General features: G+C 31.4%; 5 protein-coding genes, 1 long non-coding RNA gene and 1 other non-coding gene across 7 annotated transcripts; 3 read left to right on the top strand and 4 right to left on the bottom strand.

Annotated features, from left to right (window-relative positions):
* Positions 1 to 876: 876 nt before the first annotated feature.
* Positions 877 to 961, bottom strand: LOC126685251 (small nucleolar RNA snoR97). The gene has a single exon (XR_007643362.1). It is a non-coding gene; the product is annotated as a small nucleolar RNA snoR97 (small nucleolar RNA).
* Positions 962 to 2334: 1373 nt separating this feature from the next.
* On the bottom strand, positions 2335 to 3348 carry LOC126681360 (uncharacterized). Its single transcript, XM_050376904.2, has 3 exons — positions 3213 to 3348; positions 3022 to 3126; positions 2335 to 2745 (listed from the first exon to the last, which is right to left on the bottom strand). The coding sequence occupies exons 1-3, from the start codon at positions 3294 to 3296 to the stop codon at positions 2335 to 2337; spliced, it is 600 nt and encodes a 199-aa protein (XP_050232861.1). The 5' UTR covers positions 3297 to 3348.
* A 9-nt stretch (positions 3349 to 3357) lies between these two features.
* On the bottom strand, positions 3358 to 4546 carry LOC126682713 (uncharacterized). Its single transcript, XR_007641493.2, has 3 exons — positions 4492 to 4546; positions 3992 to 4078; positions 3358 to 3455 (listed from the first exon to the last, which is right to left on the bottom strand). It is a non-coding gene; the product is annotated as an uncharacterized LOC126682713 (long non-coding RNA).
* Positions 4547 to 11668: 7122 nt separating this feature from the next.
* On the top strand, positions 11669 to 14888 carry LOC126683463 ((R,S)-reticuline 7-O-methyltransferase-like). The gene is made up of 2 exons (XM_050379369.1): positions 11669 to 12419; positions 14368 to 14888. The coding sequence occupies exons 1-2, from the start codon at positions 11685 to 11687 to the stop codon at positions 14662 to 14664; spliced, it is 1032 nt and encodes a 343-aa protein (XP_050235326.1). The 5' UTR covers positions 11669 to 11684; the 3' UTR covers positions 14665 to 14888.
* An 11267-nt stretch (positions 14889 to 26155) lies between these two features.
* LOC126683461 ((R,S)-reticuline 7-O-methyltransferase-like) lies at positions 26156 to 29233 on the top strand. Its single transcript, XM_050379367.2, has 2 exons — positions 26156 to 27105; positions 28743 to 29233. Exons 1-2 carry the CDS (start codon positions 26212 to 26214, stop codon positions 29037 to 29039), a joined length of 1191 nt encoding a protein of 396 aa, XP_050235324.1. The 5' UTR covers positions 26156 to 26211; the 3' UTR covers positions 29040 to 29233.
* Positions 29234 to 31330: 2097 nt separating this feature from the next.
* On the top strand, positions 31331 to 34823 carry LOC126683462 ((R,S)-reticuline 7-O-methyltransferase-like). The gene is made up of 2 exons (XM_050379368.2): positions 31331 to 32239; positions 34286 to 34823. Exons 1-2 carry the CDS (start codon positions 31439 to 31441, stop codon positions 34580 to 34582), a joined length of 1098 nt encoding a protein of 365 aa, XP_050235325.1. The 5' UTR covers positions 31331 to 31438; the 3' UTR covers positions 34583 to 34823.
* Positions 34824 to 40436: 5613 nt separating this feature from the next.
* On the bottom strand, positions 40437 to 45943 carry LOC126680073 (protein NRT1/ PTR FAMILY 5.4). The gene is made up of 6 exons (XM_050375116.2): positions 45787 to 45943; positions 45463 to 45680; positions 44774 to 45025; positions 43438 to 43718; positions 41535 to 41896; positions 40437 to 41044 (listed from the first exon to the last, which is right to left on the bottom strand). Exons 1-6 carry the CDS (start codon positions 45893 to 45895, stop codon positions 40533 to 40535), a joined length of 1734 nt encoding a protein of 577 aa, XP_050231073.1. The 5' UTR covers positions 45896 to 45943; the 3' UTR covers positions 40437 to 40532.
* Positions 45944 to 60948: the final 15005 nt, after the last annotated feature.

Genomic DNA, 60948 nt, shown 5'->3' with positions numbered 1-60948 from the left:
CTATCAAGTACATCATGTAGCATTATAAACCAATCATTTGATATATGACACGTGCTATGATTATTTATAACAATCAATTAATGAAAAGCATGTCTATTAATGATTATTTAAGTATGTTTTATTGAAAAAAAAGCAAAACTCATACGAAGGCCCCTCTACTTTACCATTTTTATTCGAGAGGCCCTTATCTTAAAGTTGATCACGTTTGAATCCTTGTACTTGGCAAAATCCAATTTTTACGCCCCTACTTGGACGGAATTTGGCAAGTGTACCTCACTTGCCGTTAAAGAGAGTACGAATAAGTAATCAATCAATTTTTATGCCACGCATGCAGCAAATGGATCCTAGTCAGATGTTAAATGGTGGGCCATGAACAAAAATCAGAGAAAAAATTTATTATTTCTTCCTCGATGATACAGTACAATAAATATGATCATTCATACAAAATTATGCAGATTCATGTATTTGCAGAGGAATGAAATCAAGAATAGCTTACACCAGTAACAATACAAATGGGTGCAGCATGCCTATTTCTTACAATTATAGCCAAGTATCATTCTTTGGTAAAACAATCGTAACTCGTAACTCGTAAGTGTAAGATTATGAGAGAAATTGTCCAAAACACTAACATTCTCAAAAATTCCATGGACCATATGAAACGCAGAGCATTTCCAACATCCTTCATCTCCATTGTACACAAAATGGCTGAGCTTCATATACAAAGAATTTTCTCAGCGGCAATTTATCAAACACTCGATAGGTATGCTGCAAAATCCACCATTGTTTGCAAACTGAAATTAAAAATTAATCACAGCATGAAACAAGAAACAAGAAACAAGAAACCAATTAGAATAAATGAAACAAAATAGTTGCAGAAAATTTAGTGTTGTTGTATGAAAGATGAAGCTGATAACAACACAAAACTTTATGAGTTTTTCAGACCCTAATCCCATCATAAAGATACAAGAGTATAGTTAAAACTTGATCGACATCGGCGGGATCGTCGAGGATTGAGAAGGTGAAAAGGCGGCGAGTGGCAGAGATTAAAAGTAGGAGAGGCACCGTATTTATGGGAGGTTTAACATAAGAGCTAGATTTTGTTTGATAATTGACAGGGCAGAGACATGCGACGAGCTACAGATGGCAGAGCCGGCGGTAGCAGCAGAAACGCCGAATCTAGATCGGTTTCAGGCACCATAAAAATGAGTTAGAGTCTGGTTTTCAGTTGGCAGAGGCGGCGGAGAGGTTGCAGAACCGTCGAGGATGGCGAAGGTGAAAAGGCGACGGAGAGGTTGCTGAACCGTCGAAGATGGCGAAGGTAAAAAGGCGACGGAGAGGTTGCTGAACCGTTGAAGATGGCGAAGGTAAAAAGGCGACGGAGAGGCGGAGTTTGGTTTTCAGTTTGTTACAAATATGTCGATTGAAAACTGAGTTTTGGAACAGATTAATAAAATTTTGGAGAAGATGGTAAAATATCAATTTCCTCCTTCAAATTTTCTTTTTTTATTTAAAGGGAATGGTGATGTGGCATTTTGTGTGGCATTATGTAATATTTTTTTTCAAAGTTAACGACCGTTCTCTTAGTTAACGGCAAGTGAGATACACTTGCCAAATTTTGTCCAAGTGAGTGCGTAAAAATTGGATTTTACACTACAAGAAAACAGGGCTTTAGCGACGGAATTTTCCGTCGCTAAAGCCCTCCTTTCCGTCGCAAAACAGCCTTTGCGACGGATTTGCGACGGATCGTATCCGTCGCAACATTTTTGGTCGCAAACAAAATTTGCGACCAAAAACGTGTCTGTGGCTAATTTTGCGACGGAACGGTCCGTCGCAAAAGCCACAACGTCCGTCGCAAATATGTCTCCAAACGATATGATTTGGAGACATATTTGCGACGGATTTTGTGGCTTTTGCGACGGATAATTCCGTCGCAAATGCCTCAGCCTTGCAGACGAAAGCTGAGGCATTTGCGACGGAATTATCCGTCGCAAATCAGCGACAGACAACATCCGTCGCCAATTCATCAGCTTTTTTCTCCAAAAGCTGATGAATTGGCGACGGAAAAATCCGTCGCAAATACCAAAGTGTCCGTCGCAAATTTCATTTTTTTTCGGCATTTTTCTGCCGTTTTATGCTATTTTTTTGCCGTTTTCCCTATCGTTTTAAATACAGTAAAACAATTCAATTATGAATTACAATCAATTAAAACTGACAAATAAATATATATATATATATATATATATATATATATATATATATAAGAGTATACATATAAACGTCAGAATATTAAAAAAACTGTATTACATGTTTGTAATAAAATAAACTAACACGACACTACAAAGCTGGTGTGTCGTCATCGTCTGGTGGGGTATGTGGGCGCTGTGGCCGATACTCTGCCGGAAGGTTAGGAATCATCCTGGCAATCTCCTCGCGTATCATCTGGGCCATGTTCGCAGCCTGCTGTTCCCGAGCCAGTCGCAGACCCTCCTGAATGCCGGCCTGCACACGGCGCTCGACCTCCTCGTCTGCCTGCTGCGACGTCCTAGAAGAGCTGCCTCGCTGCACCCTGCTGCTTGGCCCGGCGTACCTGCTGCTCGCAGAACCCAACCCGTACACGCGTTTCTTCTTGTTGACGCCCTCGATGTCTAGAAACACCTGGGTCTCGTCCACTGCAGCTGGGGTCGAGGAGCTACCCTCTCCGGTCTGAGGCTGTGTCGCAGCAGCAAGCCTCTCAGTGATGGCGTCCTACAAAACAATAAAAAAGATATCAGTTTAGTTTTCAAGCAACCAAAAATGCATAACATATTACAAAGTAAACCTAATTTCTAACGAAATTTCGACAGCATTTCCTCTGTAATATGAGCATCACCCATTTTTCAGGGAAGTCCTGCAAGCAAATTCCAGTATATAATCCAATAATAAACATGTTTAACAGCTAACCAACAAGCATTTTCAATCTAATAGATCATTTCCGAATTATTAAATTCAACTTACAGAATTACAAGTTTAATAAAAACTTACAGTCATATCCTGAGCCCGTTTGTCGACCGGCTTCTTGTCAGCCTTCGTGGAGTGAAGGCGAGTGTACAACTCCGTCGCACTCGGTTTCCGGCCAAGCTCCCTTTCCTAAAATAAAAAATACAATTCAATTAGTATCAAAATAAAATAAATATGTTATTTAAGTATTTTAATTACTGAATTTTAAAACAAACCATGACATCCATATGCTTCAGAGCAGAGCGAGATCCACCAGTATGGCGGACAGGTCCAGAACCGGCGCCCGCTGGCTCGCTCATCCGATTTGCTCGGGCGGTTTCTGACCTTTTTTTCTCTTTCTCTGAGTTCCAGAACGCGTAAAGCGAAATTTACAAACTCTTGGACGCGCTCCTCAAAACCAGGGTACAGCAACCCGCCCTGGAGCCGCCTATACATCCAACTTCGGTCTGTATCCATTTCTGTAGCACGGATAATTAGGAGGGTTTTCGCTCGAGAATAGCAAAGTCAATGTAATTGACTGCTTTAAAGGTGTGGACCTATCCCATTCGCAAAACTGGCTCCCCTTAACTCGGCCACGATATATGCCTAGCAACGGAGAAAAATATTCGGCAGCCTTCCGGCGTCGTTCTCCTTCAGTGCGATATTTAGTATATGCGCTGTAACGCTAATTATATATTCCACGAGGAATAAGCGTTACAAAACATATACTATACATCCACCCGGAGAACAAACGCTGGAAAACAACCAAATATTTTTCTACCGCTACCAGACATATATGGTTTTCGTGACCGAGTTACGGGAGGACCAGTTTTGCAAACTTTACAAACTGTACAATCCCGTGACGTTCAATCTCTTGAACACACGGGACGGGAACTCTAAGGCTAGGTTTGCGATTTTATTCGGTGGGAATAAAATCGAGATTTATTTATAGGTTGAATGTTGTAAATAAAATCCATTCCAACTAAAATAAATCAAAATAAGCAATAAAACCTACTTGTTGAAGGGCAGAACCGCAAAGAGAAGATGAAAAGCCCAGATAAGTCGGAACCACTATGCGCAGCGAGTGTCAGAGAATACAAACCTATCACATTTAAAAAACACGTATTATTATAATAATAAAAAATCTAATAAAAATTCGGCAGCACTTCCCCTAAAAATGAGCATCACCCATTTTTCAGGGAAGTCCTGCAAGCAAATCACAATACATTTTCAAAAATAATTACTAATTGATCAATCACAACCAACAATACCAACACCAATTATAACATTATAATTAATTATAATATTAAATAAATTAATCACACAATTAACCAATTTATATTTTAATTAAACTACAATTGAATTATTAACTTAAATTACAAATTTAATTAATATACATACTTTTATAATATAATTACCTAAATCTAACAATTAATATTAAATTAACACTTTAACTAACCAAAATATATAAATTATAATACTTAATTAAACAAAATTAAAGTAAATAATGAAAACCTCACTATGGCAGCGGGATGAAAGCAGTGGTAGCGGGAGGGAGGCGACGATAGCGAGTGGAGGAGGCGGTCTAAAACCGAAATAATTTAACCTAATTTGAATATAAATTACAAAACATAAAATTAATATAAATTAATTTAACCTAAAATAGAAAATTAACCTAAAAACTAATAGAATTTACATTAATTTAACAAAAAATTAACCAAAATCAGAAAATTAATCTAATTTAAACCTAAAACATAAAATTGAAATCATTAAATTAACCCTAAAACTGAAAATTAACAATAAAGTAATCTAATTTAACCTAAAATATAAAAAAATAACCACAAAACTAATATAGTTTACATTAAATTAACAAAAAATTGATCTAAAACAGAAAATTAAAATCATTACACTAACCCTAAAACTGAAAATTAAGCATAACGAATCTAATTAAACCTAAACTAATCTATTTTTTCAATAATAAACCTATTTATTAAACTAATTAACTAAACTAATAAAATTAATAACAATTACTAATTTCATTAACTAGCTTACCGGAAATGGGGAGGAGAGGAATCGACGGCGACGGCAGCGGTTGGAGGAGGAGCTATTGGCCGGCGACGGCAGCGGCTGGATCCAGAGGAGCAGCGGTGAGGAGCAACGGAAATGGATGACGGCAGTTGATGAAGAACGGCTGGCGGAGGTGGACGGCGCGCGGGTGAAGAGGGAACGGCGAGGAGGTGGACGGCGAGGTGGTGAACGCTGCGAGGAGGTGGACGGCGTTTTTCTGATTGATTAAACAAAATGGGGAAAATAGGTCAGGCGTTTCATTTATCACGATAATTAGCGACGGATTGTGAAATCCGTCGCTAATTGTTGTGATAAATGAAACGCTGCGTTTAGTCATCTGCATTAGCGACGGATATTTTATTTCCGTCGCTAAATCAGATGACTAAACACAGCGTTTTGTAATTTCGGCCAATTAGCGACGGATTTCACAATCCGTCGCAAATTTTGGCCAAAAAAAATTGGCGGCATCAGATCCCGCCATTTTAGCGACCATTTAGCGACGGTATTTCCGTCGCAAAAATGGCGGGCACACTCCCGCCAAGAAGTTAGAGGAAATTGCGACGGATTGTTAGTCCGTCGTGGAATCCGTCGCAAAAATGGCAAATTAGCGACGGAAATGTTGTCCGTCGCAAATGTCCGTCGCTAATTTGCTGTTTTCTAATAGTGTTACCAGGTATAAGGATCCAAACGTGAACAACTTTGGAGTAGGGGTCTCTCGAATAAAAACGGTAAAGTAGAGGGGTCTCCGTATGAGTTTTGCCAAAAAAAAAAGACCCATATCAATAATTAGGGCATGTGGTAGTGGTACGTAATATATCGAATTTCATAGGCTAAACCTATCTAAAGACCTTTGTATTATATCATTTTTGTTCAAAAAGCCCTTATACTATTTTTTTGTTTTTCAGGTCCCTGTACTTGGCAAAATTTCGATTTTCAGGTCCTTTTTTTTTTATACAAAAGATAGGCCAAGGCCAAAGGAATCAGTAGTTCCTACACATCCTGGGGATGGAAACACCAGCGATATCTTCTAACATAATGCAGGTAATACCCGTCGGAGGGGAGGCGAAGAGAGACAATCCGAGGGGGAGGGATATACCATGGTTCGCCATCCAATCAGCGCAACAATTTCCTTCTCTATACGTATGACATATAATCACGTTCCAATCCCTCTTGAGGGTAGCTCAGATAGCATTGAGAAGATTAGTGCTAGCGTTAATGTGATGAACGTTACCAGAGAGGGCATCGACAACAAGTTTACTGTCCATCTCAAGGATAACTGCTCTATAACCTTTCGACCAAGCAATTTCGAGACCATCGAGGGCACCCCAAAGCTCAGCTTGGAGAACCGAGCAGCTGCCAATAAAACGACTGTAACCAAACTCCCAATTCCCATCTTTGTTGCGAGCGATGCCACCCGAAGAGGCGATGCAATTTGGAGACTTCATAGCTCCGTCAGAATTAATCTTAATCCAGTCAGAGGGGGGCGGAGACCAGCCAATAAGGCAGGACTTACGAGGAGCAGCAACTGAGTTTGAAATCTCAATAAATTGCTGGGCTTGCAACGTGAAGCTCAACATAGACCTAACAGAATGAATAATCTCATTTTCGATTTTCAGGTCCTTTTGAGGGACTGGAGGAACAAAAAAATTGTAAGTAGAGGGATTAGAGAAAATTAAAAAAGGACTTGAAAATCAAAAATTATGTAAGTAGAGGGACTTGAAGAATAAAAAAAATCGTATAAGGGCTTTTTAAATAAAATGATATAGTACAAGAGCCTCTAAATGGGTTTAGCCAAATTCTTGATATTATAGTGAGCATTCATCATGTGTGATTCATGTTACTTCAAGATAGAGGTTCTCATGTTGGGCTGGAATTAGCATAAGGTCACATGACTCCCATCACCCTATTGAAGTTAGAGATTAATTATTCTTTTCGATTTTTCTAGGAAAAAGTTCATAAGAACTAAAAAAGATTCCACAACTAAACACTAGCTCCCAGTGTTTTTTTTTTTTCAATAATCTATCCTTGCCAAAAAGTTAGCTGGAAGAGAAATGGCCGGAAATCAAAATCAAGAACCAATGTTAGATGTGATAACGATGTAGTTTCTATTATGTAGCTATTGTATTTGATTCCTACTCTAATTCTTGTAGTATATACAATTGTGTAAAACTCTGCTTCTAGAGTTTCAGCTGTGTATATATATACACTTGTAATGTGCTGTGCATTCAATACAATGAGATTATCTTCCTCATTATAATCCTTTCATGGTATCAGAGCTGCTGCTTCAATAGCACGATTACCATGGCTCTCACCACACTAAATTCTTCACAAAACATTCCTTCCTTACCAAACACAGCACAAAATCTACCCATCAAACTTAACTCTTCCAATTATTTATTATGGAAAGCTCAACTTATGCCTTTACTTCACACCTATGACCTAGCCGCACACATCAATGAGGACTCATCGCCTCCTGATGTTGTTACTGCCACAGGGGATCCAAATCCTCTATATCAATCTTGGTTCCGACGTGATCAACTCGTTCTAAGCTGGATCATTGGATCAATTTCTGAGACGTTCATTCCTCAGATTGTCAACACCACTATTGCTAAAGACGCGTGGAAGAAGTTATCCACATCTTACGCTTCTGGCTCCAAAGCCCAAGTTCGTCAAATTAAAGCGAATTTCTTTCGGTTATCTAAAGAACCCACCGAAACAGTTGCCCAATATGCCCAACGTGGCAAAGGGATGTTTGATCAATTAGCTGCTCTTGGGAGCCCCATGACCGACGATGATTTGGTACAAGTTTTATCCAATGGGTTGGATTCTCATTATCGCCCATTCTTGCGATCTCTAGAGAGTCGCTTATCCTTTGTCACCTTTGATGATTTGTATGGATTACTTCTTAGTGAAGAATCAAGTATTCTTGCCGAACAAAGCCGTAATCAACCTACTGCATTCACAGCTTCAGTTAACAGCCCCACCAATTCATACCGTGGGCGAGGAGGACGCTCTCGCGGACGTGGACGTGGCTTTCGTCCTAATAATTATAGTATGCAATATTCCCCTAACCGATCTCAGAATAATACTGCTGGACGTGGTAATGATTTTTCCACCACCCGATCAGTTCCCACATGCTTTAATTGCAATGGTTTTGGCCACACCTTTCGTACGTGTTCTTCGCCAAATTACTCTTCAGATAACAGGACTGTTTTCAATCCCTCTCTGCCACCGCAACAGCCACACTTCAACCACAGACCCTATGGTAATTATGCTTCTCCCCATCCACAAACACCCCCTCCACCCCAACAACAGAATTGGATCATGGACACTGGAGCAACTCATCATTTAACACCGGAACTTGAAAATCTGACAATCCGTTCTGATTTTCAAGGCACCGATGATGTTAAGGTCGGCAATGGTAATTCTCTTTCTATTAAACATCTTGGTTCTTCTATTTGTCAATCTAAAGGTTCTACTTTTCAATTGCAGGATGTTCTTCATGTTCCTGAAATCAGTCATAATTTATTATCTATTTCTTCTTTCACTAAGACTAACAATGTTTCCGTTGAATTTTTTCCTTCCTATTTCGAGGTCAAGGATATCCACACGAGGGATTTGCTGCTTACCGGACCGATTGATAGTGGCTTATACTCTCTAACCTTGCAGCCAATACTAAATAGATCACCAAAGCTTGCTTTATCAAGTTCTATTTCTACTTGGCATCAACGTTTAGGGCATGCTAATTTTCGCACTGTTAGCAATCTTTTATCTGCTTTGCGCATTCCTTTTCAGTCTCAAAAACATATAGGCTTGTGTCATGCTTGTAGTACAAGCAAATCTCATAAATTACCCTTTGTTAGGTCTAGTTATTCTTCGCAGGGTCCTTTAGACATTATTTATTCTGATGTATGGGGACCTTCCCCGGTACCTTCTATTGATGGATTTAAATATTATGTTATTTTTATTGATAATTTCAGTCGTTATTCATGGATTTATTTTTTGCATAAGAAATCTGATGTGCTTAATACATTCATTAAGTTTCGCAATGTTGTGGAGAAATTTTTTGGTCGACCCATTAAAACCTTCCATTCAGATTTAGGAGGCGAATTTGTAGCTCTTAACGCATATTTTTCTGATAATGGTATTATTCATCGGAGTTCATGCCCACATACTCCTGAACAAAATGGAACTGCTGAGCGTAAACACCGCCACATTGTTGAAACAGGACTTTCTTTACTACATCATTCTCATGTTCCTAAATCTTATTGGACTTATGCCTTTGATGTTGCTGTTCATGTTATTAATCGTTTACCTACGCCTGTGCTTCATAATATTTCTCCTTATTCAAAATTGCTCGAAAAAAACACCTGATTATAATGAATTAAAAGTTTTTGGTTGTTTGTGCTATCCTTGGCTTCGTCCCTATGCCCCAAATAAACTTGCTCCACGTTCTACTTCTTGTGTTTTTCTTGGATATAGTAAACTTCACAAAGGTTATTATTGCCTCAATTTATCTACTTCAAAAGTTCTGGTCTCACGCCATGTTTCTTTTGATGAACAGGTATTTCCATTTGCCGATCCCGTTGCTCCTCTCCGTGATCCACACAACACCACTCCTGCAACCATCATATTGCCTACACTACAAAACTTATCTCACTCACCAGCCTCCATACCCATTACACCAGCCCCTACTGTCAGCCCACCAAATTCAACAACACCACCTGCCTCAGACCTTCCATCTCCCACACCACCATCACTATCCACAACCAATATTCCTGCATTACCACAGTCCAGCCATTCTCCTCCGAAACCTACTACTTATGATCGTATTGTGACTCGTTCACAAACAGGGAACTTAAAACCCAAAATTTTCTCAGCTTTATTTACTGAGACTGAACCTTCCTCATATACTCAGGCCATTCGCAGCACTCATTGGCGCGCTGCCATGGATGAAGAGATTAATGCTCTTCTAGCCAATCATACATGGGAACTTGTACCTCGCTTACCCACTCAAAATATCATCGGCAACAAATGGGTATTTCGTATCAAGAGAAAGTCTGATGGTACCCTTGATAGATACAAAGCTCGTTTGGTGGCGAAAGGATTTCATCAACGGCCGGGAGTTGACTTTCGTGACACATACAGTCCGGTAATTAAACCCTCTACTATTCGTTTGGTCCTGTCATTGGCTATTTCGCAATCTTGGAACATTCATCAACTAGACGTGTCCAATGCCTTTTTACACGGCAAACTTGATGAAGAAGTATTTATGGCTCAACCACAAGGTTACATCAGTTCAGTTTTTCCGGATCATGTGTGCAAACTTCATAAATCTCTATATGGTTTGAAGCAGGCACCTCGGCAATGGTTTCTTTGTCTTACTGCAGCTCTACGACAATTGGGTTTCATTCACTCTAAAACTGACACCTCCTTGTACTTACTCAACAAGGAAGGTATTAAGGCCTATTGTTTGATATATGTTGATGACATTATTCTCACGGGCAACAATACTTCTCATTTGCAATCTATTATTACTTCGCTTAGTGCTCAGTTTGCTCTTAAAAATTTGGGACGCTTGAGCTACTTTCTTGGAGTTGAGGCAACTTGGCTTCCATCGGGTCTATTGTTAACTCAGCGCAAGTACATTTCAGATTTATTGACAAAAGCTAACATGTCTACTGCAAGTACTGTTAGCACACCATCCAGCCCGCAGGTCCGCCTCTCCAACACCGGCAGCTCACCATATGTTGATTCCACGTTATATCGCATGCTTGTTGGAGGTTTACAGTATTTGAATTTGACTCGTCCTGACATTTCATATTCAGTTAATAAGGTGGCTCAATTTATGCATTGTCCGCTGGAAACTCATTGGCAAGCGGTTAAACGTATTTTGAGATATCTCCAATCCACTAAGAATTCCGGTATCTTACTTCGGCCTTCTGATACCACCACACTTACAGCATACTCCGACTCAGATTGGGCGGGCTCCCTTGACGACCGGCGTTCTACATCAGGTTTCTGTCTATTTGTTGGCTGTAATATTATCTCTTGGGGCTCACGAAAGCAACGCACTGTTGCTCGTTCATCTACCGAAGCTGAATACCGTTCTTTGGCTTCCACGGTCACAGAACTTGTATGGATTCAGTCCTTATTGACTGAACTCGGTTATGTGACTACTACACCGCCAATACTATGGTGTGATAATCTCAGTGCTACTTACTTAACGACTACACCAATCTTTCACTCTCGGTCTCGTCATTTGGAAATTGATTTTCACTTTGTCCGGGAATTGATTGCGGACAAAAAGCTGCAAGTGAAATACATCTCTTCTCATGATCAAATAGCCGATGTGCTAACCAAACCATTACACAAATCTCGGTTTCAACTATTACGGGACAAATTGACTCTTTGTTCACACGATGATCAATTTGCGGGAGGGTGATAACGATGTAGTTTCTATTATGTAGCTATTGTATTTGATTCCTACTCTAATTCTTGTAGTATATACAATTGTGTAAAACTCTGCTTCTAGAGTTTCAGCTGTGTATATATATACACTTGTAATGTGCTGTGCATTCAATACAATGAGATTATCTTCCTCATTATAATCCTTTCAAGATGATTATAGTGAAGAAGCAATGGTTAGAGGACAAGCTGAAATATGGAACTGCATATTCGGCTATGTGCAAGGCATGGCATTAACGTGCGTAGTTCAACTAGGCATTCCTGATATTATCAACTCTCACGGCCGCCCTCTCTCCATATCTTCCATTGTAGAACACATTAATCACCCTTCCTTAAACTCCGATCGCCTCTCGCGAATCATGACATTTCTAGCTCGTAAACGTATTTTCACTGCCAAACCGGACCCCGAAACTACTACTATTTTATACGGGCTCACAAACTCATCGAAATGGCTACTACGCGATTCGAAGACGAGCCTTGCGCCTATGGCGCTCCTGCAAACTACTCCAATCATGCGATCACCTTGGCAATATCTTACTGACATTGTCAAAGAAGAAGGAACCAGTGCGTTTGCAAAATCTAACGGTTTAGATTTGTATGATCTTATTGCAGTGAATCCGGAGTTTAATGGTTTATTCAGTTCAGCTATGGATTCTTCATCCATGGTTACTTTAGAAGCTGTGAAGAGCTGCTATAAAGACGGGTTCGTTGGAATTAATTCTATTGTGGATGTAGCTGGCGGGACTGGTGCTATGATTGGTGAGATTGTGAAGGAACATCCGCATATTAAAGGTATTAATTTTGATCTTCCACATGTGGTGGCTGTAGCACCTGAGTACGCCGGAGTCACCCATGTTGGCGGGGATATGTTTACAAGCATTCCTCCGGCGGATGCCCTTATCTTGAAGGTAAGCTATTACATTACATTTATAGGCTAAATGGTAAATTACAATAAAACCATAAATTTTAATATATATTTTTTTGAGAATAAATTTTAATAAATTTTATAATTTTTATATTACTCTTTACAATATAATTTGAATTATCGTTTAAATAATTTGATCAATCCATATTGATGAACACACCATAATCAATTTTACTGTAACTTATGTTTTTTAGTTCGTACTTTCAGTATTAATATTGACTGGTTGAATTTTAAAAAGTTCATAGTTTTAATTGTAAAAATTTATAATTTATATTACAATTATAAAATGTTTTACTTTTGTTGTATTTAAGGTTATTTAATTTTGATAGACACTAAATTTTTATACTATTTCATTTCGATAAACATAATTTGATTTATTTTAATTTAGTGATAAAATCTTCATTTTGAGAAAGTTTAATCTCATTTCAAAATAAATATTGCATAGGTGGAAAATAACATAAACAACTTAAATAAAATTTTATGAAAGTTCAGTGATGGATGACCACATGTAAGCTGAAATCAAAGGTTTAATATATAGTGTGCCCCCTAAATTTATACCCTCTTATCTATCTAACTCTTAAATTCAATGTCTCACCTATCGAATCACTGAACTTGTCAAACAATCCTATTTAACCGCTGAAATTGATAAATAAGTAAACATTTAATCCCTCGGTGTCCACCTATCACTTGAAATACTCTAAAAACAGTGTACATAGTAGGGTGGGCAAAAAAAATCGATCAAATCGATTAACCAAACCGAACCAAAAAATTTGATTAACCAATTTAAGAGTTTAGGTTTAGCTTTAGATTCTTAATTTTTACGGTTAATGGTTTAGGTTTAGGTTTTGGAGTTTTAAAAACCGCGGTTAACTGGTTAACTGGTTTATAAATAATATGTATTTTTATAAATTATATATATATATGTATGTATATATATATTGAAAGAATTTTATTTTTTTAGTAAAATATTAATTTACCTAATGAAGTAGGAATATATTAGATTTATATTTTAATAATTAAATAGAATAGAAATTAAAGTTTAATTATTAGACTTCTTTTAAAATTTTATCAGTAAATGTTCTCTTTTATGTATCTAATTGTTTTAACGTTACATAGTTAAAAACCGCAAAACCGAAAAACCAAACGATTTTGAATAGTTAACCTATTTAATGGTTAACCGTTTAAAATTTTAGGTTTAGGTATAAGTTTAAAAACCGTACTATTATGGACCAGTTTATAAATTACCCTCGTGAACCGGTTAACCGGTTCATGCCCACCCTTAGTACGGAGGGATTGCATATTTACTTACTTATCAAGTTCAGGGGTCAAATAGAATTATTTAACAAGTCCAGACGTTCAATAAGTGAGACCTTAATTTTAAGAGTTAGATAGATAAAAGGATATAAGTTCAGAGATCAAATTATATATTAAGCTGAAATTAAATACTCCCTTTGTTCCATTTTAATTGAGAAAATTTCCATTGCACATTGTTTAAAAAAATTTAGTAACTTTATTTTTATATCCTTATATTATATTAAATTTTTCACCACTTTTTAGAAAAATATTTTTAAAATACATTAATTGATGAGGATAAAAGAAGAAAAGTGGTGTGAAAAATATTATATAAATAGAAGTTTTCAAAGAAAATGGGACACTCAAAAAAGAAAATTTGGTCAATTAGAATGGGACGTAAGAAGTATATAACTTCTCGTTGCAAGAAAATTAAATTTAGTCATCAAATTAAAACAAATCCAAATAGCACGACCACAAAATGAAATGCTATAAAAATTCGTTGACTTTTAAATTTAATTTTATCATGTATCTAAGCCTACATTGTAAGTGTGAAATGCACAATGTGACATTAAGTTTCAAAAATAGACATATAAATATTAAAGATTATAGTATTTATTGTTATTTTTGGTGGAATGTAGTGGGTATTGCACAACTGGAACGATGAAGAATGCATCAAAATCTTGAAAAATTGCCGAAAAGCTATAAAGGAGAAAACTGGAAAGCTCATAATAATAGAAGCAGTGTTAAAGGCAGAAGGAGATGGGCTATTGGATGACATGGCATTCACATTTGATTTAACGATGATGGTTTTATGCAATGCTAAGGAAAGAAATGAAGCTGATTGGAAAAAACTGCTCGAACAAGGAGACTTTACTACCTATAAAATTATTCAAATTCCAGCCTTATTATCCATCATCGAAGCTTACCCACAATAATAATGTGTGCATTAATGATAGGGTATTCGATCGTAAGTTCCGGAAATTAGGAGTCGAATTCTATATCGCACGATTTATAGAAATTTATGGAGCAAGTCTAGATTAGAATTTTCCTGATATATATATGTGTTCTTCATACATATACATATGTATGTATTCATCCCAAGTTTACCTTGTTCACTCTGGAATTCTGTTTTATGCAATATCATATGCAGTTTGTTCTAGTTAGCACGGATTAAAGGTGTAACTGAATCTAGTCAGATTGAGTTATTTTAGATCTAACCCACTTGACTCTATTGATTAAAAATTCTATCGAATTTTATTGTAGGAATTGAAAACTCAAATTTGGTATGAGAGTTGAAAAGGGGGTTTTCATTTGATGTTATATGAGTACATATATTTATAGAAAATAAAGATAAAATTAAATAAAGTCAATCAGTCTCGTGAATTATTGCTATTCGAACTCATTTTGTTAATTGATTTCAACGGTTAGAAATTGATTCAATAATAGATTAGATTAGTCCGAACTTGACTTCATTCTATTAGCATCAAATTAATTTTTAATATTCTTTGAATTAACTTTAAATAATTTGTGAGTCTACTTTTTTTTTTTTATCAAATCCTAACAAGGATAATTAATGCTAAATATATTGAATTCTTATCCTTTTAATTTTATAAACTTGAGGTTCTTCCGTCATAAAATATTAATAGTGTCAAGTCAGATAAAAAACCGATCAAAGGGTTTACTTTCATAAAAATTAAAGTGCCGAGACAAAATTCAAGACCCAAGACCCATCCAAGTCAGCAATCGTTAACCAAGTCATTTGCTTACATGTTGGAATTTGTTTCCAACTTGGATTGTTTAAAGAGAAGTTTGTTAGTTTAATAGAGATTGGCCACACGCGCACTTCAATCCGTTAAAAAGGGACCAATTTAAGAAAGGTCTAATCACTTAAAAACCCCTCACTTTTAAACTTTTTTTTAATTCCACCCCGACGTTGAAAATTTGTCAATTTTACCCATTTTTAAATTTTCCGTTTTCAATTGTACCCCAATATTTTAATTTTTGTTAATTTTTTTACTTAAATGATGAAAGCATTCAATTAATTAAGTCTAAACATGAAATTAAATTCTTTTTTATTCAAAAAAATACAAATAAGTCCTTTATTTTTAAAAACTAACTAAAAACCATAATCAAATTAACACTAATTTAAATTCTTAATTAATTTAACTAAATTTAAATAAATTTTAAAAATATACAATCAATATATGCGAGACATGGAGAATGTTTTAAACAAATTTTCAAACGCAAAAAACGTTAATTTAATTTTTCAGGGTACAATTGAAACACAAAAATACAAAATAGGGTAAAATTGACAAATTTTCAACGCCAGGGTATGATTGAAAAGGGGCTAAAAGGTCGGGGTTTTTTAAGACATTGGGCCTTTAAGAAAATATAGTAAGTTTTGGGACTCAAATGAGCACAAATAAATTGTGAAGGAGCATATAATTTTAAAACGTGTAGTACAAAAAAAACATGGTCAAATCCATCTTTAGGTCCCTTTTTTTAAACTTTCTTGATCTTGTTCTTTTTATATTTTTTCTAAGGGAAATTACAAAAAAAAAAAACCCAACCTTTCATGGAAAAGACAAGTTAAACCCTATGGTAAAATTTGGTGCAAAACAAACCTTAATCTTTTAAAAAGTTCCAAAACAAACACTCCATCTCTAAAGGTGTTAAATAAATAAAGAAAAGAGGCTAATTTGATTCCTAAACTTTAAAAATTGACTAAACAATTAAAAATCTTATTATTTTTTACAAATAAGTCCGATATTTTTAAAAAATAAATAAATTTTATTTTACAATTTTTTTAAAAATAAAGTAAAAATTATATTATTCATATAATAAAAAAATTAAAATAATTTTTTTCTATATTTTAATTTTATAATTAACTTAAATAGATAATTGAAACATGCGATATTTATCATATATTTAATAAATAATTGAATAGCTATACATATAAATATTATTATTATACAACAATGAAAAACAATCTACAATTAATTTTTAAAATTTAAAGTACTTAAATTAATGAAGATGATGCAAAAAATATATAAAATTTAATAAATTTCTGAATCGATTATATAAAAAAAATGAAAAGATTAATTATATCATTATTTTAATAGTATTATTATGTAAAAAATAATAATTTTTTTACTATATCTATTAGATTAAGTATACATAAATGAAAATAGGTCATCTTTTTATACAAATATGAAACATATTAAAAATACTAATGATCGCTTCGACTGATTAATCTGATTTTTTTTAAAATAATGATTATAAGGATATACAAATGAGATTTAGGTATACAAATAATATTTGAAATTAATTAGCTTTTATGTCAATCAGGTATTTATTTTTTTATATATATAATCAATTCATAAATTTATAAAATTTTAGAATTTTTTATCACCTTCTTCACTAATATCGCATATTTTAAATTTATAAAAATAATTATATTAATTTTTTACTGTTATATAACAAAAATTACATGCATATTTATTGATTTATTTTTTAAAAATTATATAAGTTGTGCCATAAAATTATGTATTTATGTAAATTATATAATTAAAATATAGAAAAATATGATTTTATGTTTAATTTTTTAATATAAGAATAAAATAATTTTACTTTATTTTTAAAAAATTAGTATATAATAAAAAAGTTTACTTTTTAATCTTTTAAAAAATATCAAGCTTATTTGTAAAAATAATAAGATTTTTAATTATTTAGTCAATTTTTAAAGTTTAAGAACCAAATTATCCCTTTTTCTTTATTTATTTAACACCGTTAGAGATGTAGGGTTTGTTTTGTGTAATAACCCGGAATTTTGAAATATTAAATTAAGCTATATGTCATAATTTGGACGATCGGAATTATAAGTAGTGATATTTAAATTTAAATGGAGAATTTAAATACTTGGAGAAATCTATAAAAATATTGGAATCATATTTGGAAATTTTTGGATAAGTAAAATAAAACAATAATTCTGGAACGACGAACTTCTAAAAATCATATCTTTCTATTCCGACATCGGAATTCGATGATCCATTTATCAAATCGAAGATATCGACGTCTTCTTCAATATCATAAATTTTACATAAAATCTGAATGAGAAACAGTGCAGAAATTTAAAGAACAGTGCAGCTCAAATTGAACCGTGATAGGAGTAAAATTACTCCTATATTACCGTTGTTTTACGAGTTATTTACGTGTGTTTAGTGATCGTTTTTGTGCATATTAGGTCTCATTTCTTTGTTGAGCGTTTCAGGTACTACCACGTAGATTTCACGGGGTTTCGAACCTAATCGGAGCAATAAGGTGAAGTTTAAGCAAGACCGGAGTTGGATAGGCATGTCGAGTTAGTTTCAGAGCTGTTTTTGAGATTTTGCCTGAGGGAAGATGGAAGGCACGATGGAAGCAACGTGCCTCGCATCGTGCCCCTAGTTTTATTCATGTTTGGTGGAAGGCGAGATGGAAGGCACGATGGTAGCATCGTGCCTCGCATCGTGCCTCTGTTTGTTTTCTTACTTGAAGAGGAGGCGAGATGGAAGGCACGATGGTAGCATCGTGCCTCGCATCGTGCCTTAGGAAAATTTATGCTGAGATTTTAAGGCACGATGGAATCAACGCGCCTCGCAACGCGCCTAACTGCTGAGTTGTCTAAAGTTACGTTTTGACCCCGATCTTTCATTCCGATTCTAAAATTATGAAGGGGCGACTTTGGGATTTCACCAAAATACGAATTTGAGGCTGACAACGGGTATATATAGTGGTGTTTACAACCAAATTAGGGCTGTCTTAGTTCGACCACCATTGTATTAGACTAAAAACAATAGATTAGCTTTATTTCAGTATTAGTTCATCGTTCTTCGATTTGATTACTTTTTGAGCTGGATTTTATTCTTCGATATTATATTGGGATTTTTATGCGATTAAGGTACGATAATTCAGAGAGATCTTTTTCATTGTTTATCTTATCAATTATGAATTTTATATATTATATTGTTGGTTTATCTTTGATCATGAGTAACTAAACCCATCGTCGGGGATTATTGATTGAATTTATGCTTTATTAATTAATTGGTTTATTGGGTTTTTGTTATAATTGCGTATTAATTACTGTTCTTAATGCTTAGTTTAATTTGATCACTTAAACTATTGGCTTGTGTTTTAATTGTAACTTGAGAGAGTTGAATTGAAATAGACCGTGTAATCGATAACACAGGAGTTAACAACACGAGAGTGAATTAGCGAATGTGTGTTCTTTAGGTTTGCTTAACAAACATCGATCAATTAATTATTTAGGTTAATTATAACACGAGAGTGAGTAGTTGCCTATTAATTGTTTAATTGACTGTTTTTGCCTGTAGCGGCTTGAGAGAGAGAGCTATAGGTGCCTTAGATCAGCCTGAACCGCAATTTGATAACGAAATCCATAAACCATGAGATTAATGGCATAAAGTAGATTAATAATCCCTGATCTTTCTCATTATTGTTTAAATCCTCTTTAATTTACAGCCTCAGTTTACTTTATTCTTTAATTGTTTAATCTAGCTTTTAAATTTACATACTTCAATCCAAATTATCCTTTTAACTATCCGAATCGAGTCTCCTAATTGGTTGTCTTTAGTAGCTTTCTTTGTGGGTACGATATCCGGACTTCACAGTCTGTATTACGAGTTGACACTGTACGCTTGCAGTATTTTGCCAACAAGTTTTTGGCGCCGTTGCCGGGGAAAGCATATCTTTAACAACTAAGTTAGGATAGCTTGGCTTGTTTTAGTTTTTATTTTTTTTCTTGTTTTACGCCGTGGGTATTTGTTGATTTATCTCCAGGTACTTTTTCTATGGTGTACTTATTTAAAAAAGCATAATGGCTTGGGACCAGAATTGTGTGGTTTGTGGGAGTTTCTATCACACTGAGGCTGAATGTCCAATACTTTATCCAACTTCAAATGAACATGTCAACTTTGTGGGTGGTCAATGTCAAGCTAGTGATCCTTATTCCAACACGTATAATTTGGGATGTGACAACCATCAAAATTATGGGTGGAACAACAATTGGGATAACATCCAAACATATCAAGACCAATGGAACTCTGATTTCAACTTTGGGGATGACCTGCAGTATTCATATGAGACTGAACAGCAGAGAGAGCTGAAAGAGTCTCTCCATACCAAGTTTGATAAAATGATGGAGATGATGATGAAGAATGATGCTGAGACGCAGAAAACATTGAGGAATCATGCTGCCACTATCCACAATCTTGAGTTGCAGAATCATCAGATGGCCCAAGCACTGGACACTCGAAATCAAGGGGGTTTACCATCCACTACTGAGGTAAATCCAAAAGAACAAGCCATGGACATGGAGTTGGAGTTGGAAAGTGACAAGGCATTAGTGGAACGTCATTCCATAAAAGTGTCTGCAGAGGACGAGAAAGAACAGTGTGAGGGTAGTAAGCTTGAAGCTTCAGTTCCTGACCCACTTACTTTTTCCATGAGCTTCAATGAGGAAAGTGGGGAGGAGTTTGGTATTACAGTACTCTATGAGGAAATCAACAAAACCTTTGACTACAGGGATCCATTCTTGGAAGGGTTTGATTCCGAGTATGACGGAAATAATATCAAACATATGAATATGCTTAACACTCCTCCTGTTTTTTATTACAAGGATAATGAATACTCTGTATTATCTGATTTATATTTGAAGAAGCCAACAAAGGAAAAGAGGGAAAAGATGCTACCAAGACGGCTTCCTCATGTTAGGTTTTATTATTAGCAACCTTACGCGAAGAGTCTAGCTTTGGACTCTAACTAAAGCGCGCTTGGGAGGCAATCCCAAGGGTATCTTTCTCTTCACCCTTTGCACTTTTATGTTTCAGTCATGTTTTTATTTTTATTTCATTGCATTGGGGACAATGCATGAACTAGTGTGAGGGTGGGGAAAACATTTTGTTTTTGTGTTGTGTCTTGTTTTATGTCTTGTCTTTATTTTGTGTCTTGTTTTTATTTTACGTCTATATTAGTCTATGGTTGTGAACCCTTGTTTTTGGTTTATCTACTCATGTTTGATGTTTGTTTAGTCCTAAATAGCCTAAGGATAATTGTTATGTCAATGATTTCAGAATTATTAGCATGTTTCTTTCCCCTACGTGATGAATAAGTTAAATGTGATTTTAATTGTTGACAACAATTGGAGAATGTAGTTAAGTGTTTCGTACTTGATTTTGACGACATGGGTCACTGCGACTAGGGTGAAAATTTGAGTTTAATGAAATGCTTGTAATTTGATGATTGTTGTGAAATCTGGCATGTAAATTAAGATTGAGCTACGGTGCAAACTGTTGAAAACTTGAGTAAATAATGGCAATGTTTGAGGTAGTGAATTACATGGTAAACACACGACTAATTTTGTGAGATTTTGAGCCTATGGGAGCATATATTTTTTATGCTTATTTTTCTTGTTGTGTGGTTTGAAGCATGTCTGTATTCTCTAGAACTTGCCTAGTTTCCGTTGTCACATTGCACAGTAAAGTTGAAAAACATGAAGATGATAAATGACATTTAGGATTCACCTTTTCTTTAGACCACTTAAACAGCTTATCCTTTTACCTTTAGTTTACCCAAGTTGAGCATTAACCTTATTTTTGTTGTTTACACACTTTACACACATTTTACCTTTTCTCATCTTTCCACTTTCTACCTTGATTGATTTAGCAAATTGATTGACATTGCAGGGAACTAGTGTGAGGATGTAATAACATCCTAGCTCGTGATTATTTGTTTGAAGATCTCTTGATTTTTGTGATTATTAGTGCCTCTTCGAATTCAGGAAAAGTACAGAAAGTAAAAGCTTAGAAAAAGAAAAAAATGTATAAAAAAAAATCGGAATATTGAGCTTAAAAGAAAAAAAAATTGAAAAAATTGAGAATTCGAGGAAATAAAAGAAGAGAATGAGAGATTGTATATTTAGAGAGCTAATGTGATTAATTTTCTGGTTTCCTTTGATCTATGTTGGTTTGTTAAGTCATGTTTACCCTTTCTTTTACCTTGTACCATACCCTCGCCTAAACCTCATTACAACCCGAACAAAGTCTATTTTGATTTGTGTTATTGACTCGACTGAGTAGTGGAATGATGGATTACAAGCAAGCTTATGGTAGGATTGGAATGTTTCAATTTCGAGTGCTGAATTTCGAACCCTTAAACACATGAGTGTTAGAGTGTACCTTGTGAGTTATTTTGCCATATGGTTTTACGATTCAAGCATTGTTGTTTTTGCTCATAGGACTAAAACGTTTGTTATCGTTGCTTTTGGTGAGTTTGCATGTTTTGATTGAACAATGCGTATTATATTTGAGTATGAGTAAACTTGCTTGAGTATTCTTGGTGGCATTGATTCATGTCGTAATTTTAAGTAAGTTGGCTTGGTTTATATTCTCTTTGTGTTGTCGGTTTTAAAAGCACGATTTAATTGATTCATCACTTTAGGGGTTTGAAAAATGTTAATTTCTTGTTGATTATTGACATTCTATTTGATTTGGGCTATAGCATGATTCGTTTCTTGCTTGAGGACAAGCAAAGGTTAAGTGTGAGGATGTTTGATAGGAGTAAAATTACTCCTATATTACCGTTGTTTTACGAGTTATTTACGTGTGTTTAGTGATCGTTTTTGTGCATATTAGGTCTCATTTCTTTGTTGAGCGTTTCAGGTACTACCACGTAGATTTCACGGGGTTTCGAACCTAATCGGAGCAATAAGGTGAAGTTTAAGCAAGACCGGAGTTGGATAGGCATGTCGAGTTAGTTTCAGAGCTGTTTTTGAGATTTTGCCTGAGGGAAGATGGAAGGCACGATGGAAGCAACGTGCCTCGCATCGTGCCCCTAGTTTTATTCATGTTTGGTGGAAGGCGAGATGGAAGGCACGATGGTAGCATCGTGCCTCGCATCGTGCCTCTGTTTGTTTTCTTACTTGAAGAGGAGGCGAGATGGAAGGCACGATGGTAGCATCGTGCCTCGCATCGTGCCTTAGGAAAATTTATGCTGAGATTTTAAGGCACGATGGAATCAACGCGCCTCGCAACGCGCCTAACTGCTGAGTTGTCTAAAGTTACGTTTTGACCCCGATCTTTCATTCCGATTCTAAAATTATGAAGGGGCGACTTTGGGATTTCACCAAAATACGAATTTGAGGCTGACAACGGGTATATATAGTGGTGTTTACAACCAAATTAGGGCTGTCTTAGTTCGACCACCATTGTATTAGACTAAAAACAATAGATTAGCTTTATTTCAGTATTAGTTCATCGTTCTTCGATTTGATTACTTTTTGAGCTGGATTTTATTCTTCGATATTATATTGGGATTTTTATGCGATTAAGGTACGATAATTCAGAGAGATCTTTTTCATTGTTTATCTTATCAATTATGAATTTTATATATTATATTGTTGGTTTATCTTTGATCATGAGTAACTAAACCCATCGTCGGGGATTATTGATTGAATTTATGCTTTATTAATTAATTGGTTTATTGGGTTTTTGTTATAATTGCGTATTAATTACTGTTCTTAATGCTTAGTTTAATTTGATCACTTAAACTATTGGCTTGTGTTTTAATTGTAACTTGAGAGAGTTGAATTGAAATAGACCGTGTAATCGATAACACAGGAGTTAACAACACGAGAGTGAATTAGCGAATGTGTGTTCTTTAGGTTTGCTTAACAAACATCGATCAATTAATTATTTAGGTTAATTATAACACGAGAGTGAGTAGTTGCCTATTAATTGTTTAATTGACTGTTTTTGCCTGTAGCGGCTTGAGAGAGAGAGCTATAGGTGCCTTAGATCAGCCTGAACCGCAATTTGATAACGAAATCCATAAACCATGAGATTAATGGCATAAAGTAGATTAATAATCCCTGATCTTTCTCATTATTGTTTAAATCCTCTTTAATTTACAGCCTCAGTTTACTTTATTCTTTAATTGTTTAATCTAGCTTTTAAATTTACATACTTCAATCCAAATTATCCTTTTAACTATCCGAATCGAGTCTCCTAATTGGTTGTCTTTAGTAGCTTTCTTTGTGGGTACGATATCCGGACTTCACAGTCTGTATTACGAGTTGACACTGTACGCTTGCAGTATTTTGCCAACAAACCGCTGGGTCCGTCAGGATTTAGGTAACCAGAACGAAGGAAACGTATTATTTAAGTTCAAATTGAGAATTTAAATACTCTAAGAATCTTATTAAAATATTTGAAGCCCAATGAATAAATTTGGGAATTTTTGAACAAAAAAATATATTTTAACCGGACTGCATTTTGACTGCATAATTTATAAAGAAAATTCAATATAAAATAAAATAGACGTTCCGGGATAATAATTAGGAGGTTATTATTCATGAATTAATATCCAAAAGTTATTGAGAAAGTTTAATTTCAAAAATTGCAAAAATCAATTTTATTTACGAAATTGCCCCAGTGGCAAATTTGTAATTAAGTGGAACTTAACAAAATATCTAGATATTATTTTTTTCATCTTCTACCTTATGCCATTTTACATATTCACCTCCATTAGAGCCATTTTTTCCGAAGCTCTCAATCAAACCTTAGCCCCATTTTTCTTTCATTTTTTAACCAAATTTCCTTAACGAAAACGTGACAATTCTTCCGTAGATTAATAATCTACCATTGCATGTAGGATAAAGGTATACCTTCAACCTCAAATAATTATTTTTATTTATTAATGTTATTTGAGTTTTAGATACATGCTTAGGTTGTTAAAAATTGTGGTTGGTTTGATGCTTAAATAATCGGTTTTAATTGTTGTTTTGATGGGTTTCGATTTTAATTAAATGATATATGTGAAATTAAATTATTATTTTTAAATTTCTGGGCTGATGTTAAAAATGAATTTAATATGTATGTTAAAGGTTGATTTTCATAGATTAAAGTTAATTGAAATGTTGGTATTATCTATAAATAATGGGTTTCGATTTTTAGAGTGTAATTTTTTTAAAAATTATCAAAATAAGGGTATTGAAGTAATTTTAAATTTATGGGCAGAAATTATTTATAAAAAATTATGAAATTTATTTGTTGATTATTTATGGAATTAAAGTGATTAAAGTTATGTGTTTTGACGGTTTAATAATCGTTTTTTATTATTAATTGTTTAATCGGTTTTAAATTATTAAGACCATGAAAAATAAATTATTTTAAAAGGACTTCTGTTTTAGTATGTTAATTGAAATGAATATGTTTTGATTAATTTGATAGGATTATATTTAAATGATGATTAATTAAGAAATTTTAAAAAATGTTGGTTTCGAGCTAAATTGTGTTGCATGTCTAGGAATTAAATGCTAGATCATATTGAGTTGATGAGTAGGCTTTAATCATTTAAATGATTGATTTGTGTGATTTTCAATTGATTTGGACTTGATTGTCAAAATTTAAAGTTTAGGGGTTAAAGTGTAATTTTCTTAAAAATAAAGGATCAATCGGTAATTTAACCATATTTCCATATTATTGATGTATGTAATCTGATGTGAAATGATTTTTTAGAATTTTAAATGATTTTGATGATTTTTAAAAGATTTGAATGTGTTTTGCCGTAAACTAGAATTTTTAGGTTGAATTGTACTTTTTCCAAAATTAAGGGGTTACATGGTATGTTAACCAAAGTTTCCAGATTTTGAAAGTTAATAATCTGAACTAAAATGATTTTGAGTATTTTAAATGATTTTGTCGATTTTGAAACTAATTGATTTAAGAAAGGACCTAAATGGTCAATTTGAAAAGTTTAAGAATATTTTGATATTTTAACCAAAAGTGGAATTTAAACCAATATGGGGCTGATTTAATAGATTTAAATAAATAATTATAAAATGGAAAGTATTATTTTGATATAAAGAAATATATTTTATATATTAAAGGATATTTATGGAAAATAGTTTTATGTGTAAAAAGAGTTAAACAAAGAAAATTTAAATGAATAAAAGTATGGATTTATTAAATAAGAAATTATTTGGAGGTTAGAATTAGTTAATTAAATGGTATAGATTTAATTCTAGAGTTAGGATTTTATTAATTAAGAGAATTAATATTTTGATCCTAACTAGATTCGACAAGTTGTCGAGCTACCGGGTTAAAGGACCGAGGGAATTAACGGAGTTGTCTTAAGAAGCATTGACGGAGTAATGCCGTAGTTAAAACAAGAAGCATTTTTTATTATTTTTGACGTGAAAATTGTTAATCATTTCACGCTCACAACTTGCATCTATTAAAAAGGACTTGTTAAATAGAAATCGAATAATATACAGAGCTAACAAACTCTGAAAAGGAACTACATAAAAAGAATGAAAATACAAAAACTTTCTAAATTCTTATATGAGTTAAGCCAATCTTGAAACTTAAAAATACGATGTCTAGCTAATTTTCTATTAAAGAAATCGTTTTGGATCAAACAGTAACATGCATATTTCAATTTTCGAAAAACAGATTCCACAACTAAAACACTCCCAGTTTATTCAATTTTCTATTCTTGATCAGATCAGAGAAACAAAAGCTGGAAAAGAAATGGCCGGAAGTAGCAATCAAGAACCAACGTTAGACGATTATAATGAAGAAGCAATGGTTAGAGGACAAGCTGAATTATGGAACTGCATATTCGGCTATGTGCAAGCCATGGCATTAACGTGCGTAGTTCAACTAGGCATTCCTGATATTATCAACTCTCACGGCCGCCCTCTCTCCATATCTTCCATTGTAGAACACATTAATCACCCTTCCTTAAACTCCGATCGCCTCTCGCGAATCATGACATTTCTAGCTCGTAAACGTATTTTCACTGCCAAACCGGACCCCGAAACTACTACTATTTTATACGGGCTCACAAACTCATCGAAATGGCTACTACGCGATTCGAAGACGAGCCTTGCGCCTATGGCGCTCCTGCAAACTACTCCAATCATGCGATCACCTTGGCAATATCTTACTGACATTGTCAAAGAAGAAGGAACCAGTGCGTTTGCAAAATCTAACGGTTTAGATTTGTATGATCTTATTGCAGTGAATCCGGAGTTTAATGGTTTATTCAGTTCAGCTATGGATTCTTCATCCATGGTTACTTTAGAAGCTGTGAAGAGCTGCTATAAAGACGGGTTCGTTGGAATTAATTCTATTGTGGATGTAGCTGGCGGGACTGGTGCTATGATTGGTGAGATTGTGAAGGAACATCCGCATATTAAAGGTATTAATTTTGATCTTCCACATGTGGTGGCTGTAGCACCTGAGTACGCCGGAGTCACCCATGTTGGCGGCGATATGTTTACAAGCATTCCTCCGGCTGATGCCCTCATTTTGAAGGTAAGCTATTACATTACATTTATAGGTTAAATGGTAAATTACAATGAAATCATAAAATCATAATTTTTAATATATTTTATAATTTTGATATTACTCTTTATTATATAATTTGAATTATCGTTCAAATAATATAATCAATCCATATTGACGAACACACCATAATCAATCTTATGGTAACTTATGTTTTTTAGTTCGTGATGACTCATATCCATCAGTTCGTACTTTCAATATCAATATTGATTGGTTGAATTTTAATAAATTATCAGATATAAAAAGTTCATAGTTTGATCAATTGTACAAATTCATAATTTATATTAAAATTATAAAAAATATTTTGCTTTTGTTGTATTTAAGGTAGTTTAATTTGATAGACATTAAATTTTTATAATATTTCACTTCGACAAACATATTCTGATTTATTTTAATTCAGTGATAAAATCTTCATTTTGAGAAAGTTTACTCTCATTTCAAAATAAATGTTGCATATGTGGAAAATAACATAAACAACCTAAATAAAATTTTATGAAAGTTCAGTGATGGATGACCACATGTAAGCTGAAATCAAAGGTTTAATATATAGTGTGGCCCCTGAATTTATACCCTCTTATCTATCTAATTCTTAAATTTAATATCTCACCTATCGAATCACTGAACTTGTTAAATAATCCTATTTGACCTATGAAATTGATTAATAAGTAAACATTTAATCCTTCAGTGTCCACCTGTCACTTGAAACACTCTAAAAACTGTGTACGGAGTATGGGTGGAAGAAAAAAAAACCGATCAAATCGATTAACCAAACCAAAACCACAAAACCAAACCGGAAAATGTTAACCAATCTAAGAGTTTAGGTTTAGATTTTAATTTTTAATTTTTATGGTTAATGGTTTAGGTTTAGATTTTGAAATTTTAAAAATTTTGGTTAAATATTTACCTAATAAAGTAGGAATATATTAGATTTATATTTTAATAATTAAATACAATGAAAATTAAAGTTTAATTATTAGACAATTTTTTTAAAATTTTATCTATAAATTTTCTCTTTTATGTATCTAATTTTTATAATGTTACATAGTTAAAAATTACAAAACCGAAAAATTAAACCGTTTTAAATAGTTAACCGATTTAATGGTTAACAGTTTAAATTTTTTAGTTTAGGTGTTTAATTTTTAAAACCATACTATTATGGACCGGTTTATAAATTACCCTCGTGAACCGGTTAACCGGTCCATGCCCACCCCTAGTACGGAGGGATTGAATATTTACTTACTTATCAAGTTCAGGGGTCAAGTAGGATTATTTAAAAAGTCCAGAGATTCAATATGTGAGACTTTAATTTTAGGAGTTAGATGGATAAAATGATATAAGTTTAGGGATCAAATTATATATTAGGCCAAAATCAAATTTAACCTTCTCGTTGCAAGAAAATTAAATTTAGTCATCAAATTGAAACAAATCCAAACAGCACGACCATAAAATGAAATACTATAAAAATTAGTTGACTTTTAAATTTAATTTTATCATGTATTTAAGCCTACATTGTAAGTGTGAAATACACAATGTGACATTAAGTTTCAAAAATAGACATATCAATATTATAGATTAAAGTATTTATTGTTATTTTTGGTGGAATATAGTGGATATTGCACAACTGGAACGATGAAGAATGCATTAAAATCTTGGAAAATTGCCGGAAAGCTATGAGCAAGAAAACGGGAAAGCTTATAATTATAGATGCAGTGTTGAAGGCAGAAGGAGATGGGCTATTTGATGACATGGCATTCACATTTGATTTAACGATGATGGTTTTATGCAATGCTAAGGAAAGAAATGAAGCTGATTGGAAAAAACTGCTCGAACAAGGAGGCTTTCCTACCTATAAAATTATTCAAATTCCAGCCTTATTATCCATTATCGAAGCTTACCCACAATAATAATGTGTACATTAATGATAGGGTATTCGATCGTAAGTTCCGGAAATTAGGAGTCGAATTCTATATCGCACGAGTATTATTTATGGAACAGGTCTAGATTAGAATTTCTCTAATATATATCCGTGTTCTCTATACATATGTATATATATCATCCAAAATTTACCTTGTTTATTATGGAATTCTGCTTTATGCAACATCATATGCAGTTTGTTCTAGTTAGCACAGATTAAAGGTGTAAATGAATCTAGTCAGGTTGAGTTATTTTTAGATCTTATCCCACTTGACTCTATTGATTAAAAAATTCCATCGAATTTATTTTAGGAATTGAAAACTCAAATTTGATATAACTATTGAAAAGGAGGTTTTCATTTGAAGTTATATAAATACGTATATTTATAGAAATTAAAGATAAAATTAAATAAAACTCAATCACTCTCATGAACCTATTCCTATTCGAACTCATTTTGTGAATTGACTTGAATGGTTCGAAAAGATTCAATAATGGATTAGATTAGTGCAAACTCGACTCGATTCTATTAGCGTCAAATTAATTTTAAATATTTTTTGAATTAACTTTAAATAATTTGTGAGTTTACTTTTTTTTTATCAAATCCTAACAAGGTTAATTAATGCTAAATACATTGAATCCTTATTTTTTAATTTTTTTTAATTTTAGGTTCTTCCGTCATATAATAATAGTGTCAAGTTAGATAAAAAAACCGATCAAAGAATTTATTTTCACAAAAATTAAAGTGCCGAGACAAAATTCAAGACCCAAGACCCATCCAAGTCAGCAATCGTTAACCAAGCCATTTGTTTACATGTCGGAGTTTGTTTCCAACATGGATTGTTTAAAGAGAAGTTTGTTAGTTTAATGGAGATTGGACACACGCGCACTTCAATCCGTTAAAAAGGGACCCATTTAAGAAAATATACTGTAGTAAGTTTTGGGACTGAAATGAGCAAAAATAAATTGTGAGGAGCATATAATCTTAAAACGTGTAGTAAAAAAAAAGGTCAGATCCATCTTTAGGCCTCTTCATTTTTAAATTTTCTTAATCTTGTTCATTTTATATTTTTCTATCTTTATCTAGTCCATATTTATTATTCATTTTGAATTTCTAAGTTTTATTTGGGAAGGAGAAGGAGCATGAATTACACCCGCCGTAAAATGCACTTGAGATCAAATTTATACGTCCACCTAACTCGACATTTTAACAAAATGAGCCGCATCATATTTGAATATGTTCTTTCGATTGCAATCATTTAATCGGTAGAAACAGCATTTTCTAATTGAGTTAGGTTACAACTTACAACTCCATATTTTTTTTTCCAGAACTTTCCAGATTCGAAGTCAACCATAAGTTTGGGCGAGCGAGTCCCCTCGAACAACCCCTCCACTCACAAATTTATAATCAAAAAACGTGTAGTAAAAATAAAGGTCAAATAGATCTTTTGGTCCCTTTATTTTTAAACTTTGTTTTATCTTGTCCTTTTTTTAAACTTTCATCTTTATCTACTTTCATTATTTATTTTGAAGTTTTAGATCTATTTTTTTTAAAGGAGAATGAATATAAATTACAGCCGCCGTGAAATGCATGTGAGACCAAATTTAGACGTCCACCTAACTCGATGGTTTAACAAACACATCATTAAATTTAAAGAGGTATCAGATAAATAAAAAATTATAGATATATGGACGTATAGATTATTAAAAAAAAACTTAAAACTTCGGATCGAACAAGTATAAATTTTAAAATAAGAAGCATTTTTTATCATTTTTAACGTGAAATTTGTTAATCACTTCATGCTCACAACTTACATCTATTAAAAATGACTTGTTAAATAGAAAAGGCTTAACCCATCTAGGGGCCCCTATACTTTACACTTTTTTTTCGTAGGTCCTTATACTTCATTTTTGTATTATCTGGTCCTTCTACTTACCTATTTTCGATTTTCAGGTCCTTTTTGAGTTTTTTCCAGTCCCTCTACTTACAAATGTTTTTTCCTCCAGTCCCTATACTTACAATCTTTTTTTTCTCCAGTCACACAAAATGACGGGAAAAAACACAAAAAGGACCTGAAAAATAAAAATAGATAAATAGAGAGATCAAATAATATAAAAATGAAGTATAAAGACCTACGAAAAAAAAGTGTAAAGTACAGGGGCCTTTAGATGGGTTTGGCCAATAGAAAACTAATAACCTTCTGATGAGTCAAGCCAAGCTTGAAACTTAAAAAATATGATGTCTAGCTAATTTTCTATTAAAGAAATCGTTTTGGATCAAACAGTAACATGCATATTTCAAATATCTAAAAACAGATTCGACAACTAAACACTCCCAGTTTATTCAATTTTCTATTCTTGATCAGATCAGAGAACAAAAGCTGGAAAAGAAATGGCCGGAAGTAGCAATCAAGAACCAACGTTAGACGATTATAATGAAGAAGCAATGGTTAGAGGACAAGCTGAATTATGGAACTGCATTTTCGGCTATGTACAAGGCATGGCATTAACGTGCATAGTTCAACTAGGCATTCCTGATATTATCAACTCTCACGGCCGCCCTCTCTCCATATCTTCCATTGCTGAACACATTAATCACCCTTCTTTAAACTCCGATCGCCTCTCGCGAATCATGACATTTTTAGTTCGTAAAGGTATTTTCACTGCCAAACCGGACCCCGAAACTACTACTGTTATTCTATACGGACTCACAAACTCATCGAAATGGCTACTAAGCAACTCAAAAACGAGCCTTGCACCGATGGCGCTCCTGCAAACTGATTCAATCACGCGATCGTCTTGGCATTTTCTTACTGACATTGTCAAAGAACAAGAAGAAGAAGGAACCAGTGCATTTGCCAAATCTAACGGTTTAGATTTGTATGATTTTACTGCTGTGAATCCGGAGTATAATGGCTTATTCAGTTCAGCTATGGCTGCGACGTCCATGGTTACTTCAGAAGCAGTGAAGCGGAGCTATAAAGATGGGTTTATCGGAATTAATACTCTTGTGGATGTAGCAGGCGGGACTGGTGCCATGATAGGGGAGATTGTGAAGGAGCATCCGCATATTCAAGGTATTAATTTTGATCTTCCACATGTGGTGGCTGTAGCACCTGAGTACGCCGGTGTTACCCATGTCGCCGGCGATATGTTTACTAGCATTCCTTCAGCTGACGCCATTCTTTTAAAGGTAAGCTATTACTATAACTTTTGAGTTGCTAAACTTTCATAAATTTTATTTTGATTATGATATGTTGATTTATTTCAATTTAGTGATAAAATTTTAATTTTATTTAACGAGAAGGTTTTATTTAAAGTTGGCAATTCGTGTTATAGTGTTATAAACGTGTCGTGTATTATTTAAATCAAGATATATTTAGTCAATTTGTATCTTACACGTTTAAAAAATTGTGTCAAAATTTTAAATCTGAATACGGCATTTATTTAACAGATTTACACGTATCGAACTATCTAACTAACTTACTAAAAAAATGGGCTATAATTGAAGCTATATACGAGAAATTCATTCAATCTATTTACTAACAAATATACACAAAATTTATCTAACATGTTAATTTATTGTTTAATAAAATAAATATGATAATGCATGTAAATAATACATGCTACTAGATAAATACTAGACTAAATCCATATAAAGACCCTTGTACTATATCATTTTTGTTCAAAAAGCCCTTATATTATTTTTTTGTTCTTCGAGTCCCTGTACTTAACAAAATTCTGATTTTCAGGTCCTTTTGAGGGACTGGAGGAACAAAAAAATTATAAATAGAAGGACCGGAAAAAACTAAAAAAGGATCTGAAAATCAAAAATTATATAAGTAGAGGGACTTGAAGAACAAAAAAATAGTACATGAACTTTTTGAACAAAAATGATATAGTATAAGGGTCTCTAGATGGGTTTAACCTAAATACTATTACAAATTTGTTGATAGCATATTACAACCCTAGTAAATAATCGTACATCTAATGACCAATGATTGGGATCTAAAAATTAAAAATATTTAAACATGTCTTTTAGGGATTTTGTGAGTTTAACCCGTAACTTTTTGGTGTCCTAAATAGATTGATACGTTTATAATCTGAATCCGTAGAACTCAACCTTAACCCGCTTAATCTTATGTCGAGTTAATTTCGCATATCTACCGGGAAGGGAATGTTGCCGCAGACCTTCTTCCTAAATATGGTGCTGCTGCTTCTTCTTATTGTTGGTGGGACTCTGCTCCCCATTTCTGCAACAACGCAATTTGTGATGACTATAATAAACTTCCAGTTTATCGTTTTATCTGAGCCTTTTAATGCCATGGTTATTTCTGTTATGATAGCCTCAATTTCAGGTCTGCTTCTTTTGTTGCTCGGCAGTCAATAACGAATTGAAGTCTCTTTCCTTGGCTTTGGTATCGTCAGCCTTGTTGTTTTGTTGATGTCTCAGTTTAACTCTTCAAAATGGTACCCTAGTCAGTTTAGTGGCTTCATTATGGTTGCTGAGAGAATTGGCAACACTGAACTTTGTTTTTGGTTTATTTAGTTATAGCTTGTGCATTTAGCACAATCTATTTTCTTTGAACTTTCTTGTAATTGGTTTTTTATTCTCTTTTTAATATTATTTGGCAGCAGCGAGAAAAATGATGTATTCGCTAAGAGGGTGTCAACCTAGTTGAGATGCTCGGGTGCGATTCCTGATTTCTTGATTCCAAACTTTTAATTAAAAAAAAAAATATAAACGACTCATGTCGAAAGTTTATAAAAATAAAATTAATATATAAAATTATATTATATTATATTAATATGTCAAAATAATTAATTATATTAAAATTTTATAATTTGAGTATTGATTGATAAATTGAAGGTTAAACTCATATAAACAAATTTTAAATATCTTTATAAATTTAATGGATCGTGTTAGTCGTGCTAGTAGTATTAATCGTATTATCTGTTTATTTTAACGTGTTATTTAGGTCGTGTCATCTATTCACAACCCATGTCGTACAACAATTAATTTTTTTTATACGATTAATTAAATGGAACGTGTTCGTATTTACTCTAATCGTGTAAACATAGTGGATCGACACGATACAAATACGATCCGTCAATATATTTTTACATTTCAAAACGGGACATTAGCTAGTTTAATTATATATAATTGACATTAATTCTCGAAAACCAAAATATATATATGTTGAGGATTTTAATTATTGTTGTTTTTGGTGGAATGTAGTGGATATTGCACAACTGGAATGACGAAGAGTGCATCAAAATCTTGAAAAATTGTCGAAAGGCTATAAGAGAGAAAAGTGGAAAGCTTATAATAATAGATGCAGTTTTAAGAGCAGAAGGAGATGGGTTGTTTGATGACATGGCATTCACATTTGACTTAAACATGATGGTTATATGCAATGCCAAGGAAAGGAACGAAGCTGACTGGAAAATGTTGCTGGAGGAAGGAGGCTTTCCTACCTACAAAATTATCAAAATTCCAGCCTTAGTATCCATTATTGAAGCTTACCCACATTAGCAATGTGTATGATCATCTTCGGTTGGGCGTAGAGGTGTCTTCGGTGGGTTCGGTCGGTTTGATTTCGATGAAATAAAATGTGGATTTTTAATTTTTAATTCGGTTTGACATTTGGGTTATCCAAATTAACCAAACTGACCAAATAAACTAATTTTTTTTATTTTAAACCAAACTGATCGAATTACCGACTTATTTGGTCGATTCATTTTTTTTTTATTCATTCGGTTCAGTTTCTTCTCAATTCTACTATTTATTCAATTTGATTTTTAATATTTAGTTGATCGATTAGTTTAATTTGAAAAAATTAAATTCAATTTTAACTGAATTGATAGTATGTTTACCGGCCCCTAGTTGTGCGTCTTCATAATAATTTTTTGTATTTCATCATCATAAAGGTTTTATCTTCTTTACTTTTTTTAGAAGTTATCTTATTTACTATAACATTCTGCTTTGTCCAATATGTTTTTTCGGACGTGATGCTTTATTTACCGGTGAAGTTACTTACCCGGTTAAGGAACTTGTAAACTCTATTGGCTGATTTATAAAAGCAAACTTATTTCTAAAAAAAATATCCTATATAGGTTCGAGTTGATTGGGAGGAACAAATGTTCTATTTTTAGACTATATTATTTTATTGTTTTAACAACTTAACTTAAATTCAAACTTTTTTTACATATTCATCCTAAAAATAAAAACATATATTTTTTATCAATAGTAAAATAATAAAATTTAAATAAATATTTTTATCATATAATAATATATATTTTATTAAATAAAATTGAATAAAATATTAATATTTTTAATAATATATCTTGAATGCTAAAATTCGTGCTCATATTGAAAGTGAATAAACACGAATTTTAGAAAGAAAAAAAAGCTCGACAATCTCGACAACAATTTTCCGTTCCCTATTCTTTTGGCGTTCTCCATATATTAATTTATAATATATGCGGTTTTTTAATATTTATCATTTTATTAAAAATCATATAAAAAGTAAAGTAATAAAGATATAATTTTTTAATATTTGAATATAATAGGACATAATTGTATAAATTAAAGTTAATGGGTTAAACTAACAATTGATAAACATAAAAAAGTACAAAATAGTTTTTATAGAGATGTGAATAGTGAAACTCTACATGTAGAGTTTACTATTCAAAAACTCTAAAAAAGTAGGTTTTTAGGAAAAATTATTGCACATAACCGTTGCGCCATGTCATTCGTGCAACAAACCAATTATGCGTTAGCCATGTGAAAAATTAAATGATAAAAAAATAAGTAATAATTAAAAAATTCCCTATCGCAAATGCTCATTGGCTTGATGTAAAAATGACGTGGGGCAACGGTTGCATGGGATAAACACTCGGTTTTTAGAGGTGGATTAGAGTTGCGCAACTCTAAATGGTGGGACCCAATCTTTTTTTAGAGTTGGGTTGGAAATGTCCTAATAAAACAATTTTATCTTCCTTACTCACGTCATACGACAACCGCCAACCGCACCACCCTCCGCCTCTAATGCCTTTTAACACCACCAGACATTTCAGTCTCATCATCACCGCGATTTCTGGTTTGGATTTGTCGTCCATTACCAACCATTTTACAGCTCCTTATTTTAAAGACATTGTTGTCAATACTAATAAACTACGTACGCTCATGTCTAATGGACTCCATGTTTATATTAGTTGTTGAAACAGTTTTCAATTAAATGAATTTACTGAATAAAACGACCGGCTGAGTTTCAAACTAAGTCGCCTCGTGAAAATATGAAAGCAGCTGTTTTAGTTTTCATAAGATTTTTTTTATGAATGAAAATTTATATTACTTAAGAAATGAGATATATGAAATATGCGAAAATGAAGCAAAAATTTCAATATTATGCAAAGAGCTTACGCCACTTAAGAAATGAGATATACGAAATATTAAAACGATAATAAAATAAACAGAAACAATAACTAATCTCCTTTAATACAGAGTTGTAAAACTGTTTCTCTTTTATAATTAAAAAAAAGCGTTTTTGGGAGAATTTAAATGCACAGCCTAGTAATTTAATAAGTGTCGAACCAAATTGGATACCAAATTGGATTCGACAGCCGGAAGGAAAGCGTGCTTGTGTGGTAGTTCGGTTAGAAAGTATCTCCTAATCAATCAGAAAAAATGGATATTACTTGGGTTCTAATTCCATATTTTGGTGTTCAATATAATAAACTCAATTTTTTGAATATTTTTAACTGATGTGGGATTACCACTCTTACCCACAAATAACTTCTACTAGCATTTGTCCCGTGCGTTGCACGTTTTCTATTTAATTTTATTAATTTTTAAATTTTGATATATCAATTTATTTTGTTAGTTATTAAATTATAAATTAAAACTCAAAAAACAAATACTGATATACTACACAATTGATAATTAATATTATTTTCATATTTTTAAACTGTCAACTGTTACCAAATTCAAAGAATATTGTTAAAATCAAAGTCATAGTTCTAAGCTTTTAAAACTAACTAAAACTTTAAATTCGCCAATTTACCTTATCAATTTAAAACTATGTCATTGCAATTTTGTTTCAATAAAATGATATTGCAATTTTAAGAAAAAAATGCTATAAAATTAATTAAACAAGTCAATTAAATCTTACTATGCCAATTAAAAAGGAATGTTGTAAAAATTAAAAACAAATTAATAAGAGTATGATTATAATTTATTATTTTCTCTATTTTGAATTTTAATCATTTTTCCTTTATCAAATACAAATAAAAAAAATTAGCTCAACAGACCGGTACATGCATTAAATTTGACCAAATTTATAATAACAAATACAATGAAGTAATTTAACAATTTAGAAGATAGAAATGTTACTAAATTATATTAGAAAACTAAGTAATATTTCAATTTCACCGATTTTTCCATACCAATTAAAAAAAATCATTTTTCAATTTTAAAGAAAAAAATGTTACCAAATTTGAATAGAAAATCAATTGATGTATAAAATAATTAAATTCTTCAATATTACCATATAGATTAAACAGAAATATGGAGAAATTTAAAAGAATGATATTGTCAAATTATATTAATAAATCAATTTATTTTTACCACATCCATTTAGAAGTAAAGATTGAAAAGAAGTATATATGAGATGATCGTGAGTGTCAACCATCAACTAAAAAAAATGTTGATCTTGCCATAAATTAAATTAGAAAATCAAGTGATATTTCAACTTCACCGATTTTGTCATACCAATTAAAAATAATTATTTTTTAATTTTAAAGAAAAATGTTACCAAACAAATTTGAATAGAAATTCAATTGATGTATTAAATTCTCCAATATTACCATATAATTTATAAAGAAATATGGAGAAATTAAAAAAAAAACAAATATTGCCAAATTAGATTAATAAATCAATTTATTCTTACCACACACATTTAGAAAAGAAGATTTAAAACAATAATGTATGAGATGATTGTGAGAGTGTCAAATATTAACTAAACATATAGATCTTGCCATATTAATTTTTTTTTAAAAAAGTTTATAAATGTCAAAAAAAAAACAAAAAACAAAAATGAGAATGATTATAAGAGCTCTACATACGAATAAAAAAAAGATAAATGAGAATAAAAAATTTAAAAATTTGAAGACAAAGATGGTGATAAAACTTGTTGATTTATTCTCTATTCAGCAAGTCCTTTTAATATCTGCATAAAAAATTATTAGTTAGAGCATAGTATTTGAATAATAGAACAAAAAAGAAGTAATTAGAACAACTAAAAAATTGTAAAGAAAAAATCTAATGAATAAGAGAAAGTATAAAAAACTTACCAATTGAATAAGAATAAAAGTATGGATATATATAATGGTGATATATGAGTATATCAAAAGATTTTTCTTAATGTTAATGAGTATTAAATTTTGAATGTTAATGAGTATATTAAATTTTGTAACTGTAAAATTAATTTTGATAATTACTCTTAGTTTTTTTTTATCAAAGGCATACTTATTCTTAGGTTATTTGACCAAAGTTTATGAACTATACAATTTATTGACCTTTAAAAAATTTTCGTTTGAAATTATTGATACTAATATTAGCAATTTAATACATTTGTTACTACCTTAGTAATTAGCCTATTATAATTAGTAAATATTTTAAATATGACAGATATTTTTCAAAACAATTAAAATAATAGTTTTTCAAAATGAATAGGAGTGTGCCAAGTGTCAATTTTTCAAACCATGGGAAAAAACGTCCTGCTTTATATATATATAGTAGATTTATACTTATAATCCAATAAAACCAGCATTAGTCGAGGATATCGCTTCGACAAATGCTATTTTTAATCTTCTGAAAATCTGGAAAATGAGTAATTTGGGTAATTGATCTCGAAATTGAATAAGGCGGGTCGGAAACAACGAATCTCTTTATGATAAACAGGTTATCATCACTGAACTTTCGAGTTTTTTCATTTCAGTTATTAAACTATTTTTTTTCCTTCTTGATTATTGAACTTTCATTTTTTTTTATTTTGATATCTCAGGTCAAAAACACTTAGGTGGCAGCCGTAAATTGACATATGACAACATAATTTTGCTAGTTTTATTTTGAAAGTTATATCACACATGCATAATTTCACTTTAAATATGAGTTTTTAGGTCAAATTATGCATATATAGCAAGTTTTCAGGTAAAAAATAATAATTCCGGCTGCCATCTAAGCAATTTTGGCCAGAAAATACCAAAATGAAAAAAAATGAAAGTTCAGTGATTAAAAAAAAAATAGTTCAGTGACTGATAAAAAATTTTGTCAATAACTGAAATAAAAAAAATTTAAAAATTCAGTGATCTTTAAAATCAATCATCCGAGCAATTCACTTGATAGTTTTGATGGTGATTTGGCGGGGACCCTATCCATACTCATTGCTTACTTAAGTGACAATATACCCCTAAACTTGTAAGCAATGGGCAATATTTAACACATAAATTAACTTTGTGGGTAAATCAGTACACGAATTTGGTGATTATGGACAATTTGCCCTATTTTGACAATTTATCCCCTCAATTTGTAAGTTAATTTTCTTTTAGATTGACAATTTGCCTCCTAAACTTGTAAATAAATTTGCCAAAATGGGCTAATTGCCCATAATCATCAAGTTCGTATATTGATTTGCCAACAAAATTAATTTATATGTTAATTGCCCATTGCTTACAAGTTGAAGGGCAAATTGCTACTTAAGTCTGGCAAAATATATATTTAAGTCTTTGTATTGTCACTTTTTTTAATTAAATTTCTTTACTACAATTTATATATTAATTTTGCATCCTTAAACTTTTAATTTATAGACATTGAATATATCCGTCACAAAAATATTTGCGGTGTCATGTAATTAGAAAAAAAAGATTGAAAGACTTATTTTCACAAAAGTAAAAGTGTACGGACCAAATTTAAGACATTATAATTTAAATAAATAAAAGAAATTATTTCAGTCATTATGCATTTTATTTTCATGACAAAAAGACTTATAATATCTACAAAAATACTTTGACGGAAAGACTTATAATGTCTACAAAAACAAAAATATAAGAACTCAATCTTGACAATATACGAAAAATGGTCCAATTAAAAAATTAAAAAAAGCGTGATATATAATACAAGGATTCAAAATATGTGTTATGTTCATTACTTTTTAAACGAGTGAATACACGGCCATAAAAAGATCAATTTATTGGATAATCCATTTTTTAGGAACTAACGGAATAATAAACTTTAACGAGGGACAAAATAAACAAAAGTCGACTAATACAAGAGCCTTTACATAAGTTAAACCAAAAAAAAAATTATACTTAAATGAAAAAAAAACGAGTTGACCCAAGCTTAACACAGATGATATATTGCAGCATTTGATTATGATACAATACTAATTTAAAATCAACCATGAATTCTAAAGTCTCTCCAACACTCAATGCCTACTTTTCTCCCCTCCATTAATTAATTCTCGATCCTCATCACCATCAACTTTCTTGTACACAAAACCATTAGCAATCCATACATAAACACATAAATTTAAGCCACTCAACACTGCCAATACCCAATAAAAATAATCAAGATGGGCCCTATTAACATTATCTCCAAGCCAAACATTATGACCCCATCTAGATGTAATAGCTTGCACTACAGATATAATTCCACTATTTATAAAGCTTCCAATTCCAAGTATACTTATATAAGCTGCAGCTCCCATACTTCTCATTCCTTCTGGCATTTGATCATAGAATAATTCTTGCAATCCTATTACTGTAAACACATCTTCTAGTCCACTGATCATGTATTGTGGTAGCAACCACCACACTGCCATCGGTACGATTGCTTTCGGGTTATCGATTAGGCCGTGTTCGATTGCGGTGTTGACCCTTTTAGCCTCTACTACTGCTGCTACTGCCATTTTGAGAATTGATAAGAATAATCCAACACCTACAAGGAGAAGCCATAAACTATTTTAGAAGAGAACGGATTTTATAATATGGTATAAAATAAAAAGATAAGGTGGTAAATATATAACAAGAATGATTCTAATATGTGTAATTTGTACTAAATAGTATAATATATTAATGTACAAAAAATTAAAAGGTCGGCAATTGACTATCAATATTTTCTTCGCCATGGTTTTAAAATTTTTGTGGTTACCGAATTATATACATTTTATAGAACGATTACTATCATTTCATTTGTTATATTTTGGTAATTACTAAATTTTTACTTTTATATCAATGACGAATTACTATAGTATTTTAGGTTAAAATTATTTATGTGGCAACATATATTTGTGTGATTATCCGATATGTTTGTCGCCATATAAGTAATTTTATGCTTAATTATAACAAACGAAATGATGGTAATTATTACCTAAAAGTCTTATAGTTAGTAACCGTAAAAAGATTAACCCAGCTTCGCAGCTAAATACCTATTCTTTGAAGCATAGATATGCCGGATGGATGTCCTGTTATTTTCCGAGCCATGGGGACGAACAATTTGTCGTAAGCCGGAACTGCGATGAGGATTGTGAGTCCTATTAGACTCTGAAGTGATGCTGGAGGGAAGATGAATTTTGGTCCGATGGTTCGGACCATTGTGCTGCCTTGCTTGATGAAAAATGTGTGAGTTTGGACTAATATTGCTGTGAACATCAAGCAACTTAGCCATATGGGTACTAGCCGGAGGACTTGCTTTACTTCTTCCACTTGATTGAGTGTGCATAGTCTCCATGGATTTCTTGTGTTGCTTGATACATCTTTGTTGTCTATAATCATTGCCTTGTCCAAGAACCTGCAATTTTTGTTACAATTATATAAAAAAAAAAATCAATTTCTTGGTTTTGTTCGATTTTGAAAATAAAAAATCAGTTAAGTTTTGGAAAAAAAACAGAAACGAACCAAAAATTAGCCGAAATCATTAGTTTAGTTTGGTTTAAAACGGTTTACTGTTTATAAATTCTGTTTGATTTGACTTTAAAAAATCAAAATTCTGATTTGGTTCGATACAAATGGAATGTACATCCCAAACAATTAATTGTTCTCCGAAATTTGTTTCAATAGGCTGATTATTATGGAGAACTATATATGAAATGAGTGAATTGTGAATTTAGGATATTAAATGATGCCTTGATTCATAAAAAATGTGTATCACATGCAATGTTCCACTGGCACTAGTGGACAGTCAACTCCCTCCTCATTGAGACAGTTATAACATATATGTTTTTTTAAAATAGTCTAAACATTAAAAAATAAGGAAATGAATGTTTGAATATCTAAAAAATATAAATTAATAAAGATTATCAATCTTCCTGCGGCTCGTGCATATAGACAATATTGCATCTTAACGGCATCACCATGAGTTGTAGTATTCGAATCAATATGCGGAAGGTCACGTGCCAATGATGCCATAAAGCCATAAAGATATTAAAAGATACAAATAATAATAAAATAAAGACAAAATCCATCCAGAGGTCCCTTTACTTTAAATTTTTTCTTCTGGAAGTCCTTATACTTCAATTTTGTATAAATTGGTCCCTCTACTTTCTTATTTTTCAATTTTTATGTCCTTTTATGTGACTAATGTAAAAAAATTGTAAGTAGAGCGACCATAAAAAACTACAAAAAGATTTGAAAATTGAAAAATAGGTAAATGGAGAGATCAAATAATATAAAATTGAAGTATAAGGACCTCCAAAAAAAACATTTAAAGTGCAGGAACCTTCAAATGGGTTTAGCCTAAAATAAATAATAAATAGTAATTTATATTTTCATCAACATCCTACGTACGTGTACACTGATAAATTCATAAAACACACACACACATATATATATATTCTTTTTTACTTAGATCGGATTTATGATAAATTACTTTAGCATGTAAATAAACTTCACCATTTAAATAGTCTAATTTTATGCGAGAAATTAATAATGAGTCAGCCTAAATATAAAAATATAAAAAATATGATAAATTGCTAAACATAAATTGATTTATTTTTTTGAAAAAATTAATAATGTTTTTAAAGCCTAATTATAAAGATGCATAGTTTTTTTTTAGTTGCGTCTTTTTTTTTCTGTTGTAATAAAAAAACTACATATTTTACTGATTTAATTATAAATTTAACCATGTAAATTTTTTTTTTTTTAAACAGAGAACCATGTAAAATGATAATAATGAAAAGAAAAGAAACCCATTTGTTTTTGGTATTGATATGACGCCTGTCAAGCCTTTATGTTATGCTTCATTTTAGTGCAATCACTAAGAAAAAGAGCTGACTTTTAATTTGTCACACAACATTAAACATCAATAATTTTGCCTTTAGAATTGACCCATACCTGAATTGCGTGGTTCGGCCTAAATTTCGAACCTTAGGTTGACCATGAACCTCAAGGTCAGCCCCATTTTTCTCATCTTCGCAGCAAATGCCCCAGCCCTGCTGCGTCTCATCCACTCGCCGCTTCTTTGCTGCCGCGACAAATACTTGAACCACCGTAGTGTATGGGCTCCCAGTTGGGATCTCGATACGGTATTGTTTGATTCCGATCAAGAATACGATCAATGCCACTGCTAGAACTCCGGTCAACATGCCAAATCCTTGTGTCCATCCCACGTTATCCTGTTGATATCGAATTATTTGCTTATACAACTCAATGTTACAAAAACTATGTGATGGCTAATATCTTTTGTAATGGCAGAATCTTCATCCATCACAAATTCAATATAATTCCGTCATAAAGCCATCCCGCCATGGACGGAGGCACATAGGGGCTAGGAGTGGCACTTGCCCCTCCAGAAATTTTAATTCCTATTTCTTTTTATATAATTAATTAGTGATAGAATTCATGTATGTAAACTTTAATACTAAAAATTTATATATGTATATTAAACTAGCTAATACGGTTATTTTAATTTAATTGTTCATTCATTTACTAAACAAATAATTATATCATTAATATATTTTCATAGCTAATTAGGTCTAATGATTTATTGCTGAATTTAATGATATAAAAAAAATGTAAAATTTTGCGACTGATATTTAATATTTTTATATTGAATTAGACTCACTCTTTTTAGTGAAGTTAATATTCTTTTTATTTTTTATAATAGTTTTTAAATGAAAATAGTAATGTTTTTTGCCCCTCCAAAAAAATATTCTAGCTTCGTCCCTGCATCCCGCAAAGCTAGATTATATTGCAAAAACATTAATCCGTCCTAAATTTGTGATGAATTTTATTTGTCACTAAATGACAGTTTTTTAGTGTATGATCCCTCTTAATAATTTAGTGACATTGTTTATACGTTACGGACTATTCTAAACAGTAGGACAACTTAAAAACAAAATGAGCAAAAAAGAAAAAAAAATATCATTGATAACAGTAGAGGAAAGAAGGAAGAAATGATTAAAAAAACCAAATATAGACAAAATATCAACATTCAGATGCATCACTTTATTTTTATTTTTATTATTGAAAATGAAAAAAATTGATGCTTGAGAAAAAATTGATTTCCTAATGTGAATAGAATTTTATCTAACACGTATCTTTTGATTAGTTTATTAGTTTACATCATTTTATTTTTTTCACCAACTCAAATTTGAATATGACTCTAATTTGAGATCACAGTGGATAAAATAAAATTTATTAACAAAACAAGAAGAATATATGAAAATACCTGGACGTATATGACACCAAATACAGCAGTGGTGGCACCAATAACAATACCTAAGTACCACCAGTTGAAGAATGAGCTCTTGGCCGCCTTCTCCTCCGGCTTCCCCTCGTCAAACTGATCGGCGGCGAACGTCTGCGCGCAGGGCTTATGTCCGCCTTCACCGATAGCTAAGATGTAAAGAGCAAGAAAGAACACTGCTTCCCGGTGATGATTCTGAATTATTGAAACCGACAAGGTCAACAGTACTGTGCCCTATGTCATCATGTGCACAAAAAATTCAGTCAGTCCTAACGTTACTTACCATATAAAGTCGAAAATAGTACAAAATATTTTTACTTTTTTTTATTAAGCCATAAATAGACAGCTATTTTTCCAAAGAAACAAAAAATAATAATCTACATGAAACTTAGGGTTAATTTTTTTTTACATTTTAGTAGCAATCTTTTCATTTCTTTATATTTTGTAACTCAACTTTCATTTTTACGACGAGAGTACTAAATGAATTTAATTATCTTTAATCTGACAGGCAGAAAATTATATGTAATTCAATTTTTCTATTGTCACATTAGCAATTAATGACCGGAATTACTATAATAACCATTTGTTTAAAAAAAATGTTGAGTTATTAAAATGTAAAAAATAAAATGACGGCAACCGAAATGTAAAAAAAGTTAAACCCGAAAACTTACGATCAAAAAGACGATTGTAGAGAGAAGAATGGTCTTGAAGCGGCCGAGATAAGAATCGGCAAGAAACGCTCCTAATATCGGAAAGACCGACGATACACCAATCCATGTGTTGACATTCTTGGCTGCAACGGCTGTAGGTTGATGAAGGACATTTGTGAGGTACGTTATGAGATTTCCAGACACGCCATAGAAGCAAAATCTTTCTGCTACCTCCACCACTGCAAAAAATCCATGGATATTAAACATTAAAGTACAAATTATTAACTAATTTAATTGTTCAAGGAAATGAAAAGATGATAAGGAAAAGGGTTAAATTAAGCTTACAAATGATGAAAATGGCGGATTTCCAGCCACCTTTTCTTGGGGAAGAAGAACTATTATTGCTGTGTTCATGGCCATCTTTAAGTACAATAGGAGTAATAGTACTATCCATAAGGCAAAGTTTGTGTAAAATTTTAGATATGGACTAATTTAAATGAAATGGTGTATCATGTCCTTATATATAGTAGCGGTGCAATGTAGAAGAATATTGGTATAAATACAACTTTACAAGGCATATAACCCATATTTGGGTCCCTATATTTGTACTATTTTTGGTATTGGATTCATGCACTTTTTATGTCAACATTGAGTCTTTATCTTCTAATGTTGTAGACATTGGATCCTTCCGTCATATAATTCAAAACCGAGAAACATGATGTGGGGACTAATGTTAGTAAAAATAAAAGTAGAGGGACTAAATTTTATTAAAGTTAAAATATGAAAACAAACAAAAAATTTGTATTTCAATCGCACTAACAATGCACAAAGTATTTTCGTTATGGAGGATGTAATTTCTATAAAATTGAAAGCATAGAAATTGAATGTTAGACAAATAAAAAAAGGACAAATGCTGGAGTTAAATATGTGTTTTGCCTAAATATGATTAGCATCTCTTTCAAACAAAAATTCATTTTACTTCAGGAAAGAAAATTAAATGACAAGTTAGCAAAGCTCGATTAGTGTGCTGCAATTATTTAAGTAAATATTACTAATTCTTAACTTTAAATTTTAAGTTCTAATCATCCAAAAAGTAACCCACACCTTTTGCCTTTTTCGTTTATATTCAATCTTTTAAAATCGTTAATTTTATCCATTTTTTAATTTTCAGTTTCAATTGCGTTCATTTTTTAAAATTAAAGGTTTTTTCATCTTAAATAAAACTCAAATATACTCTTCATATTTTTCACAATGTACAAAAAAACTTTAATATTTTAAATCATCAAAAATTGAAACTATGTGTCAAATAAAGACATTTAAACGCTTTTAAAGTGAAAATTTAAATTTGAAAAAATAGAAATACAATTAAAACTGAAATTTAAAAATTAAATTTGACAATTTTAATGATTTAGAATATAAATAAAAAATATGATGTTTTTGGATGATTAAACATAATTTGAATCATATATATTATGTGTCAACAATTAGTAAGTAAGTTACACTACTTTTTTTTACTCTTTAATATTTTATATTTTAAAATAAATACATATATATTATTTGATATATGCCTCTAAACTAGATACATATTACTTGATATATACTTCTAAAATAGATAAGTTTTCTTTAAACCAAGCGAATCAAAAATTACAATCTTTCTTCCTATCTACTCCCTCCGTCCCATTTTATTTGTCCACTTCTTATTTTCACACATATTAAAAGAAAATACTAATAGTTCTTTTTTTTATATCCTTTTTTGGTTCTTGAGAATTAATATATTGAAAAAAAAATAGTCAATAGTACAATAATAATAACATTAAATGCCAACACAAATATAAGAATAATATTCATTAATATTAAGGGTAAAAGAGGAAAATATGTGTATATAATATAATTGTGACAATCATTTTAGGACATTTAAATACAGTATAATTGACAAATAAAATGGGACAGAGGGAGTATATGTTAATTAATACCTATTTTCTTCATTAATCCTAATCACATGCAAAGTATAAACCAAATATAAAATTATTAATTGAAGTGCCATAAAGAGAAAGCAGACAGTATATGATCTATGCACATATGCTTAAATGGAAAATATCTAGCTGTCTATGCACATTTGCTCAAAACTAATAATTTAACAGTTTTGCAATAATAAATTAAGAAATATATATTCTCAAAAAGGAATTATAAATATAAAATAATCATATAAACAAAAAAAATAAAAGTATAGGTATTAAACTGATATTTAACCAGTACAGCACAAAGAGAAAAAATAAATAAATTCAAGTCCTCTATGAGTGGGTGAGACTATCATCATTACAAAATTAGAAAGATATGAAGTTACACATTCTGGCCCTTTGATATGATGTATTCGGTTTAAATCAAGAGAAAATGACATAGATTCCCTCAAAAACTAAAAACTTCACTTTAGTGACCCATAAATTTATTTTAATCAAAAATCCCTTTTTTTTCAAATCTCCTTTTCACCTCTACCTTTTATTAAGACCTGTTACTATTTTATCCCTAATCTATACTCTTAGTGTGTTCCTTATTTACTCAATCATTTGCCCCCACTTCTTTTTCTTATTTTCCCCATTGAATTCTTCTTCAATTCGTCATAACTTCAATTTTTTTTCTTCAATAGTCATAATTTAATCATGAAATTGGTATTTGTAGAAATATTTATGATGGATTTTGCAGCTTCAAAGAAAGATAGAGAAGGCAGTTCGGGAGATTACAGACGTCCTTCAAAGCTTTTCAATAATCTTTTAACTAAAAGAGAAGCATTACGAAGATCTCTTGCGATGCAGAGGATTGGAGTAAGCAAAGCTCTCGTGTCCCTTTTTTCTGGTTTATTATCTTTTTATGCTGTCTATTCAATTTGTATTGTAAGATGCCAAATTGGTTAAGTTTTACACTTTCTTTTCCAATTTCATTTGCTTAATGTTTATTCTTTTAAATGTTTGGGTTGGTGAATGGAATGACGCTATCAGTCATTGAAGTTTTTCGCATATTAGAGGTGATACACAATTAGAGAATTGAAATTTGAATTGGTAAGCTCCAAAGCATTTTTTTTCTACATTTTATTTGTATATTCTGATTCATCATCTGAAACTGTTGAATCCTTTTGATTATATTTAAAAAAATTGGTTCTTAGGCTGCCCTATTAGTCCATATTTAATTGATGGGCTAGTGAATTTTACAGGCTTAACTCAATAATTTGAGGAAAGAATATGAAAATAATTGTAAACTACATTTGGATTCATATGATTGATCAGGGAAGTGGCAAATGAATCAGTTTTTTTCTCACTTTCTAAACAATTCATGGCAAACTGTTGTTTATAGGAGAAATTTAACCCAAATCCAGAGTCTTTGACAGTTCCAAATTAGTTGACTCGTTTCTAGACCTTATAGACTACATTGATATCAGTTACCGATGATGCTCCTACCGCACATTCTCAAGCAACCACCAATTAAAGCTGCAACAAAATACTCATCAAAGTAGTTCCTAGTGTTTTTGGTAGTAGAATTGAACCGACTTCTGAGGGCCATTGCAGTATGTATCATGAGAAGCATCGACTACCTGAAGTGTAATTAAATGAAATCAAGAGAATATTAACAAAGCTTTCTGAGAAATTTTTGTTTAGAAATCTGATATATTGCCAGCTACATTCTATTGAATTTTGTTTTCATTATAGTGGTTTTTTCAACAATTGTCAATTTAGGAATTTCATTTTCATTAAAGTGGTTTTTACACAAATTTAATTGATGTTGATTTTGGGTTAAAGTAAGAGTCATTTGTGAACCTAATGTGAACCTTATGTGAACCTGATGTGAACCTATATCAACTGAACTAACTTAATTCATTTTTTAGTAAAATTTATCTTATTACTCTTTACAATCTTAGCTGACATTTTATATTGAGAGAATTTTGAGATTTAATGTAATATACAAATTGAATATCTCTTTTAAGTGAAATGTATTCGACGATCTACAAAATTGAAAATCAACCTGATGTGAACCTATATCAACAGAACTTTCTTAATTCAATTTTAATAAAATTTGTCTTACTACTCTTTACAATCTTAACTGCATTTTATATTGAGAGAATTTTGACATTTAATGTAATATACAAATTGAATATCTCTTTTAAGTGAAATGTATTCGATGGTCTACAAAACTGAAAATCAACCTGATGTGAACCTAGTGTAAACTTATATCAACTGAACTATCTTAATTCAATTTTAATAAAATTTGTCTTACTACTCTTTACAATCTTAACTGGCATTTTATATTGAGAGAATTTTGAGATTTAGTATAATATACAAATTGAATATTTCTTTTAAGTGAAATATATTTGATAATCTATATAACCAAAAATTAACCTGATATGAACCTGACGTGAACCGATGTCAACTTGACTACTTTAATTCATTTTTTAATAAAATTTATCTTAGTGCTCATTACAATTTTAAATGTCATTTTATATTGAGAGAATTTTGAGACTTAGTGTAATATTCAAATTGAATATTTGTTTTAAGTGAAATGTATTTGGAAGCCTATATAACCGAAAATCAACCTTATATGAATCTATATCAATTGAACTACCTTAATTCAATTTCTAATAAAATTTACAATTTTAACTGACATTTTATATTGAAAGAATTTTGAGATTTAGTATACTACATAAATTGAATATCTCTTTTAAGTGAAATGTATTTGACAGCACCGCAAAACAACTTAATGTGAACCTGATGTGAACCTATATCAACTTAACTACCTTCATTCAATTTTTAGTAAAATTTGTCTTACTGCATCACAGTTCAATTCTATTTTCCAAACTGTTTTTTCCACTGAGCACCACCATCATAAACTATTTTTTCCACTAAGCACCGCCATCGTAATAACCCAGTTATATTTCTACTTAGTAATCCAGTGAAGGGTAAAATATAAAAACACATTTACATATAACAACAAGAAAAGTTGTTGGCTTGAAAAGCTATCAATGATGAGCAAGAAAAGTGTGATGAAATTAGAGCTGGTTTACGCAAAAATTTCGCCAATCAAGTCCAAATTATTTTTAAGAAACCTTATAGGATATAATTAGGTTATTATGACAATTGAGATGGCTTCTCACAATATTAATAAAAATGAAATCAGATTAGAAGATTAAAGTAGGAAAATTGAGTAGAAATCTCAAAGTAAGCCGACATTCTATATTAGAATTGAGAGAATTTTGATGCTTAAATTGTCCCTCATGTCAATTAGAAATGAAAGAGCCGGAAAATAGGAATCATCATCAGCACCTGCTGCCCATTCAGACCACTGTGTGTTGAACACTGTCATACTTCCTCTTACCATCATATTTTGATCATGGCTCGTGACCAGTTTATCAAAATAAATAGACCACTGCTGCTCCTCTTTAGTCACTCGCCGCCGCCGCCGCCATTCTCCATCATCATCATCTACATCGACGGCGATAATCGGTTGATCAAAATAACTAGATCGTTGTTGCTCCTCTTTAACTACTCGCCGTTGCCGCCGTCATTCCCCATCATCATTGTCATTAACATCGACAGAAAATTATTCGGTGGATCCACATAAAGCGGACCAGGAAGAATTTTATGGTGCGAATACGAATTACTGTGATCATCATCTGTAATCACGTCCTTTTTTAATTATAGAAGGGCAGAGCTGTCATATTTATTTATAAAATTAACATATTTTGGGTTATGAGAGAATTATGAAAACTTTTCTATTTAATTGGGAGATTTTTGCCAAATAAAAGATATTGAGGTAAAAATATAAGATGAGAGCATTTTTAGGGGATTTGTGTAGATTACCCTTAAATCAAACACAAACACAATTATACTCTTTTTTTTTTAATCAAACGAATTTATTAGGATATACATTTTTTTAATTGAACTGAGTCAAATTAGTTTTTTCGGTTTGTATTAAAATTTAATTAAAATAATTTACATCCCGAAACCGAATTTCAAATTTAAACATTTTGCCAAACTATAGACTTTTTATATTTCAGTAACCAAATCTTATTTGTTATTTTTAGTAATCCAACTTTTATTTTGCTTACAATAAGAAATTATTCGCTCGTTTCAGTTGCAGTGTTGGTTACATGTGACAAAGAAATATAGTATAATCCTCTCTAAAATTCCTGAGGCAAGGCAGGTTGAAATTTGAGCTCCAGAAACATTCGGTATGTGTGATGCTTCTTTCCTTTCAGCAATATTTTTCTGTTGTGGTGTATAAACAATTTTTGTCTCGTGTAAAATCTCCAACTTATCATATAAATAAGAGTATAAAAATTTGATACTATTATCTAATTTGTGCACCTTATTGATTACATTGAATTGATTCTTAACATAAAATATGAAATGAATAAATTTCTTCTTTCATATTTGTATTTCATAAAAAAAAAATGAATGTAAATCTGGACAAGTCATCCAAAAACTTGTTGGTAAAAATCCGCAAGCGTATGGATGCCAACTCGTAATACAAACTGTGAAGTTCGGATATCGTACCCACAGGAAAAGCTACTGAATACACCCAATTAAGATACCCAATTTGAATAGTCAAGAAGATAATTTGAAGAAAGTGATTAAACTAAATAAACTGAAAGTAGCAACTATAACTGAAATTAACTAAAGCTGAAATTAAACTTGGAATAAACTATATGAGATGAGAATCAGGGATTATTAATTGTACTTATGCTATTCAATAAATTAGTTATGAATTTAGTTGTTTAACTGCAGTTCAGGCTATTCGAAACCATTTATATCGCTCTCCCAAATCATTACAGACAAAAACGCACACAAATCAACTAGGCACATTACTCACGCTCGAATTATAATCAACCTGATTAACTAATCAAATGGCGTTTACTAAGCAAACCTAAGAACACGTATTCGTTAACTCACTCTCGCATAATTAATTCCTACGTTGTTAATTGTTATCGTCTATTTCAATTTAACTCTCTCGAGTCAAAACCAAACACAAGACAATGAATAAATTGGCTGAATCAATTCAAGCATTAAGAACAAAAATTAACATGCACTTTGAACAATAATCCATAAACCCAATTCAATTAAATAAACATAATTAAGTAAATAATCCCCAATTAAGGGTTTAGCTACGCATAATCATGAAAACACAACAATAATATAAACAGGATTCATAGTTTTAGAAGTACAAACGATATTCGATCTCTCTAATATCAATGTGTCATTCGTTGCTAGAATCCGTCTTCAATTTCGATGTGAGAATCTAGAAAATAAAGTAGAAAACGATGAACAAAACTAATTCTAAGCTAATTCTAATGTTTAGGTCTAAAAACAATTTAAGCGAACCCTAATTATGATGTATAAAGTGCTATATATACGTCCTCCGTCTCACCTACTGACTTTAGGTCGAGTTTTAATGAAAACCCATAAGCGCCCTTGAATTTGGTGGAGATCGGTGACATGTCGGGGCATTTTTGTCCAATTTTCATCAATTTCTGCTGTCTCGTGCTTCCTCACATCAGACTTACGCGCCCGCACAGTTCAATCGTGTTATACACTGTCAACTTCAAAATGTCATAACTCGATGTAGAAACGTCAGAATGAGTCGATTCTTGATTCTATGGAAAGCTTAGGATGTTTAATTTATTTCTTATGCGGAACACAAAGTTAATTGAAGTCTCTAAGTATTCCAAAATCTTCAATTAATAAAGAGGGGTCAATTTCACAAGTAGAAACTTGTGCTCTAGGCGCCTATTTTCATCGAATTTTCGCACAAATTTCTTCTAAACTTCAATTATGATCCCAATGGCTTCCAATTGGCTTGATTATCATGAAGAACTCCCACATTATGACTAAAAAACCGAAAGACAAAAATGAGTATAAAGAAGCTCAAAACCATTGTTAAATGCACAATATATGATACATAAAACACATAGAATATAGGAGTATTCCTACTCCTATCACAAAACAGTCAAGAAATACTTAAATCCATGTAAAGAACAAGTATAGACTGGATCTCAGATATCAACATGAATCAATTCAAAAATAACATTTTTTCCTAGTACAATTAACAGGAAAAGATAATTTTTTCTCTTTTTCTCAGTGTATTGATTGACAAATGGCCTAGTCTATAATGTCAAATGATTGTCATTTCTCTGTTTTTTTTTGTTTTTTTGTTTGTAACTGTGTATCAATGACATTGTAAAACATAAACATTTTGTTGAACTACAATGTAAGGACTTGTTTTTTTAGTTAAGCCAATCATCTCCAAATATGGATTTCATGAATGAAAACAAGAGCCATGATAAAGAACTAAACAAATGTTCTAATCATCAGTAGGTTTGTTTGCTGAAATCAAGTTGAATGTTAACTCAGGCACATGAAGAACATTGTTTAATACCAATTTGTTTATCAATTGTATAGTTCCTATGTGTGAAACATGAACTAATGTCAATTTGAAAATTTAACATGAACATTTTCAATAGCAGTATAGGAATGCAGGAAAGATGAATTGCATATTATGTGGTTAGTGGCTCCTGTGTCTAGAATCCATGTGTTTTTTTATAAGAGACGCCATTAAAAAGGCATTTAGACAACGTACCTTGATCCTATAACATTATAAAAGTTTGCAGAAAGTGAATTGACATTTGAGGCTCCTCTTAAGTTGATGTCAACTGATTTATTTTTATAGGAATCATTATAAATAAAAGTCATTAACCTCTGACATTGTTCTTGTGAAAAAAAAAAAGTTACACCAAAAGATGGAATGGATTTTATATCTCCATTTTTTTTGTTTTGATGCATATCATTTCTATAAGTGTCATACTATGCATTATTATCAATATAATTATCACTACGAAAAAAAACTTACATACTCAACTTGATGTGTAAAGGAAGTTTTTGGTCTATATTTAGATTGATATTCAGGTGGATATCCATATTTTTTATAGCATGTATCCACTATGGCCAGAATGACCATAGTGAGAGAACATTTTGAACTTATTTCTTTGAGCATTGAATCTTCAAAACCTGTTATAGTTTCATTTTGAATAATTGTTTGTTCTTCTTCCTTTTGCATAACAAACATTGGAGTCATCATTATCATAAGAACTCAGTAGAATCTCTTGCAAGCTGAACATTTTTCTAGTAGAACATTTAAATCGATTCCATTTCTCATGTTTGAAAAGGTTGAAAATTGCCTTTCATTTTGTGTCACCATAGAAAATACTTTGTTCATGGCTGGTAGAGGCTATATCATCAAAATTTGTTGCCTAACATTCTCAAATTGTTCTTCAATTCTTTTAGAAACTTGATTACTTGAGTATTTGATTGGTGTTTATGAATCAGATCAAAAGCATTACAAGAACACTTTGGAATACAAACATAGAGGTAATGGACTCAAATTCATTAATTCATCCTAAAGAGTCTTCAAATAAGTGTAGAATTCAGTAACAGACAATGAATTTTGATGGAAAAATCAGATCTCTTTTTAAATGTCTTCAAGTCTATATGCAACTCCTTGAAGAAAAAAAACGATATTTAAGATCACTCCATATATCTATAAGAGTGTTTAAGCAGCAAATACTTTCTATAATAATAAGTGAAACTGACCGTATAATCATGACATGACCACAGTATTGCATCTCATCCAAGCAGGAAAAATTAACTCAGTAACAACACGTGTGGCTATTGATCCATCTATAAATTTAAATTTGTTTTTCGATATTGACATCATTTTCGTCGATCTGAACTAGAAAATATAATTATTTCCATCTAAAGGATTTGAAACTAAAATGAGTGAAGGATTTTCATTCAGATGAAGAGAGAAAGGACTTGAAAGGTTTTCTTCTGGTCTGATTACAAAATTCGCCACTAAAGCTGTTATAAAAATTCAAGGAAGAAAACGATTATTTTTATTTAAAAAAACAGAGAGCAAATAAAGAAACTAGTAGAATCTTAATTGATCGCAAATTAATGATTGTTGATTACTGGCATACATTGAAAGCAAATAAAATAACCGCTATTAACAGACTCAATAACCAACTCCAGCAGGATAGCAGTTACTCATTTCACATGAGAAACAACAGCAATCCACAACAATAACAAAATTTTCAATCACAAAAAATCACATTAGCAGCAACAATCCACATCAGCATGAGCCAGTTATACACCGTGATACGTATTTTTTTTAATATATAATCCTTCACATGTCTTTTTTTCATTGTATGCTCCTCCGTGTATCGTTTTTAACGGCGTGATCCTCCATTCGTTGTTGTTTTATTTGTGTTGATGTGGTGTTTTTACGTGGCAAAGTAGAATTACCAAATAAGTTTATATTTCACGTTACCAAAACCACACCTGAAATTAATGAATAACATCTTGTTACAACGAAAAAAAATTATTAAAATATAACAAATGAAACATTGGTTAGTGAGGGCAAAAGCCTTATAATTCGGTATCCGCAAAATAATTTAACGCCGAAATTTCTTTATATTACCAAACACTAAAAAAAGATTAATTTAATTATTTTATTTGATTCGATTTTTATATATTCTTCCGCATTGTGTATATGACAATAGCGATTTATGATGTGCTTTTAAATTAGGCTTTGCCGACTTGTAATGTGTGTGCTTTAATCTCATTAAATATTCCTTAGTTCATCATTCACGACTTATGTTATTTGAGTATTGAGTTGAGATTATAGCTAAGTAACCAACTAGTAATTTCTTTTTGAAATTTTTAAATGGACTTTAAAAAAGTTTAATCCTTTCTCCTAGGTAATTAGTTTTCTACACTACACCTAAAACCCCACTTGAAGGATCAATGGCAGACATATAAATAAAGAAGATTAATTTATGGACAACATAATACATATAGCAATAGTAAATGAATAAAACTCTATCTATGTTAGAGTTTTCAGCTTTTAATTAGGACCCATTTGCTAGATATGTTGGTTGGTGTTTATTTTAAAGTGATGTTTCTGAATAATATTATTATAAAAATGTGTCAAAATCATTTTTGTTGTAATTTGTAAATTATGACTAATCATATTTTAGGCAGAATCAATTATGATCCCCTCCAAAAGTTGAATTCTTGTCTATATATTAGCTTTTCTTGTCATTATTAATTTATTTTTTAACAAATAAGTATGAGATATATCTTATAATTAAAATATCATTTTGTGTTAAACATTGCTAACTTTTGGAGTTAGCTAAGTTTGCTTGGAATATTTTTTTATTTCTTTCTACGATTAGTAGGCAAAATGTAAATGGATTTGCGATTGTCTATTTTTTTGACATTGAATCTCCATGACTCTATGCTCTTTTTTGTTAATATTGATTTTTTAAACTTTTTATTTTATAGTTTTTTTATTATATATAAAATAAATATACTTCACCCGTGTTAGTGTGACTATGATAAATCTTTTGTTCGCTTTTCATTTTAGTTTTATTAGTCTTGATAGATCACCAAAAAATAAAAAATGCTTTAACCAAGTTTCGAAATCTGAAAATAGAGAACACAATCAGAAAAATATCGATATAGATGTTAACTCAGATGTTCAAATAAGAAATCGGGTGAAGAAAAAGAAAGAAAGAAGAGAAAGAATAATGATCAAAAGAGAGTATTTTAGAATTTTAGAATAAAGTGACTTATATAATTTTTTTTCTTCTTCTTCATTCTTGCTTTCAATTAAAAATGTCCTTCTACATTATAGGTTGAGCTGACATTTCTATTATTTGGATAGAAAAAGTGTGTTGTTAAGCGCAGATGGTGTGGGTGTGTATAGATACGTACTTTCTCTTGTTAGAGAATTTTTCGTGGTTTCCTTAATTACGATGGCCTTTTGTAACTTCCTCTACAAGTAATATGAGTTATATCTGAATTTCGACAGTGCATCTAGTAGCTCTGGTCCGAGATAAGGTTTAAGGGAATTACAGACTAAAAGTATCCTTAACCGAGATTGATATCCTCGTGGGGAGGTGGGTCTGATAGTATCATTTTGCTAGTGTTTATCATGTTTATATATTTGGAGATTGTTTCGTTTCTACTGAATTATCAGGTCTTTTTGTTAATATTAAGTCGCTAAATAAGTTTTTTGTTTATAATTTTTTTTTATTATAGAAGGATCTAATATTCATAAAATTAAAAAATTAAGTACTCAATACCAAAACATGATAAATGTATGGATCTAAAATGGGTTATGCCAAATTAATAAGTAGACTTTAGTCTCCACTTGCATAGCCTTGTGATAGGAAATATTATAGTTTGACTTAAGAATCTCACATCCGATCCCCCTTTTCTTAGTACAAAATATAAGTATAGTGTAGACCATGAAATGCTCCAAATTCTATTATATTTGTACATACAATTGTTTGTCAGTTAAGAAAAATGATATTATGTTTAGAAATTCGTAGCCCTTCAAAAATCACAAACAGATTTGAATAGGCTTCACTTCATAGCATCGAAAATTTAAAATGAGATAAAATTTAAAGTAAAGTCAAAACTAATAGAAAGTTAAAATCAAATCGTCATAAAATCAGAAATGAACTAGATGATCCATATATTATTCAAATCGGACTAAAAACAAATCTTAATTAATTTTTGCATTAGTTTTATAAATTATCTATTTTTTATTAATTAGTTCATTTATTCATTTTTATCACATGTCATGATATAAATATCACAATACTACATACATGGTCAACAAAGTTGGTGTAAATATTTATCACTTCAAAGATCTCAAATCTCTTTAAATTATTGCTTTGCAGTTTTGGCATGACTTATTTTAAGGAATTCTAAGAATTGGTATGAAAGCCATAGTAAGTGGAAATTACTTGGGTCATAATCTTTCAGTCATATAAAGAATTTTCCTAATATGCAAAAAATTTCTTTTAAAGTCCATTATTAATCATGGTAAGGCTTATCAATGTCCTTTTTGTGGAATATCATAAATATATTTAATATTTTTAAGGTATTTATTGTGGTGGATATTCATACAAATTCTTAGTAATGGAAAATGAACTCCTTCAATTCATTCTTTGGATGAACAAGCAGTAACCTAAAGTCCTAAGCTACAATCTTTTTTTGGTTATCAATTATATGTTGGATGTCCTAATCCTATATTTTTAGTTATATTTACTAAACATTGACATTGTTTATTAATTGAGGATGAATTAATTATGGGTTTGAATCAACCGCATTTTTATATCAAGTTTTTTTTTTTATATAAATATATAATTGATTCAGTTTGTGATATGAGAAAATATCAACTACACTTTAATTTTTAGTGTCAAGTTATAAATATAAATATATAATTGATTAGATTATTATCAACTTGCACAACTATTGAATCTTTTGCAAATATTTCAAATTTCTTCAATTAGCTGTACCAATACTTCATTTATTACGGATTTACTTTAGGTGTAAATCATGCGTCTATTAATGCAATCCACCAATACATAAATTTATGTAATATTCAATTGTATATATATTTTTGTTAATAAATAAATGATCCGTTAATTTAATAGATATAATTAAAAATAAAAAAATGAAAATTTTAAGTACAATTAAATAAATATATTTTGACACTCATTTTTAAATTTTAATTAATGATAAAATGATTATAAAATCTTAACATATAATTATGTGGATAATTAAATGAATAAATAAGTAAATATGTCTATCTATCCACACCGGTATTTTTGTTTATGTTTAATTAAACGGGACAATATATATTTTTTGATTAAATAATATGTCTAATTGGTCACTTCTTGAAAGAAAAAAAATGATAGAGAACAAGACTTCAAAGCCTAATTGAAAATGTATTTTGATAGACATACAATGACTCAGTATGAGCAAAAATTTAGTAAAAACTAAAGTAATCAATTTAAATCTATTAAAAATTTAATATATATTTAATTAGTTCGGTTAATAAAATCCAGTTACAGTCATGAATTTTAAATTTGATTATAGTCAACTGCACCATATATAAAATTAGCTTAGGAAATTAGGATCCACCGACAGTGCCTATAAACTATAAATATTAGTATATTGCAAGAAGAGAAAAAAATAATTACTAGAAAAAAGTGAAAATGACAGGAACAATTTAATCCAAGAATAATTAATTACCATTGTAATTAAATTGATTAAAATGCACACTTTAAAACAAGATAGGACAGTAGTAGCACAATCTAGCAATTCTATTTGTTTAAGTAGTTAAATAAAGATTCAAAGGGTCCATCTTTCACAATATGTGGCTCCGGACCAAAAATCATATTCATATTCATATTCCCCCACTAATCTATAGTTTTTTCTTTCTGTCACACTCATGCAGTGTTATCAGCAGTTTCTTGACAAAATTGGTATCATCAAGATCAATGTCCATCTATTTTTTTTCTTGTCGATATGTCTATATATGGACCGCTATTGAAATTGAAACTAATTAATGTTGATAATAATATATAAGTTCATTTATTTTCTAAAAATTTATAAAGAGGAATTAAATTGCCGCTCATATTCTGCAATCGGAATTAATTTTTGTTATGAAGAGTACTTTTAATTATAGTCAAATTATCAATGAATTATAACTCACTAAGCAGTAAAATGGTTAGGTCGTGGGCTTGTTCCCTCCAACAAATTCTCTTCCCTCTTCAAATTATAAAAAAAAATAGTCAAATTGTTGGTTCATAGTATCAATGTCCTTTTTACAAAAAAAAAATAGTCAAATCTTTTATAAAGATTCAAACGGTTAGTTCATTTCACACAAAAAAACCTACCCGATTCGAACAAAGATTTATTTAAATGTGGTGGTTCATAGTATCAATGTGGAAGGTAAAGGTGTTGGTTCATAGTATCAATGTGGAAGGTCAACTTGAGGTAGATTGTAGGTAGGTTGTTTACCATTTTAGGGCAAATTAAGGAAATTGAGTGTGGAAGGGCCATGCAAACAGAGGAAGCAGATGGGTTGTCCACTGTAGTGTGTTTTGACTTGACTACATTATCTTCATATCAACATCCTATACATTCTTATTATCCTCTTATATTTAAAATTGTCCTAGTTTGATCCGTCATTTATCGATATGTGCTAAATATATTTAAAGTTTTTTTGAAGTATCAAAGCTTCACCGTTTTGGGATGATTTATATTATTATTTTAAATAATTAAGTCAAACTTCAAAGGAGCTTTGAATATATTTGACATATATACAAATAAATGATGGTCAATCAAACTGGCACAATTTTAAAATTGTGTTATATAAAAATATTTTAACTTACATTTAGTATTTTGAATTATAGAAAATGTATAAAATGAATATCTTTAGCTATTTTAAGATCATCAGACTATTAATATTGTTAACAAATAATTACATAATTTATTTATAAATGTATCATTACACACCCAATAATCATTTTATATTGATATAACGCATAACTTTAGTTTTTACCTTTTAAAAGCACAAGTTTGTTATATTTAAAAAAGAAGTGAAATG

Source organism: Mercurialis annua, linkage group LG5, assembly GCF_937616625.2.
Source record: "Mercurialis annua linkage group LG5, ddMerAnnu1.2, whole genome shotgun sequence".
Classification (NCBI taxonomy): Eukaryota; Viridiplantae; Streptophyta; class Magnoliopsida; order Malpighiales; family Euphorbiaceae; genus Mercurialis; species Mercurialis annua.
Note: the sequence above shows the minus strand (reverse complement) of the source record. Positions and strands in the feature narration are given on the sequence as shown.

What these genes read in the sequence shown, in the direction of transcription:
- LOC126681360 (XM_050376904.2), bottom strand. Translation starts at nt 3,296, where the DNA reads ATGAGCGAGCCAGCGGGCGCCGGTTCTGGACCTGTCCGCCATACTGGT. An exon ending in TGAAGCATATGGATGTCATG is followed by an intron (nt 3,127 to 3,212) that starts GTTTGTTTTAAA and finishes TTTTTATTTTAG; the next exon opens with GAAAGGGAGCTTGGCCGGAA. An exon ending in AACGGGCTCAGGATATGACT is followed by an intron (nt 2,746 to 3,021) that starts GTAAGTTTTTAT and finishes ATTGTTTTGTAG; the next exon opens with GACGCCATCACTGAGAGGCT.
- LOC126683463 (XM_050379369.1), top strand. Translation starts at nt 11,685, where the DNA reads ATGGTTAGAGGACAAGCTGAAATATGGAACTGCATATTCGGCTATGTG. An exon ending in CGGATGCCCTTATCTTGAAG is followed by an intron (nt 12,420 to 14,367) that starts GTAAGCTATTAC and finishes GGTGGAATGTAG; the next exon opens with TGGGTATTGCACAACTGGAA.
- LOC126683461 (XM_050379367.2), top strand. Translation starts at nt 26,212, where the DNA reads ATGCATATTTCAATTTTCGAAAAACAGATTCCACAACTAAAACACTCC. An exon ending in CTGATGCCCTCATTTTGAAG is followed by an intron (nt 27,106 to 28,742) that starts GTAAGCTATTAC and finishes GGTGGAATATAG; the next exon opens with TGGATATTGCACAACTGGAA.
- LOC126683462 (XM_050379368.2), top strand. Translation starts at nt 31,439, where the DNA reads ATGGCCGGAAGTAGCAATCAAGAACCAACGTTAGACGATTATAATGAA. An exon ending in CTGACGCCATTCTTTTAAAG is followed by an intron (nt 32,240 to 34,285) that starts GTAAGCTATTAC and finishes GGTGGAATGTAG; the next exon opens with TGGATATTGCACAACTGGAA.
- LOC126680073 (XM_050375116.2), bottom strand. Translation starts at nt 45,895, where the DNA reads ATGGATAGTACTATTACTCCTATTGTACTTAAAGATGGCCATGAACAC. An exon ending in TTGGTGTCATATACGTCCAG is followed by an intron (nt 43,719 to 44,773) that starts GTATTTTCATAT and finishes CGATATCAACAG; the next exon opens with GATAACGTGGGATGGACACA. An exon ending in ATCTATGCTTCAAAGAATAG is followed by an intron (nt 41,045 to 41,534) that starts GTATTTAGCTGC and finishes TTCTCCTTGTAG; the next exon opens with GTGTTGGATTATTCTTATCA.